At 44.3% G+C, this 72,089-nt stretch overlaps 1 protein-coding gene across 1 annotated transcript; it reads right to left on the bottom strand.

Moving 5' to 3' along the window:
• Positions 1–35,024: 35,024 nt before the first annotated feature.
• LOC147609232 (protein FATTY ACID EXPORT 6-like) lies at positions 35,025–68,202 on the bottom strand. The gene is made up of 3 exons (XM_086787885.1): positions 67,958–68,202; positions 66,700–66,787; positions 35,025–35,377 (listed from the first exon to the last, which is right to left on the bottom strand). Exons 1-3 carry the CDS (start codon positions 68,154–68,156, stop codon positions 35,305–35,307), a joined length of 360 nt encoding a protein of 119 aa, XP_086644011.1. The 5' UTR covers positions 68,157–68,202; the 3' UTR covers positions 35,025–35,304.
• Between the last annotated feature and the right edge of the window lie 3,887 nt (positions 68,203–72,089).

Below are 72,089 nucleotides of genomic sequence, written 5' to 3'. Positions count from 1 at the left end.
GTACCATTCGGATGAAAAACATACGTATAAAGTCACACATACATGTATACAAACAAGAAGATCAAATTGACAAATTTTATATGGCAAGGGAAGGTTCAAGATAACTTGAGCATGAAAAAATGTTATGCTCCTCTGAACTATTTTCTATTTATGAAATGAAAGACAAGTTGTAGAGTAACAACACAAAACAAACTTATTGGGCGATGCCTATCACTAAATAGAAGCATGATATGTTTTATTATATAAATCCTTCAAGTAGGAATTTAGAACAACTGTCCAAAATATAAAATTTTCTTAAGAAAAAGTCTGGTCCGAACTCTATCAAAAAAACATCGCACACAGTGACCGTTCCACCACCAAGTTTATCCACCAAGCGAGGCATGTCTTGTAGTTAAAAGGCTTGGGACAACTCCAACTTAGACAAAGCTACCTAGTGAACAAACTTATGCAGCATAACCTCATTCAGAGTCAAGACCTTTATGAATATGTAGTAAATATGCTTACATGGTATGCAAGCTCGGGGGTTCACCTCAAAAAAAATTAGTGTACCATGCACGATCAAAAGGAGGGGTATTTTAATTCAAATTTTAGAAAAAATTTAACATGATTACAATAACAGGAGGGGTATTTTAATCCAACTTCAAAAAAAATCCATTAGTTCATAAGTGGTTTTATTGGGGGGGAAATTTTAGTTAAGGGGTTTTTTAAATGCCCCTTGAACGCACGTGATTCCTATGATTTTTTAGAAGTGCGCCCCCCCCCAAGCATGCAAGATAGTCTTTTAGCATCCCTATGGGTGAAATCTTCACATGAGCATCATGAAAACTCTGATATTATAACTAGATAGGTCAAGCCTTTTGCTTCTGAGTCTTCTATCTTCAGGAAAAAAACATAAGTTTCATTACATACAATAACATTTTCTTGCATGACCTCTGCAACATTGATTTTGCTCTTTTTATGCTCTCAAATGAACTCGTTGTTTGATGCTCCACTTCACGAGCTTGCCATCACTTAGCATAAAGGGGATTGTGTCTTTTCATTATGAGAAAATGCCTTATATACATTTGGCCCTTATTCACACTTGGGCGCTCAAAACTTACTTACTAGGCCTTGGTGGGTGGCCAATATCTCATAATGTACAACTTTTATAGTGCCGTTTCATGACACTTATTAATATACTCAATTGAGGATCATGTTTGTTAATCCAAAATAGGATTAACATCCCCCCTTCCTAATGTAGGTTCTGTCCACAGAACCTATTACCGAGGTCTTAAGACCTGGTCGGGCCAAACTCATGTTAGTAAAAGGTCCTCCTGGATTGGAGTTTCTTGAGGGTACGTCGGAATGCCGAATGTGATCTCCAGAATCCTGTATCCACCATGCCTTTGAAAGTGTTATGCATCCTAGAAAAGACATCGAAGCCGGGTGGTAATAAAGCATGATTCCCCTATCTGATGGCCCTTGGTTCATGTCGAACCTGAGGTGTTCTGCTTCATAGCCATCATAAGGCTCCTTTGGTTGGTGGTCTATGAGTACCAACACTAATTTCAAAAAACTTACGCTAGCTATAATAGCGGGGTCTGAAATTCTGCGCCATGCCCTGATCCATGTAAGTATCTACTATCTTTGTTCCTGAATGTTGTTAAATTTGCAGCAATGTGATGATCTATGGTGGATCAAATGCAAGAATCAACATGATTAACAAAGAGTTTAGATGATGATTAAGACACAATTAGTGAGAAATTAACTGGTAGCTTAATGTAGGCATGGATAATAAAAAACTAGCAAATTCTCATTAGGCCAATGCCTTAATTTATAAAGTTTACATCCAGGCATCTAATCCCACTGATCTCTCCTTGATTCACTCCACCTCTTTTGCTTGATTCTCTTCACCTCTTCACTTTTCCTAGAATATCTCCACACAACCTAAATCTTCTCATGCTACCCTTTATTCTCTCCCAGTAGATACCTCTCACCTTTTCACAGCTTCTCACTCATTTACAGATTCTCTTTTATAACCTCTTGCTAAGGGCTTGTTCCCACACACACACCCTATTCACTTGTATATTTCAACACCTCCCCTCAAGTGAATAATCCTAGCACACCTGGACCTTATACCAAGTTTCCCTCTTACTTGGTAGCCCATGATCAGTGCCTAAAGTCCCTAAACTCATAGTCCTTGACACTCTCTCTCTCTCTATGTGTCCAAGGCTACTACAAGTGCCCGTGACCTTGACTAAAGTGCTCACACATACATCTACCACATGGCCTACATCATCGGTGGCTCAGAGTTGGTTTTACTCTATTGGGGTAGGTTACATTGGGTTGTGGGGTTTCTCTCTCTCTCTCTCTCTCTCTCTCTCTCTCTCTCTCTCTCTCTCTCAGAAAAGATGATCTGACTCTACTTCCTTAGGAGCCTCCATGAAGTTTGCCCCGATGTCATTTCTTCTCCACTAGGTTTGCTGGTAGCAGTCTCTTGCCATGTGTCCTGGCTTCCCACAGTTGTGGCAAGTGAAGGTCCTTCCTCCTACTCTGCCTCTTCCTCATCCTCATCCTCGTCCTCGTGAGAATCCTCTTCCTCTTCCTCGTCCTCGTGAGAATCCTCCTCGGGTGAAGAATGCTTTTTCCTCTCCCGCTGTGTTGAGTCCAGCCATTTCTTCTCTTTGACCTTGGTCTCTTGCTCTAGTAGAGCTCCTTCTATCTCCTGTAGCTTCAATTCAGGTACATTCTTTAAGGTTGCTACAATGTTTTCATATTCACCTTTGTCCACACTCTTCAGAAGCACTACCAGTGCCTCATTATCTTCTACCTTCTTGCTGCCATTCAAGGGCAGTGTCTACCCTTTTACAACTCAATCTGGTGTTTAGGTGATGATTACAACAGATTTATCAGCATAAATTCACTAGAAATTACATAAAGCCAAGGGTAACAAATCTGTACTGAATGGTTGGAGTATCAAACCATCTCTGAATTTTGTCTGAAGTTATAGGGATCTGTATCAGATACCCAATGGTTAATTTGAACCCTCAATTGCATCGAAATACAGTGATTAGTATTGATTAATCACTGATTAGCAAAATAATCCTCTGTTTTGTGTGCAAAAAATAGAGTATGCGAGGAGGCTAGATCTGGGGCCTTAGAGTTCAAATGAGCTCAACTCCTTTCAAAGCCATCAATATCAGTTAGTCTAGTAGAGAATTAAGCCAAGAAGCACAAGATTTAACCAAACATTGAATGCTTAATCTCTGTTTTACCAAAGTCACCTACAGATTTGATGCAGAGCTTGATTCCACTTCTCCTTGAGGAATTTCACAAATCTAACACCACCACCATGTAGAGCACCCTTGAAAACCCCTGGGGACAAGAGGAATTAGACCAATTACTTTTGGTGTTGAGGAGAACTCAGTTTTGCTTCAGAAAGAAGGCGCTTGAAAAATCATGAAAATCTACAGAGCTACACAGCCGGTGGTTTGATGATTTGAGTAGATAGGCTAGTGCATGGGGAGTATGGCTAGATGTGGCTAGAAGGGTTTGGGCTAATGTTATGGCAAGAGGGAGTCCTTCTCTCCAACAAGTCAGCTAACTGAGGATTGGCCAGCTTTGTGTGCTTTGCGCCACATTTGCCCATAGTGTGCCCTCTCTAGCCAATGGAAGTAGCTCTTCTAAGTCAGGTTGTGGGGCATGGAAAGGGTATGGTACATTATGCTGTTTTGTTGGAGTGACTTCGAAATATGCTTCTCGCATGATCCGGCATGTGGGCTCAAATGGAATAATCTGCATGAGTACGTTGAACATTAACTTTGGCTTCAAAAGAGGATTGCCTACACGTATGAGCCCCTCATACTCTGCAGCTCTAACAAAGAATCCAAGATGGTATCATTAGTAAATGGTTCAAGATTATCTTGCGGGATGGTGTGTCTTACCTCTTGAGAGTGCCTTGTTGGAGATGGGTGAGGTGCCAGTACCTCCCTCGGGGGCGAGAGTGTTAGTGGGAAAATCTATCTCGGGAGGAGAAAAAGATGAGAAAATGCAGTCAGCCTGAGAGGTGTTAGTAGGTTGCGTGTTAGGAAATGGGTTAAGTAGCTTACTATAGCGACATTAGAATAGACAGGGTAAGTTGATTTTGAAAATGAAGAAGAAGATTCTTCTTGACCCTGACCTGTGCTAGGGGGTGGGTGACTAGGCTTATGAGACTTAATAAACTCCCGTAAGTCTGGAATTTCTTCTTCATTTATGGTGGGATACTCTATATGGGTAGCATCAAAATTGTATTGTACATTTGTCAGCATGGCTTCTAAATGTTTGTAGATATTAGTGTAGAGTTTTAGAATGCCAAAAGGATAATAGAGAGTGGACTCACATAGGTTTAGATGTTGGTGAGTGTTATATACCTCTAGCCAGCCGTGACTTATGACCCATTGGTAACTATGTGCTACTACTTCGTAGTTGTCGGGTGTCTCTGGAGTGTCATCTGGGACAAACAGGTCTAATTTTTTGACACTGTTGTCCAAAATTTTTGAGTTTTGGAGAACGCAACACCAACTAACAAAGGTTTAGCATGATAGGATGTAGAAGATAGAAAAAGATGTCCTAGGGATTAGTCAATACTAAGTTGCCCCTCAAAATTTCCATGATTACGATAGGATCAGCGTCTCTTTCTGTATTTTGTTTGATTAATGTTAGTTCTCCTAGGCCTATATCTTCAGATAGATTTATATCATATTGAAGTAGAGAGAGGGTTAGTGTAAACAAAAACAAAGAAAGAGTTTGAGGAGGGGCCTAAGGAGTTACTGGCAGCTGTCCCAACTCGGAGGCATGCTCAAGGAGGAGACGTAGATCATCACTGGGTTACGACTGACTTCTTTCTTGGAGATTGTGAGAGCTGACGCTCTAATTCTTATAGGCAAGAGTTTGTATTGTTAAGGAGGTTTGAAATTGTCATTTCTCTGACCATCCTTGCAGCATCCAATTATTCAAATCTTCGTGTTGCATCTTCTTGGGCTCACGGGCGGTTGCTTCCCTTGCCTTGAGCTTCGGGAGTCTTTGAGCCACCAACCTCTAAGTGTCTTGAAGTTGTTTTGTAAGCTGTGTCACTCTCTCTTGGTGTGCCAAATCATTTCTGTGTGCTTCTTCCTGACTTGCAACTTATTGTTTCATTAAGAGCTTTGATCTTGTCTGCATGATCCTTGTTGATCTGTTCCCTTTCATGTTGTAGATGGTTTGCCCTCTCCTCCTCTTCTTTGAGTTGTGCTATTAGCTGCGTGATTTGGTGTTGCAATGCTTCTTCCTTGGTCCTGGCATTGGCTTGGAAGTCTTGTACTTGTTGTGCATAGAGTGTTGTGAGTTCCTTTGTGTGGTTGACTTCTTTCTGGGGTTGTTCCTTCGCTTGTTCCAATTTGGCATTGAGATCAGCATTCTCCTTGATCCTTTGCACTATTGTTGCACTATTGTTTGGCTTAATACCATGTTATTATTCTCCAGTGCATTGTACCTTTTCTCCTGCTCCTCCATAGCTTTCAAACTCTTCATAATGACCTCTTTGTGGGTTGTCTCATTTGCTTCCAAGTTTGCCTTTAACCTTTGTACTTGTGCGGATGTATGTTTTACTTGCTTCTAGAGGGTAGTGTTACGGTCGTGGAGCATGTGTGTTGTTATTAGGTGGCATCGCCAAACTTTTTGTTCTTGCCCCACATTGCATTGGTGCTTGATTCTCTCTCCAGCCCAATCTGTGGTTGGTTGAGCAACTCATCAAGGCCTTCCATGGTCTCCTGCAAGAATTGTTGATAGTCAATGTTCTGCAAGGAGGTCAGCTAGGGTAGTCTTTCTTCATCTTCCAATCTTCTCCTCTTGCTTGGACTTGATGGCTCTGGAGTTCTTTGTCTTTTACTTGCTTCCATGGGGGCCTCTGGTTCCTGTACTGGGGCTGCCTGCTTCCACATTTTGTCTTTCCTCAGCTTGTATTACCGTTGCTGGTTCTGGAGCTGTCTCTGTGGGCGTGTATGCCAGACTTGAGTCTTTGAGAGGAGATAAGTCTGTAAATATAAGTTGGGTTGGGCTTGTTGGAGGAGTGATTTATTGACGAGTTTCCTCTGTGGTATGGCTAAGAATATTTTCTTTCAGGTTAGTGCGGATTTCTATGGCCACTTCCTCCTCTAGTCTTTGTGACTCAGCAGCAACATCGGTAGGCACTCCTCTAGTCTTTGTGACTCAGCAGCAACATCGGTAAGCACTCCCCTCATCTTTTTATCTATTCACTTCTTGCAATCTTTCTTCATATGCTTTATTATATCCTTGGTCTCCATCAAGATGGCTTGCCCTTCGTGTACATCTTCATCTGTTAACATGGGCTGGTCTGGTAGCAGTGCCAACTGCATATGTTCCTCCAGTTCACGCTCCTTGAGTGGTCTTTTTGCTACATGATTGCGAACCTGTGTGAGAAGGTATGGGTTAGATATTTTGATTGGTGGGCCTTCAAGTAATTCTCCATCTCCTTATGTAGATAGTATGCCCAATCTTCTTCTTTCTCTTTATGTACTTTTGCAATTCTATTGAGATCGACTCTGTTGTATCTATCTTTTGGCTTTATTTACATCATCAAAGACATGGCCCTACAAGCCATCTATGTAGCCTCATCTTGGATATTCTCGTATTCTTCACCATTCGAATTGTACGAACTCTTCTTCAACATGACCTCCAGAGGCATCTTGTCAACAATGATGTGTTGGTGGACCCTGATTTTGTGACTGGAAGGTGCAGAGCTTCCCTTATTAGGTCCTCTGTGATGAGTTCTTATGTAGTACTATCTGCCTTAGTGATTCACCCTCTTTTGGTCCCCTTGTCGTAGGTCTTTAGGTACTCCGCGCGTAGAGTTCTGTGTCGATAGTGCGGGGGAGTATCTATGCCATCCTTCCGAGACCTACTTTGTCTAGTTTTTCTTTAACTTTGGCCTCTTCCAATATTTGTAGACATTCCGGGCTGTGGTACTGGAGAGCTACCTTTCCATGAGCTGTATGAGCTTCCTATGATGGTCCCATGGAAAGGTTGGGCATAACGACCCAAGAAGTTCAGCTTCGGTCACTATGTTCCCTGTCTTTTTTGGCTAGCTGGGGATCCAGTAGCACTACTGCCTTGAGTTGTAGATGGGTTCTCATGGGCTTCAGACTCTGGGGCTAACATCTGTTATTAAGCACATAGGATCACTTGAATGACTAGTGGGGTTAATATTTTTTTCTTTTTCTTTTTCATTTTTTTAATAAATATATTTCATGGGGAATAAGTCAGTTTAATTGAAAAGGCCGTTAGTGTAGGAGTAATCCTCTGGTGTGTTAATAGTCAGTTCATATGGCAAGGTAGGAGTGAGCACGTGAATGTGCAGGTTGTTGAAAAGGTTAGTTTGTGAAAGGGTCTGCTGGCCGTGAAAAGGTTAGTTCGTGAAAGGGTGAGGTCGTGAAAGGCTCTGGCCGTGAAAGTGCAGACACAGTTTTCGTGAAAGTGTAGGCCATGAAATGCTCTGGTCGTGAAAGGCTTTGGGCGTGAAAGGGTGAGGCCGTGAAAAAAGGTTCAGGCCGTGAAAGTGCAGACACAGTTTTTGTGAAAGTGCAGGCTGTGAAAGGCTCTGGACATGAAAAGGTTCAGGTCGTGAAAGTGCAGACAACGTTTTCGTGAAAGTGCAGGCCGTGAAAGGCTCTGGCCGCCGTGAAAGTGCAGACACCGTTTTTGTGAAAGTGCAAGCCATGAAAGGCTTTGGCTGTGAAAAGGTTCGGGCCGTGAAAGTGCAAACACAGTGTTCGTGAAACTACATACAATATTTTTAATCGTTTGATTACGATTGTTTGGTGTATGAGGAGAAACCAATCTTTTGTTAATGTTTGAATGATGCATTTATGAAGAGATACAGGTCATTTGTGTTACCACTTAATGTGTATTTTGATTCTTGAAGAACACAAAACAAAAACAAAAACAAAAAAGAAAAGAAAAGAGGATCAAGCTCCCACCTCGAAGGGATAGTCGAGAATGAAGAGAGATGGCGAGCTCGAGAGATGCACAACGGAAGCGAATGCAGACGATCAATCCATGCACACGATGAGACATGACAAAAAAAGGAAAGAAAATCGATTTTATAACGCAGCCGCCGTCGGACAGGGCGGCTATCTTAATGAAGAATGCCATGTGGCACTACGTGATTGGCTTGTGAAAAATTACCGTTTCATGGCGTGAACTATTTTGAACTTTTTCACGGCGTGACCATTAATACTGTGGTTCACGGCGTGAACGTTTTTGGATCTTGTTCACGGTGTGAACCTTTTTTCTACAATTTCACGTGGAATGCATAAGATCAAATTCTTCTCATTTTTCCTTTATGCTCAAGCGGTCAAAAGTGAATACCATTTGTGCAATCATTGGATACCTTTTGTTTATTGCCATGAGAACCAAGGGGTCACCCGGGCACTTTTGGGCATTTGTTTTGAGGCAGTCGTTTTAGTTCCATGTGGGAGTTTTTTATTGTTCCTTCCACCCAACTCAACAATTTTGTCATTGTGTCTGGTTGTGGAGGGCTTCTATCTACATCTCCTTGCTGAATTTGTTTGTACTTACCTTTAAGTTCCCTGTTCAGTTCTGTAGCCAAAGTGGGTACTTTCGTTGCTTTGGGAATTCCCAACCCATTTGGCTGAGTTTGCTTTTTCCTCCACACAAGGTTGGTGTGGTGCTTGCTTGAGTCGGGAGTTGATGTTGCACGTTCTTACCACCCTCTTTTTGATGATTCGACCTGTTTGTGGTATTGGCACTGAGTGGGGTTTGGGTACCCATATTGTTGCATTGCCTTGATAGTATCCTTATGCTTGTAGCAGTAAGTCCTTTCGGACCCATTTCTTTACATGCTCCTCGAGGTCTCTTTGGATGCTTGGAGTCCTACCAATTGGTTCGAGTCAACAAGGTCTAACATTTGAATTGTTTGCAGGTTCTTCTTGGGTCCTTTATATCATTCATGGTGTCCATCTTGTTTGGTTGATATGTTAGTTGATTCTTGGGCACCCACCTCTGTGTACCCTTAGATGCAGGGTATTGTGTGGGGGTAAGCTTTGTGGAATGGTTGTTGGTTCTGTCCTTTGAGGTGTTGCCTTACACTCGTTGTTTGTTCATCGGTTATGATGTGATTCCCTCTGTTTGTTAAGTTCCATAAGGGTATGGATAGGACCTTCTCACATGTGCTTAGCAATGATGTTCTTTCTTCCCATTGGATATTGCACTTACTGGCATAGATCCAAGATCGTCCTAAAATCATCTCTTCTTTCAGGGAACCTGCAGACATGCATAACAAACACCTTCCCGACCAAGGAATTATTTTTAATGGAAATGTTAACGTTTAAAGTCCCTCAGCTTTTGTGGTTATCAAGTGAATGCTACGAACTTGCGCATTAATGGGTTCAAGGAGTGGTTTATCTAATGCTACCCAGGTTTCATATCAGATCAAGTTATGACTTGACCTCGTATCTATTAATGCAATGCTTGTTGCATGGCCTTTAGTTGTAGTAAGTCCCACCTTGAGTCATGCTGGCTCAATGTTTAGTTCCCCTTCATCCAAAAGGGTCACAGAAGCCATGTTGACATGTATCAGTCTTTTGTGCAGTAATTGTTTGGCTTTGGCCTCTCTAGCCTTAGCCTCTTCTTGTGCTTACTGTATCTTTTCTTTTGCAAGCTGTTTCTATTGTTTCAAGAGGTGTTCTTGCAAGAGCATCTCTTGGGTCAGTGGTCCAAAGTATTTTTTTTAATTTACTTCCATTGACATAACCCTCCATTTGGATGCTGTCAATTGTCTCAATTCGAATAGACCCCTGAGGTGTGATTTCTAATACTCGGAATGGTGCTAGGCCTCAGTATTTAAATTTCTTTTTCCTAGCGCTTCTGACACCATACATGAGGACCAGGTCTCCCATTTCAAGTTCTTTTTGCTTAAGGTTTTTTTCGAACCAATGTTTCCTGCGTAATTTTTCAACCATGAGTCCATGTGATGCTATGAGTCTGGTCTCATCAAGCTTCTCTAAGTCAATTAGCCTTTCAGCTAATGCATTCTCCGTTAGACGCTCTTGTACGACAATCCTTAAGCGCTTGAGACTAGGTATTCCATAGGCATAACTGCTTCCACACCATAAGCTAGACAGAAGGGAGTGTAACCCATCGTGCTACCTTAAATGATGTTCGATAGGCCCATAGGGCTGCTGTCAGCTTATGTTCCCAATCTGTTTGACTTGCTTCCAAGGTTTTTGTCAAGATAGTACACAAAATCTTGTTTGTACTCTCTGCTTGACCATTGGCCTGTGGATAATAAGGTGATGATTTTCAATGGATCGCTAAGAATCCCGCAAGTAAATGATCAATCACCGCATTTTCATAAAATGTGAGCCGCAATCACTAACCAATTCTAACAAGCAGTCGAGCCTCGAGATGATTTGCTCATATAAAAATTTTACAATTGTTCGTGCATCAGCTCTCTTTGAGGCTCTGGCTTCTGTCCATTTTGTGAAATAGTCAGTGCCACGATCACGTATCAGTCTTGGGATGGATGTGCCGCTGGACTTATCGGTCCCACAAAATCTATCCCCCATTTCTCGATTGTCTTACAATAATATGGGTGAGCATTATCTTGTCCTTTTGCTGTGGAATAGTGAAACGTTGACATTCTTTGCATCTTTTGAAAAATTATATGGTGTCTCCGAATAAAGTAGGCCACCATAGTCCTACTTGAAGCACTTTTCGAGTTATGATTTCTCCAGCAAAATGCCTACCTGCTATCAGTGAGCTTCTTCCAATATGGTGACAAACTCATCCTCTCTAACGCATCTTCTAAGCACATTATATTTTCCTAACATTTATAGTTCTCCCGCAATCAGTTGATAAGGTGCAGCCACCAACTTGATAAGCCGTCGCATTTTATCTTTGTTCAAAGGTATTTCTTTTGCGAAAAACCATAAGCTAGATACTCTGAGATTTCTTCACTCCATTCGGGTACCATGTCCAACTTGAATAAACAAGCATTAGGGAGATCATCATCAACACCAATTTGATGGTTCCCCATTTGGAATTCTTGACATGTGGTCGACCAACACATGCTGTGTTCCCTTCCTTACCACCATGACTGTAAAGTCGAATTCCAACAACAATAGTAACCATCGTGTGATTCTCCCCGTGGTGCAAGGTTTATTTACTAGGTATAGTAAGGCTTGATGGTCCATGAAAAATATGAATTTATTGGCCAAGAGATAATGTCTATATTTCTTGACAGCGTAAACCATGGCCAATCCTTGTCTCTCTGTGGTGGTGTAATTCACCTCTCCATCATTCAACTGATGACTAGAGAAGCAGACACTGCCCGAAGAAATGCCCTATTATGAAGAAAACCCACGGATGCCCAGTGGGGCTGAGGTACCTTGAGGCCGCTAAGGTGGGTTCTCAAAGGATTAGGGTGAGGAGTTGAGTAAGATATCGTTGGGGGGAAGGCACAAAGAGAAAATCTCCCTTCAAGAGCCAGAAACACCCAAGCTTACAAAAGCTGGGCATCGAAAACGCAGTAAAGCCCTGGCAGAGGCAGAACGTGAGGCTAGAAAGATCATAGCTAAAGCCAAAAGTGAAAATGAGGACAAACCAGACTTGCTCTCAGTACCCGACCACTTCAAACCTATATTGTTGGCGAACGAAAAGTGGACTGATGACTACAAGGGTGAAGGAGGATGGGCTATCCACATCATATACGATGGCCCAACAGAAGTTAAGGAAGTGGATATTGTGGGACCAGGTGAAGAAGCTCGGCCCATATACATTGCTAAAGACTTGACTTTGGCTGAAGAAGATGAGCTCATTGCTCTCCTCAAGGAATTTAAGGATTGTTTCGCCTGGAATTACAAAGAGATGAAGGGGGTACCACCTGAGGTAGTATAGCATATGATTCCAATCATGGAAGAGTCGAGACCAACCAGGAAGAAACCATACTAGATGAATCCTAAGTATACGGGGGCGACAATTGTAAAGGAGGAAATTGACAAGCTCATTGCTCTGCAGATTTCATCTATGAAATCGAACATACGGATTGGTTATCACCACTCGTGATAGTGCCAAAAAAGAATGGAAAGCTTAAGGTATGTGTTGATCTTAAAAAGATTAATGCACCCACTAGGAAAGACCATTATCCATTGCCTTATACAGAACATGTTTTGGAAAGAGTGGCTGGGGGAGAAGCTTACAACTTCTTGGATGGATTCTTCGGTTACAATCAAGTGTCCATAGCATCAAAGGACCAGCACAAAACAACTTTCAATACAATGTAGGGGACATTTGCATACAAGATTATGCCGTTCGGCCTCACCAAACACCTCAGCAACCTTTCAACAGTTGATGTGCACAGCCTTCAAGGACTACTTACAAAAGTGGTTGGAGGTATTAATTGACAATCTATGTACACACTCTCGATGGGTAGACCATCTGGCCTGCTTGAGGAAAGTGTTCGAGCGATGTCGATTATATCGTATATCCCTGAACCCCTTGAAGTGTCAGTTTTGGGTCAAGAATGGTGTGATATTGGGACACACTGTCTCAAAGAATGGTATATCCACGCGGACGATAGCAAGGTCAAGCTGATATTGGAGCTGCCACCGTCTACCAACTACAAGGGTGTGCAAATATTTATGGGCCATGTGGGGTACTATCATTTATGGGCCATGTGGGGTACTATCATTGCTTCATAATTTTTTATGCAAAAATAGACAAACCCTTATACAAGCTCCTCATTGTCTTTCAGTGGACCGAGGAGTGTCAAGAAGCATATGATCGACTGAATCAAGCATTGGCAAGCTTGCCAATTCTATGACCCCCCAATTGGGATCTCATATTTCACGTGCATATTGATGCATCAAATTTTGCTATTGGTTATGTACTAGCCCAGCCTGGTGAGTTCAAATTGGACTGTCCTATATACCGTTTCTATTTTCGCCACGGTCTGAGGCGCTGAGCACTAGTAACAATCTGTTAGTGAGCTTAGGACCTTTCTTGACTCCGACCAATGTAGCCTCTAATGTTGCTAGCTTAGAGGTCACCCCCCCCAAGAAGCTCCAAGGTCTTCTGCACTCAAATCTCATGGGAAAGGAGGGCAACAGAGAGAAGTTAAAAGGATTTCTATGTCTACAAGCTCTTGAGGTGAGAGGATATCTCATAAACAAAGGATTCTGATTCTTGAGATGACACACGAGAAGCTTGACATCATCACTCCTGGTGGTGGACTTGGCGCAGGTGCACTCCCAACTCAATAAAATAAAATAAGGGAGATAATTAAATAGCAAAAACTTGTGCTGCTGCTCAATGGTCAGATTTTAAACTTGCCAATGGAAAAGATACATCGACAACCTATTAATACACCATTTGGTAGAAGATCAATGGAGATTAGAGAATCTCACACATTACATGTCAATAATCTTAAGAAGAAAATGAAGGTAAATCCCCATGCCATAGTGGTTCCATTTATTGTTTTAGTAGACCCCTAAGATTATCCCAATAAAAATAACTTCAAAATGGTAGAATGTCAGAATTATAACTATTATATCATTGGGGGCTCTAAAGCTAGGAGGGATATGTTAAAGGAAAATCCAACACTGTAGATTGCAAAATCTATGTTGTTCTCACAGTTGAAGAGGCAAAACTTCTTGCATGGGATCATAATAATGATAATGACTACCATGTAAAGATGTTTCACATTGAGAAAATCAGGTTTTTTACCATGAGTTGGAGGAATATGTAGCACGACACCAAAAGGTTGATGGCATATTATGAAGACAATGTCTTTTGGAGGTTGGGATTCTTGTGGAGAAAGTGGAGCTCTCATATGGAATCAGAAAGTATGATCCTCTATTTCAGCTCGCTTTTCGTACAGGATAGATTTGGGATCTTCATAATAGAATCTTTTCAATGTGGGAGGAATAAAGTTTTAAAAGGGCAGAAGACCTCTAAAAGGTTAAATGAATCTAGTGGCTTGGCTAACAGTCGTGGTAAGAAGGTGGGTACATCAATTGAAGACCTTGCAAAAGACATGAAGCTTAATCCATGGTGAGCACTTCAAGGAGTGAAGAATCAAACACTGCTAGTTTATGTCTTATCGCGTGTCATTTTGAAGGAGCTATCACTTGGTAAAATGTCTTTGGAGCTATAAAAGTAAGTAAAGTTTTTAGTTATTCATTTTTTATCTTCTTGATGTAAATGAAGTATTTATATTGTCTTTCCATGTGGCTTATAGTGGAAGATCAACATGCACAAATTTGTTTTTGGAGAATGCTGAATGATGTTTTGTTGAAACATGGTTATCCCTTACCAGAATTCAAAGGGTTTGTGGATAATGCAGCATAAGCCAATTGGTTGGCCATCAGGATAGTTTATAATGGAGGTCCATGAAATATAATAGAAGGTAAAGAGAGAACATGTACATTTCATTACGAGATGAACATGGTGATGGATTCCAGGAGGTGTGTGAAGGCCCCATATTTGGAAGACCACAAGCTCCGATGTCGCAGTAGGAGAGAATGCAAGATCTAATGCAGATGAAAAAAATTGTAAGGCAACTCTACTAGAACTTTAGTCTCCAAAACATGTGAAAGTGGGTGAGTTACCAAGTCTTCAATTGATGGGATGTGTGGGTGACTCAATGGGAGGCCATGCTCTTGGAACAACATGAGGATGTGGCTTTGTTCCAAATATTAATTTGTCAAAGACAAAACATTCAAGCATGAGAGTTGCACATAATTATTAAAAAAATGTATCCCTTTATGAAGCATGTAGTGTAGATCTAGCCATGGCGATATTACAAAGTGCCCATTACAAGACATTTATGGCAAGAAAACATTTGGGAACTGGACCAAATCTGGAGAAGTTGAAACACATAATTATATCAAGTTAGGGTGGTGTGACTTCTAATAAGAGATTAATTGATTTGACACATGCAATTATTTAAGGCTGGGATGATTCAATCTCCAGAGATGTTTAAGCCACCAGCAGAAGCAGAGGAAAGAGGCATGAGGAGGAAGACAGGCAATGTAGATCCTAGAGTTATACTACCAACCCCGATAGTCACAGTCCAGAGTATTCCACAGTGACTATGAAAAAAGTCACTAGGAGTATGAGACGTGTAAGTGCAATAAATACTAACCATGTGCCACTTTGCAAAGAGACTGTGGTTCACGAATCGAATTGGGCTATTAGGAGGACAAACCCAAGTGTTGTGACATGTTTTGGGTACTTGACATCCTCCAAATCTCGATGTGGAGAATTAAATAAACGAGTTGGGGAAGCTAGCAACAAGGGGCGTACTTGCACCGTGTTTTAAAGGTAGGAGGCAACATTCGAATGGTACAACTGAGCAATACATATGGTTTTGCAGGGACACTGTTGTATACATATGATCGGTGGATAGATCAATAGCGGGTGTTGTAGGAAATGCACCTAGAATATGGAAGATTGTTGAGGGCACATTGCTTACTCTAGAAGTAAGAGATAGACTTCGGTGTGTGGGATTTGTGTTTGAGGAGGCCAAAGAGGTTGTTATGTGTGAATGTACGACAACAAGGGCCACACCTCCAAGTCATGAGCGACCACCATGAAGGGATGGGCAAGCTCGTGAAGTGAAGGATCAAATTGAACAAAGAGTTCGTTGAGAGAATAAAAAGAGCAATGTCAATGGTTGCAGAGGTCGTGTGTAAGAAAATGTTACTATCTGTAATGAAACTTATGTTTTTCTCCTGAAGACAGAAGGCTCAAAAGCAAAAGTCTTAACCTATTCGATTATAATATCAGAGTTTTCATGATGCTCATGTGAACATATTCATAAAGGTCTTAGGTCTAAATTAGGTTATGTATCAATTTGTTCACCAAGCAGCTTTGTCTAAGTTGGAGTTGTCCCAAGCGTTAACTAAAAGACATGCCTAGCTTGGCGGATAAACTTGGTGGTGGAACAGTCACTTTGTGTGATGTTTTTTTGGCGGAGTTTGGACTAGACTTTTTCTTAAGACAATTTTGTATTTTGGATAGTTGTTCTAAATTTGTCAATTTGATCTTCTAGCTCGTATTGAGCTACGGACGTGTGTGAAACGGGCAAAACGCCTATAAGAGCGAGCCAAGGTTAGGGAAACCTAAATCTCGTAGGCCTTCCACCGCTGATGACGAAGCCAAGGCGGATGAGCCTGGGCAGGAAAATGTTGCGCATCCGAGGTTTCCTACGAACCCGGCCTGCCTGCGGGCGTGGATTAGTGTGTGCCAATGCTAATCTGAGGTGGTAATCTGGCCCTTGTGTGGAATTCCTAGCGCCCATGGGGGGCGCTGCTGTTGATGAAGAGGGAGGATGATGAGAGAAACCACAGTTATCCCTAACTGAAGTCTATGTTCATGTGGATGTTACTATGGCTCTGACTCCCAAAAAGTGTGTGTGTGTGGGGGGGGGGGGGGGTCTGGGTTTGGGGCTCTGCATAGTCTTTACGTTCCAAGCTTTGTGAGGTCCTTCCAAGCTTCCTCATTCTGTGGGCACGAAGACCGTTTAGATGGCATATGTAAGCTTTTACCGTCCCACGTGGCTTTTACTGCGCCTATAGTGTGAGTGGGCCACCTTAACCCTAAAGCAACCCTTATTGAAGTAGCCCTTCGGTACATGCAAGACTAGAAATCAATATAACTTTCTTAGGATGGGGGGTATTGATATCGTTTAATATGATGCTATGATCAAAGGAGGAAAGGGGATGGTGGATCATTCACCACCAGTGCACGATAAAACGCTGCTCTCAAATAGGAGGGGAAAGTGTCATAATGTATTCACGTCATCCTTTATGAACATGTTAGTAAGATAGCGATAGAGCAATTGGTGAAGCGTGTATGTGTTTGGGGTAAGGTCTCATGATCGAGTCTTACTTCTAGCTCTCATCTGCTTGGTTCCTTCGCATTACAAAAAAAAGATATCAACATGTAAAGTCAAATTGCAATGCAATTCTCACTATTTATGTTACCACCTTCATAAATGTTGAAATCAACTTAATCTATTTGCCTAATACCTTTGTGTCATTCTTATGTCTCGATCGATAATCTCCTCAAGTCACTAGGTCCTTTTCCTTTTCTCACTATTTAAGTGGAAGTGTAAAGGCATGTCAATGTTCACGCACCAGATCACGCTTCAAATGTGAAATAACAACTTGTATTCTTATGAATTGTGAAGCACCTACATGAGCTTCAATAGAACCAAAATGCTTGCTTTATCAAAGTGCTAACATGTTTGTAATGTGATTTGATGTTAACCTTATAAAGGGTACGAGCCACAATTTGCAAGTCATCATACTAGCAAAAGAGTGGGTTTGGTGATGCTTACTTATAATGTGTGCATGTCAAATTAAGCCAAGCTCACATGATGAACTAATGAGATAATTGGGACAAGTACTAAAGCGTTCACAAGCTCATCCCTTTCCTTGTTGAGTATTCAAATCTTGACACTTTGAGAAGGGTTGTTGAAGGCAATGTAGCGTGCTATTTGTTGAGTATTCAAATCTTGACACTAAAAAGAGGGTTGTTGAAGGCAATGTAGCATGCTATTTCCTTGATAACCACCCACTAAACATGCAACAGAGCAATGTTTCAAAAGAAATAAGAGGAATGTTTAAATGGTTTCAAAAGAAATAGGTAAAAAATATAGATCAAGCATGAGTAATATTTAGACAATTTTTTTGATATGTAATATTCAGACAAATTATTTGATATGTATTAATTAAATACCATTGACGTGGTATTAAATTAATACAACCTTAGAAGATGAGCTTCCCCACCCCTCCCTCTCCTCAGCCTCTCTCCCTCCCTTTACTTGTTGAGTGAGCCCTTTGAGGCTTTTTATAGAGAATTGTGGACTTTAAATAGAAAGGCTATGGGTGAATACATGCAAATAGAAACGATATGGGAGTCATCATTTTATTACCTTAAATAGATAGGATTGCAAATAGAAAGCATATGGGCGAATATATGCAAATAGAAAGGTCATCATTTTATTACCTTAAATAGAGAGGATATGAAGATCAGCATTTCATTGTCTTTTTCAAGCATTAATCATTACATAGTAAAATGAAACCTTAATCTCACATAATATATTTAAAAAACATTTTTGGTGCCATATTAGAATTGGTGGTCCTAATTTCCCAAGGCAAATGAGAGAAGTAAGTAGAATGCTAATTGCTTGATAAGCACCACCAATCCTACAGGAGAGGAACAAGAAATAGAGGAACAACAAAGGAATATGTATATAGGTCCAAAAGAAATAAGCAAAAATATAGACCAAGCATGAGAACTATTTCGGTGAATCACATTGGAATTGGTGGTCAAAGACCATTTTTGAAGGCAATTGAGAGAATCCATTTTAAGCTTTGCTTTCAAATTACCCTAGAGGATCAGGGTTAGCGCCCATGGTAGTTTCCTCCCTTGAAATGTGGGTGGGAATGTATGCTTTTAAATTAAGCAATTCGTTTATATAGAGGATTGTGCAAGTTTTTGTATTTTGCTTAACTCCATTGAGATCGTTGCCTTCAAGCGGTGCTCCAAAAATGGCATTCTACTTGTATTCTTACATGCCAGAATTAAAGAAAAAATGGCTGAGATATTAAGGGTCCCTTATTTTTTGAATGAATATCTTTTTATTTTTATATATTTTAATTTTTAAAACTGACATATAGTAAAGATTTTGGAAACAAAAGCCTCTGGAATTAACCGTTGTCCTTATTTTGATTGGTTGAAAAATATGTTTTTTCCCAAGCTCCGAGTCAAACACCATGGAAAATAGAGTAAATTTGGTAGCTATTTTAAATCTGTCCAAAAATGTCAATAAGGCATAAATTATAATAGAGCTTCTTATCCTAATTGGTATTGTTTTCATTAACTACCGTCTTCAAGATCTTGGAAAGAGCCTTGTTGGTGGATTCAACCCGACCATTAGTCAGAGGGTAATTATGGAATCTTTGTGAACAATTACTACCATTAGATTAGATAATCAATTACTATGTTGAAAAAATCAAACCTCCTTAATCAATGAGTAACTCGATAGGACTTCCAAATCTAGTCATGATCCTTTCGGAAGAAACTTGGCAAGATGTTTTGCTCTATTATTTTTGAAAGCACGAGCTTCCACCCACTTGGTCGTGTTATTATAGCCACCAATATGTATTTGTTTCCCACTTGGTCGTGTTATTATAGCCACCAATATATATTTGTTTCCCATTTGGTGACTTTGACTTACAAGCTTGTTTGCTCTATTATCTTTGAAAGCACGATCTTTCATCCACTTGGTGAAGTAGTTATTTCTTAGCCACCAAAATATACTTGTTTCCCATTTGCTGACCCGTCTTGAAGGTACCCACAAAGTCCAATCCCCACTTTAAGAAAGGTTCTCCTAATAAAATTAGATTAAAACCAGTTCAATTGACATAGTTGGCCACCCGAGCTCTCATTGCATGGAAAGAAACAATGAGAACCTACTAGTGATCTATGAAATATCAAATAACGATACAAGATCTAGCACCACATCTAGTGTAGGCGAAAGTCAAATTGACCAACACGAAGAGGTGAACCAACTCCCTTTTCCTGACGAAGAGACATTGTGTACCAAAACCAATCTAATGAACCAAGGTGAGGATGAATCAGAAGAGGAATCTTCAAATCATACTGAGTATTCAACTAAGAATGAGATTGATCGAATCAAGTGATTTTCACATGCTTCTAAACAAGTCTCAATAAAACACAAGTGAAAGTCAAATCATAGCACTAAGGCCTAACACACCACCCCAAGATAAAAACAACAGCCTTAGCAAACAACACATTCAAGACACCATGCTCAAACTAGTCAAGGTGTTGATTGGGTCACCAGTTGACATTGAACCATATCCTATTAAACCTAAAAGGATTCCCCAAAACCAACACAAAGAGGCAAACAAATTCCCTTTTCAAGAGGAAGAGACATTGTGTACCAAAACCAATCTAATGAACCAAGGTGAGGATGAATCAAAAGAGACATCTTCAGATCATACTGCAAGTTAGTATTCAAGTGAGAATGAGATTGATAGAATCAAGTGGTTTTTACATGCTTCTAAACAAGTCTCAGTAATAAACATAGTAAGGGGTCCTTCAGTGCCATTATTCACACTGACTCATCAAACAATCAATGCAAACTGTCACCTTATGGCTCCCAAGTGAGTAGACTCATGATGCTCTTACAAGAAGAGGAGCCTTGCTTGGAAGGAAACCTTCACCACCTAAACCCATGAGCTTGAAACCCCATCACCTAAACTTAATCCTATTCCAAAGCTTCCAAGATTTGATGTAGGATATATGGCCTTTGGAAGAATCAATGCACTTTTAATTCAACTTTATCAATGTTGTGAACATGACCCTTGAACATAGTCTCAACCTGTACTATAAGCTCATCTTGAGCAAACTCCTTTCATGTAAGATGTGAATTTGTCGTGTATGGGGTACTTTAAACATACCAAATCTAAATGGAATCTTACCCCTTGCAAGTTTTGTGATTGAGTTTGTGTTGGAAGTAGACTTGGTTCTAGGACATGAATGAATTATTGCTACCAATGCAAAACCATGCTTTAGTAGAAATACAAAAGGTTCATAACACGGAGATGGTGATACCATTTTATGATGGAGAGAATCTAACACTGAATATGATGCTACACATAAAAGGCTACATGGTTTCTCCTAGAAATCTCCTCAACTTGAAAACCTACCTTCTCCATCAGAGGCCCTTCTTGAGAAAACCTCTATTCTTTCAACTCCATCCTCATTATCAAAAGAATAGGCTTCCACCTCTAACTTCACAACCTCATAGCCACTATGGAACTTGTCCCCCTGTCAATCAGTACCAACATCACAGCTTGAACCTTACTCTGGAAAGGGTAATTACCCTCCGTAACCCTCAATATTAATAGACCCTCTGACCGATAAAATAGCCTCTTCGACGATTACCATCGATAATAAAGACATACCCTCTACATTGCAATACCTTATGATGAAGCCTCTGAGAGCCCCTCTTCAGCCAACCTCGGGAAAGGAATCAAAGGATTCTATCACAAAAACCTCATCATCAACAACCCCTCTCTTGAAAACAAGCCTAAATCATCACAATGACACAACACCAAGTGTCATCATTGTAGCTAATAAAGGTAAATCCATCCAAGTGACCTTGCCATCTAGCACCCCTCTTATGAAGGCCCACACCTCATCATCGATGTTGGCCAAACCAAAAAATATCACTGCTCCTTTGCAAGCTAATACTAAGAAAGGTACCAAACCTTTATGTGGCATGCCAGGTTTATCCATACATCAATTGGTGGTTTAATGCTTTTATAGAAACACCAGATGTTAAAGAACCTTCCTCAACTTAATCCACCATCTAGATATGTTTGTGAAGGATGTATCCTAGCAAACTCTCCGGCCAAACCTTTTCTAAAGAATGTATTAGATAAATTTAACCACAAATCGTAGCTCATACACAATGATGTTGTGTGTTCTCCAATGCAAATTTTGTATTTGGGAGGAAATCTTTACTTTGTGTCCATTGATAATTACAACAAATTTGGTTAATCTTACCCCATGAAAGAAAAATCTAAGGTATTTTCTCATTTTCACCACTTTCTTGCTATGGTTGAGAATGAAACTGGCTTAAAAGTCCAATTCCTTTGTACAGATAGAGGGAGAAAATATTTGTCTATTGCTTGAATCAAAGACTTTTTGGCACAAAAAGACATTAAGCATCAATGCACAGCTCCTTATACACCACAAGAAAATGGTGTTGCTAAGAGAAGAAGAAACATGACTCTCATGGAGATGGTTAGATGCATGGTTAAGGGTCAGCAGCTTCCACATAAGTTTTGGATGGAAGAAATTATTTGTGCTACCTATCTGGTGCTAAATAGTTTCCCCACTAAAGCCTTGAAGACAATCACTCCTTACGAAGCTTGGTTTAACAGAAAACCTAAGGTTGAACACATGCGTGCTTTTGGTTTTTTGTGCCATCTCAGATGAGAACTAACCCCTTAATGATAAGGCAGCAAAATGTATTTTTATTGGCTATAGTGCAAAAACTAAAGGTTAGCATCTCTATAATCCTCTTAACAAGAAAATCATTGCTCGTAAGGATGTTTGTTTTTATGAGGATTCTGTCAATCTTATGATGGAATTCCATAAACATACCTATGCCAATTCCCCAGACATGTTTGATGTTTTTTTTGTGAGTGCCAGTGTCTATTGATACGCATCACTAGATTTTGCTTATTAATGCTCAAGAAATAGATGTACCAACTTTTGATTAACTAAATTCTGAAATATTAGGAATCAATGAGTCTATGCGTATACCTAAATTGGTTAGAAGCACCTTGCAAGATAGTAGATTGTTTGCTCCTTTGCGAAGTAGAACAAGATTCGGTGCTAAAACCATCTCTTCAGTAGATATTGCTGAGTTTTCATTTTGTAGCTCTCTACATGATGTAGATGAACCTGAGTCTTTTGAAGAGGCTCAATGTTGGAGACAACACACATTCTCTTGCCTTTTTTCATTGTACGGCTTCCAAAGTCACAAAGGACAAGCCGTAGCCAATGTGATAGCGTGTGAACACTCCTTATGAGTGTAGTAAAATATTTGTGTGTGTTTAGGTGTGAAAACCTTTTAGGATTAGATTTGATTGAGTCAAAAGATAAGGCTACTTGCCTATAAAAAGCATGTACTTGGTGGAGGTTCAACACATCAATCTAATACACATTGAGTCATGCAAATCTAGTCTCTCTCTATTGTTTGAAATTCTCTCTCTCTCTCTCTCTCTCTCTCTCTCTCTCTCTCTCTCTCTCTCTCTCTCTCTCTCTCTCTCTCTCTCTCTCTCTCTCTCTACAAAGCCATGGATCTGTTTGATCCCCATAGCTTAGGTCTTCAACCTTTGCAACCTTCCACTGGCCAAAGCTTAGGCCTATGCCCTCTACAAAGTCGTGGCCTCTTGTACTTTAGCTTTGCCACCAACTGCTAACTTCTCTGATATCCTACAACAGCCGACACAACACCACCGCACCCCAGCCGACATACCACCTCCTAGACCAGACCGACCCAGCCTCTCCAATTCTGAGAGCTGCTGCTCGTTTGCAGCCTCCGACCACCCATCGACTAGTATTCTAGTCGAAGATAGGCTTTTTATTTCAGTATCTAGAAAAACTAAGGCCTAAATATTAAAGGGTGGTAACCTATACAAGAGTGCATTCACATGCTTTATTAGATAATGAGCTTTAACACGTTCACACTATGATGGGCATTCACATAGATAGTTTCACTTCATCACAAGTATCTACAGCATCTCTAGTGATGCAAACATGGACTTTCATGGAAATATCATGGGTCTCTCTGAGATACTCATGGGCTATATCAACGACAAAGGCTTCATCAGCAAATATTTCATTCAATATTTTTGAACTTGGAATCCAAGCCACCTCCTACGACAATGAAATGTCGTAGGAAAAAGACCTCTTCACCAACATCAAACTGAGGAGGGATTCCTCTTCCTTGATTAAAACTCTCAATAATTTATGTGTATGTGTGGGGTACTCTGCCCATGTGAAAATCCAATATGAGATGTAATAAATTTGTGTGTCACTTTTTTTTTGTGTGCGCTTTTGAATCCCTTCATCCAAGCATAGGGGGGTTCTTGAGAACCATCGTGTTTTTTAGGCTCCTCTTGCTTCCAAGGACCTCTTGGCTTGACATTTGATAGGAAACCTCCAACCAAGATTTGTATCAATCCTGTGGGTATTAGATCTCCAATGTAGCCATATATGTATCACTTGTTAGAACATCCATGTATCTAGCATTGTATCAATTCCTAGGCATTAGAACATCTGTTTGTAGGAGGGGGGTTTTGTTGGAGACAACACATGTTCTCCCACCTTTTATCATTGTACGGGTTCCAAAGTCACAAAGGACAAGCCGTAGCCAATGTGATAGCGTGTGAACACTCCTTATGACTGTTGTAGAATATTTGTGTGTTTGGGTGTGAATAATTTTTTAGGATTAGATTTGATTTTATGCAGGTGTGTAGGAAGTTTTCTTAGGAGATTTAGTCTAGATTTGATTGAGCAAAAAAAATAAGGCTACTTGCCTACAAAAAACATGTGCTTGGTGGAGGTTCAACACATCAATCTAATACACATTGAATCATGCAAATCTACTCTCTCTCTCTCTCTCTCTCTCTCTCTCTCTCTCTCACTCACTACAAAGCCACTGATCTGTTTGGTCCCCTGTAACTTAGGTCTCCATCCTTTGCAGCCCTCTTGGGACATCACACAAGAAGATCCAAGTTAGGTTAATGCCCTGTAGGATGAAATTCAAGCCATTAAGAAAAATGGCACTTGGGATTTAGTGAATCTACCACTTGGTAAGAAAGCAATTAGTACTAAGTGGGTTTACAAAGTCAAGAGAAACACTAATGGATCTTTGGACAGGTTCATGGCCAGAGTTGTTGCAAAAGGTTATGCCCAATAGAAAGGAATTGATTATGATGAAACTTTTTACCCCACTTATCAGATTTGTTACTACTTTGGCAACCCCATCATGGATGGAAAGTGCACCAATTGGACATCAAAACATCATTCTTGAATGGTGACTTGCAGAAAGAAGTTTGTGTGAGTTAATCTGTTGGATTTTCCCAACCTGATCAAGAACAGAAGATATGCAAGCTTAAGAAAGCTTTATACGGTTTGAAACAAGCCCCCAGGGCTTGGTACTAAAAGATTCATGCCTATTTAACCTGACAAGGATTTCAAAATAGTCTTACAAAAAGCACTTTATATGTCAAAAAGGACAAGTAGGCTTGTAGATGACATTCTATTTAAGACTACCACCAATGAGGATTTGATCACAGCCTTTAAGGAGGCTGACCTTGCCTCAAATTTTGAGATGTCCGATCTTGGTCTTTTGCACTACTACTTGGGTATGCATACTTGGGTATGCAGTTTATATAGAAAGCTAATGGTATAGTCATTTAACCACTCCAAGTACATCAAGGAACTGCTCAAATGGTTCATTATGAAAAGTTACAAACCTATATCTACATCAATGGAACCTAGTGTAAAAAGCTCACTCTGTAGAATCCCGAAGAACTATTTGACATAACCACATATGATCAAGCTATTGGGTGCCTTATATATTTACGTAATACTCACAGCCATACATTCAATTTGGTGTGTCACGGCTTTCAAAGTTTATGCATTGACCATTTACTCAGACAGTTAAATGTATCTTTAGATACTTTGCAAGGCACTCAAGATCTTGGATTGTTCTATGGGTTATTTGGAACTACATGCCTTCTCTAATTTCGACTTGGCAGGTGACCACGATACATGATAGTCCACATCTAAAAACTGCTTCTTTCTTTAGCAACACATGCATCTCCCTGTGGCTAAGCAAGAAGTGACAATCTGTGGCAACCTCGTCTTGTGAAGCTAAATATAAAGCATCATTCACTGTGAGAATTTGTTGCCATATATATAGGCAGTGATGTGTGTGAACACACTTAGGACCGTCGGGGCACTTTTTCCCTCTTTAGGAGGTTTTTTCCCCCGGCTTGTATATACGTCCATCATTCTAGGGCTAACTTATGACACAATCTAATACTTTGTGTTGTGTGCATTCTTGCTTCTTCTTCTCTAAGATTTGTGTGCTTTCCTGCAACCCTAATTCCAACAATTGGTATCAGAGCAGGCATCGGCTCCCAGGGCTACGCCGCCAGCACCCTCTGACTCACGTTCTCCGATTGAGGTGAGCTTTCACGAGCGCTTGGCTGGTCCCTACACTCTGCAGATAAGCCCGTTGGGCTTAGCGTTCTCAGAAATTGCATATGAGGTCGTTTCGAGCTCCGTTTTTGCATTTCAAGTTCTGCACAGGTGTTTTCGTCATTTTGTGCAGAAATTTTGACAGTGCAGTTTTCTGCAAAATAGGCATACGTATTCTATTATGGACCGTGCTACATAGCACGAGTCGTTTTCTATTCAGTCTTTGCTTCATTATAGGTAGCTTTTGCATCAGTTTCAGTCAGTGGCCATGGCTGATAACAGCAATGATGTATTTCGCATGTTGCTGATGACAAACTGGATGGAGACAGCAACTACCCACTTTGGGCATACATGATGCAGCATGTTTTGGTTGCAAAAGGAGTGTGAAACATTGTGCAGGGTATGGATGTACGTCCAGGTTCTGTGGATGTAGAATCTGTTGAGGATGTTGCAGGTTCTAGCAGCTCTACTGTCTACTGTTTTACCCACTCCTGAACAAGCTCATTGGGATGGTAAAGATGTGCAGGCTCATGCCTTGATTGCACTTTCTGTCAAACGTAACATCACCCCACATATTCGTTCAGCTAAAACAGCAAAACAGGCTTGGGATATTCTAACTGGTTTGTATGCAGGTCGTAACGACGCAAAAATCTCTTACCTGCGTAAAGAGCTAGAATCGAAGATTATGCAGGAAGATGATGACATGAATGTTTTTCTTGTTGAGATTAAAGATCTCAACAAGATTAAAGATCTCAAGGAACAGTTGATTTCTGCAGGTGAGATTATTCCATATCATTCTCTTGTGCAGACTGTTCTTGATGCTTTACCTGAGTCATATCAAACTTTTGCTTCCATGTGGAGACTTGTTACTGAGGACAGACCTGATGTTGTCAAGTATGATACTTTAGTCAACAAGCTCTTGCAAGAAGCGCAGTCCAGGAAAAACAGGGCTAGGCAGCGTGCAGTTGATCAGGCATTTATTGCTGCCTACTAGCAGAGAAGAAGTAAGGCAGCCCTTTCCACTGTTTCTTCTCCTATTAGTAGGTCTGCAACTTCTTCTCCTTCCACAGGTAGCAACAATAAGTCTGAGAAGGCTCTTGATAAAGGCACTTGATAAAGGCAAGAAAAAGACCAGGTGCAACTATTGTAAGGCAAAATATCATGTCATTAAGAATTGCCCTAAGCTAAAGGCTAAAGAGGCAAAGAAGAAAGAGTCAAATGCAGCCACAATAGCAGATGCTTCTACAAATGCAGATTCTGCAAATGTTGTGCAGGATACAGAATGGGCGTTTAGCGTGTATTGCCAATATGACCCATCTGTACATGATGCATGTTTGGTAGTTTCTGTTGACTCTCATGTATGGTATTTTGACAGTGGTGCTACAAAGCACATTACCTCGCATCGTGATATGTTCACTTCTCTTGAGAATGTCCCTAATGGGAATACTGTCACGTGCCAATAATGCTTCTTACTCAGTGAAGGGCATTGGTAAAATTATGCTTACTGCTGCAAATGGCAGCGCTTCCACACTTTCAGGTGCTTTGTATGTGCCAGGGATAAAGAAGAATCTATTGTCTGTCTCTGCGCTTGCTAGACTTGGACTTGTAGTCAAATTTATGGATGACAAATATATTGTTCATGATTTGACTTCTGGTGATATGATTATTGTATCTGGCACCTTGTTTCGTGGGCTGTATAGGCTCAATTCTTATGACAAGTGTGTGGAACATTCAGCAAATGCAGTTTCTGATGCAAAACTATGGCATGCTCGTTTTGGTCATCTGAACTTTGCTAGTTTGCTGCGTTTGCAAAAATTTGATATGGTTGCTTCATTGCCCCCTCTTGAGGCACCATTGAAACATGTTTGTGAAGGCTGTATTTTAGGCAAAATGCAGCGTTCTCCGTTTCCAAAGGATGGTTCTGTGTGGGCCAATCGCAAATTGTAACTTGTACATAGTGATGTATGTGGGCCCATGCAAACTCTGTCATTTGGTAAACACTTGTACTTCGTGACTTTCATTGATGATTACTCAAGGCATGCATGGGTATATCCACTGAAGGCAAAGTCCGAAGTGTTTTTGTGCTTCAAACAGTTTTTGCTTATGGTTTAAAATGTATCCAATTGTAATGTGGGCACCCTCCGTTCTGATCGAGGGGGGGAGTACATGTCTAAAGAGTGATGCATTTCTGGCTAGTCGTGGGATAAAACACCAATGTACAGTGCCGTATACCCCTCAGCAAAATGGTGTTGCTGAGAGGAAAAACAAGTCACTTATGGAGATGGCACGATGTATGGTCAAGAGCCAAGCTTTGCCACATGCGTTTTGGCTTGAGGCTGTCATGTGTGCTGCATATGTACTCAACAGGTGTCCCACTAAGGCCTTGCAGTCTATTACTCCATACGAAGCTTGGCATGGCAAGAAGCCTTCTATTGGTCATTTGCGTGTTTTTGGTTGCTTGGCCTATGCTTTAGTGCCTGTGCAACAACGCAAAAAATTGGATGATAAGGCTATCAAATGCATTTTTGTTGGTTACAGTGCTGAGAGCAAGGGTTACAGATTGTATCATCTGCAGTCAAAGTGTATCTTGATCAGTCGAGATGTTGTTTTTGTGGAAGATGCTGTGCAGCCTTTGTTATCATGTACTAAAGAGACAGGTGTGAGCTCACGGGATGTATTTGATACGTTGTTGCCTCTGCTTACAGGTGGGAATTCAAATATAAGTCCTAATGAGGCAAATATTCAGCCTATGCAGATTTCAAACGACATCATAGATCAGCCTATTTCTGATGTAGATTTACAAGATGTAATTTATGAAGATAGGGCTGAAAATGAGCAGGCTAGAGGTATGCCTAAATGGCTGGTGCAAACCTTGCGTGATAGTAAAATTGATGCACCTATGTCTAGTCGTACTCGTTCAGGTTTTCAGCATGCCTCTTATGCATCAGATTGTTATGCTTTGGTTGTGTCTAGTATGTGTGAAGAGGAAGAACCTCTTTCAGTTTTTTGATGAGGCACAAAAATTAGAAAATTGGTTGGCTGCAATGCAAAGTGAATATGATGCTATAATGAAGAATGGTACATGGTACATGGTCTTTGTGTGATTTGCCTATTGGTAAAAAGGCCATTGGATGTAAGTGGGTTTTTAAGTTGAAACGAAAGCCAGATGGCAGTGTTGATCGCTATAAAGCTAGACTTGTTGCAAAGGGTTATGCTCAAGAAAAGGGCATTGATTTTGATGAGACCTTTGCTCCCACTTGTCGTATGACTACCATTCGTAGCATTTGTGCATTGGCAGCTCATAATGGTTGGAATGTACATCAGTTGGACATAAAGACTGCGTTCTTGAATGGAGATTTGCATGAGGAGGTGTATGTATCGCAGCCTCGTGGTTTTGTTCAAAGAGGGCAGGAAAACAAGGTGTGCAGGTTGAAAAAGGCTTTATATGGTTTAAAGAAAGCTCCACGAGCTTGGTATGAAAAGATACATGCATATTTGACTGCACATGGTTTTCAGAATAGTCCACCAACAGAAAGCACTTTGTATGTTAAACATGTGGATGATGTACATCTAATCATTGCTCTCTATGTTGATGACATGCTGCTCACAGGACCAAATGAGAGTCATATTGCTGATTTTAAGGCTGATTTGAATGCCTCTTTTGAGATATCAGATTTGGGGCATTTGCATCATTATTTGGGGATACAATTTAAGCAGTGTGATGGAGGTATTGCTTTGTGTTAGACAAAGTATATTGAGACATTGTTGCAGAGATTTGGCCTTGAAGACTGCAAGCCTATTGCTACTCCAATGGAGACAGGTTTGAAGTTGAGTCTTCATGATGCTGGAGATCACTTTGATGTCACACTCTATCAGACAGCTGTTGGTTGCCTCATTTATGTATGCATTACGAGGCCGGACATTCAGTTTGCAGTCTCACAGGTGAGCAGGTTTATGCATAGCCCAGGGTCTCAGCATTGGAAGGCAGTTAAACGCATCTTTCGCTACTTGAGTGGCACCATACATCTTGGGTTGTTTTATCCCAAGGGGGCATCGTTGCCGCCAGATTTACATGCTTTTTCGGACTCAGATTGGGCTGGTTGCTATGACACAAGAGTGTCCACAAGTGGTTTTTGTTTCATGCTCGGTAGCTCATGCATATCTTGGTTGAGCAAGAAGCAACCTACTATGGCCACTTCTAGTTGTGAAGCTGAGTACAGGGCAGCTTTCACAGCTACGGTTGAGTGTGTGTAGCTCAGACGGCTTATGGCTGACTTGGGTGTTGGACAGGAGTCTACCACCTCTATCTTCACTGACAGTCAGAGCGCATTGGCAGTTGCGAGAAACCCAGTTTTTCATGCTCGCACAAAGCACATTGAGGTGCATTATCACTATGTCAGGGAGAGACTCTCAGCAGGAGAGATCAGCTTGGCCTATGTGCCAACACAGGACAACCTATCGTGAGAAGTTCGAAGCTTTTCGCAAAGCTTTGGGCTTGCTCCCCTTTGTGGACTGATCTACTTCGGGCATGGCACTCCCCTATACATGAGTGCCAGCTCTCGTTCACACCATCTCCCAGGGGGGATTTGTTGCCATATATATAGGCAGTGATGTGTGTGAACACACTTAGGACCGCCGGGGCACTTTTTCCCTCTTTAGGAGGTTTTTTTCCCCGGCTTGTATATACGCCCATCATTCTAGGGCTAACTTATCTTTTGTACATTGACACAATCTAATACTTTGTGTTGTGTGCATTCTTGCTTCTTCTTCTCCAAGCTTTGTGTGCTTTCCTTGCAACCCTAATTCCAACAGAATTGAATGTATATGGTTAAAAAGATTGATGGGATCTTTGTGTCCCTTTAGACACCCATACTCCCATTCTCACTGACACAGCCAAAGTGCAATGACAGTAGCCAAGAATATTCTTTTATGCTAGGACCAAGCACACGAAAGTACACTAGCACTATGTCAAAGAGAGAATCTTTGTAGATGAGATCAATCTAATCTATTACAGTACACATGCCAATGTGGCATATGTTTTCACTAAAGCCTTATCACGTGAAAAGTTTGAGGCCTTTAGAAAGCTTTGGGCCTCATCCCTTTCACTGACTAATCTACAATCTTTGAAAATTTCACATTTGTACTAAGGGGGATTTGTTAGATAATGACAATAGTACTATAATGAGGACATTTTTATCCCGTCAACTTTCTCCCCACGGCTATGCAAGTGCGAACGAACACCTTAGGGTTAGCTAGTATGTAAGCAACCTCATCCATTGTTTAGGGTTGATGCTTATTTGTACTTGCAAAGAGCTTCATCTCTCTCCCCTTTGAGCTAGCCATTCTCTCTCACGCTCTACACCCTTGTGTTCTATTCATTGATCATTGTGTGTGTGTGTGTGTGCGCGCGCGCGCACGCGCACGTGCATGTGAGTTTAACTCCATTGTGAACTAACAAGAACATTGTTAGACCAAGATATTTGCATTCAAAAATAATTAGAATCAAACTCAAGATAATCAGACCAAGATATTTACATTCAAAAAAATTTAGAATAAAACTCAAAATAAATGTGAGTTTTCACCTTCAAACTGATAACAAAACTAAAAGAGCAAACTTATAACAAGTTTCTGAAGAAAGTTTTGAGAGAAGTGTTTGAAGAAACCAACAAAAGTCATATTAAGGCTAGAAGTATATTGAAGGTGAAGTGAAGCTTAAGTGCAATAGATGTGAAGATATAAAGAAATAAAGAAATAAAAGGCTTTTTTCAAGGTTGTGAATCCTTCTCATAATTAATGAAATACGATTGCATTATGAGAAAATGGAACCTTAAGGGTAAGGTCAAAGAACATTAGACAATAAATTTGAAGTAATTGAGAATGGGTTTCTCAAAAGAAGTTTTCATAACGTAAAATTTAGGCCTATGCTTAAGACTTCACATTTATACTTATCTTTGGAAAACCAAGAGGGATATTTCTTTACAATTTATTTTACCCATCAAACCTATGGTTAGAATTACATATTTCTCAGAAATTTGTTTTACCCATACCTATGGTATATATATATATATATATTAATATATATATATATATATATATATATGGGTAAAACAAATTTCTGAGAAATATGTAATTCTAACCATAGGTTTGATGGGTATATATATATATATATATATGACTACTTTATATCATCAATTAAGAAGAGCAAGAATGTCACTAAGTTTGGGCATCGGAAGTGCCCACAAGGTTATTACAAAAATGATAAATAAGTTTGTGAAGATGTTACAAGAAGACATCAAGTTTCCAAGACCTAGGAAGCTAGAGAAGTGATAATAAAGTGAGATGTATAGCAAAGCATGTAATAAGATAGAAATAGAACATCCTTATTATGAGGACAAAGCCCATTGAAGGAGGGACAAATGTAGGCCTCATTTTACACTGCTAATGTAGGCGTCATTAAATAAATAAATAAAAAGCTTGGGTGGATTTTTTAAAGAAGATTAAATCATGAGGATCGAACCATTAGAATGAACAACTCCATAATATGAGACCGAGTGCAAGATTTATGGACATATACACACTTCTAGCAAAGGAACTACTACTACTAGTGGGTGGCGAGATTAGCATTAAGTTAATCAATCAAGTTTTTTTTTAATAGATGATATTAGGAATTTGACTCCATGTGAGACAAGTGTAAGGTAAAGGACTAAATTATGGACGAGTACTAGTAATTAAGTTAATTAATCAAGATTTTTGTAAAAAAGATTAGATGATAACTCCATGTGAGACAAGGTTAAGGAACTAAATTATGTACAAGACTTGTTGGGGAGAGTTGGTTCAAAATTGCAACCCTTTTCTCCCTTTCCAAATTCATGACAATTTGAGGTGCACAAATTACTTGCTTTTGCAAACTAACCTTGGCGCCACCTCAAAATTGACTAACTCTAAGCTGAAATTAAAATGATAGATCAATCTCACCTTGGGACGAATTAAGCTTTCATGAAGTATCTATGGATTTTTTTAAATATTTTGAAAAGAACATGTATTGGCCAATTTGCAAGGGAATCAAGCCTAGTTTCCTTTGGCGATTTCCTTAGACAATATTGAGCATAATCTTGGATAATTGATGTGTTATTAGCAAGAGTTTGATAAAACCTTCTTGTGAGATTTCTTTTGGGGATGTTTTTTTGGTTCATTAAGAGGAAGTTTTAGGATTCTCAAAAGTATAATTTTATATTCCAAAGTTGACCCAAGAAGAGGCTTAAAAATGGCATCTAGAACCCATACATGTGCATAGTTTATAGAATTTACATGCATAGTTTTGACCAAATCATTTTCTCAAATTCTAGGCCTATTCAAAGCATTTTTTGGGGAATACTTAATGACAACCTAGATTCCCCTATGCTAGATATGACACCACACCCACATGAGCTCTCCTTTACAAAATGACAAAAATAAAAGAAATAATTTTGAATTTATGGCGCAACCGTCAGCTGTGAAGACTGCCACGTGTCTTCTTACGATTGGTCCAAAAAAGTAATCGTTTCATGTCTTGGACCAGTTCACGACATGCATTGTTTTGTATCAATTCATGGCATAAAGCATTTTGGATCAGTTCATGGCATGAACCTTTTTGTACCAGTTCACGGCATGAAGCATTTACGATCAGTTTATGGTGTGAATCGTTTCTGATCATGTGTGTGTAAGATTGATACCCTATATTTCTCTTTATGCTCAGACCTTCAACCATGCATTCAAAGAAGTAAATGATACCCAGTTTTGCCTTGTATCCATTTTATGACTAATGGATACCTCCATCTTTTTATTGCCATGGAAACCAAGGTGGTACTTTGGCACTTCTAGGTAGATGTTACAGGTGTTTTAACTCCGTGTGAGAATGCTTGATTCTTCCCTCCACCAAACTGAACAATGTTTCTACTAAGTCCTATGGATTGGGGCTTGGATCAGTGTCCATTTGTTGCACCTTCTTTTTCCTTCTTTCAATGTCCTTGTCTAGCTCCTTGATCGAGGTGGTTTACAAGTATTGGTTTGGTTATATATTTCCTCCTTTCAATGTCCTTGTCTAGCTCCTTGATCAAGGTGGTCTATTGGTATTGGTTATATTTAGCCCATCTTGTTGGGTTGGCTTCTTCCTCCACACCAATGTTTGTGCACTCTTAGCATTGGTTTTTTGGACATGTATCCACATGCTCACAATGACACATAGCTAGTCTATCCTGTTGTATGAATTTTTTAGTTTCTTTTAGTCATTCCATAGCTCGGAATCACATGGAACCCTTGTACTACTTTTGGTCTCATAAACCCTTTGGCTCTCTCTCTCTCTCTTTGTGTATATGGCCATAACCTCAAACAGACATGGAGCAACACGGTGCCATGATCATTCGACAGATGTACTGTGGCCCCTCACGACCTGGAGACTATTACTTTAAAGGCCAAGGAGAAGATGCTACCACTGTATGGGTATTTCTAGATCTTCTCTCACAAAATGTGCCCTAATTTGGTAGTTCAAGTGTAAATCTATTAACCTCCTCTGCAGATGGTAAGCTTTACTTTCCATTAGTAACGAATATTATCATGTATTCCAACCATGGCATCAAGTATTTTACTCCCAAGAGGATATGTCTCGATGACCACCAGTGATAGCATCATGGGCGTCATAGAGAAGAGTTGCCCTAAACGACTTCATGACGCAACCTTTAAGTAATGTAACTTGGCTATTGTTTTCCTTCCATGTGGTTTTTTTTTTTATATACTACAGCCAGTTTCAGAGAGCATTAAAAACAACAGAGCTACACTATGCTAATCAAGTCCGTAGTTTCAGCATTTACAATGCAAGCAAGCAAAATTTCAAGGTTAAATGATCGTGACAAACACCCCCCCTCCCTTTTTAATAGCATAATGTGACAATGTCATGAAGCAATCAATGATTTACAGACGTGGTAAAACTTCCTTTTTACTTATTCAAAGTTACGCTAAGGCCAACCCATGACAGGCCAAAACTTCTGCTTCATCTCTGCCAATTGCATATTCAAATGAGTGTGCACACACAGGCCCACTGTGACTCGTTCCACTCCTTTTCTTCTCCCATTTCCCTTTCAATAATTTAGTAATGAATGCTTCGAAGAAGATACGGACATGAGAATCTGTAGACAATGTGACTGGTAACTTTTAACAACCCCTTCCACAAGTACATGGATAGTGGATACCAGCAAAACTATACAGCTCTCTCATTCCAACCAGAAGATGAAATGAGGTAGGAGTACAACCGTATGGGTCTTGAAGCAGTACAAAACATAAAATGTCTCTCACAAACATTCAGCACAATTACCAATATTGACTTCCAGTACTATACTGGATTGTATAACCATATTTCATCAGAACTACTCTTACAAGACTCCTAAAAGCTCCTATACCATCTTCCATAGCTTAATCGCTTCTCTTGACAATGTGGTTTCCACCAGTCAAAGTCTTGTACAAATAAAACAAAGCCATCAACCCACTGCAGAACAATGTCAATGTTAGAAATTGCCATCCAAAGCAAAGGACAAAATAAGCAGAAAGCATATTCAATACAAAAATCGGTGCTTCTCTCTCTCTCTCTCTCTCTCTCTCTCTCTCTCTCTCTCTCTCTCTCACGCGCGCACGCGCGCCCCACCCACAGGCCAGCCACACAAAAAAAGACATCTTGTTAGAGATGAAAAAACGAACAAGAACACATCAATCTTATCTACAGCAATAACTCCAGAGAATTTTGGGTTTCCTCCTTTTTTTTTATCAGCCTGCCCCCTCACTGACCCAGCCAATGGCCATGTGGCAAGCCTACAAGACACTCCTTAGTGCAGCCGATCAACCCTCAAGGGATCTCACAGATATAACCAGAAAATTACCACCAATCATTGACCCAAATTCAGAATTTGCACATGACATAGTGAATGAGAGAGACACAAAGAGTACCTCCCAGTTAACCCTCGGAAGGGTCCCCACCTGTGAAGGTGTATTTGCATTTTTGCTGAATGTGAACGGACTTACATATGGGCTGTTATCCAGCCCTCAAGACTCACGATTTGGTTCGTGTAGACACCACCTGGCTGCCATTGACCTGGACTGCTCTCTTGATGCTTGCGTTGTTGGAAAAGCATTTGCTCAATGCTCCACCCTTGTCATGTGCACACACATGTACATACTTATCTCAGAGGCTAACCCTAAGGAGGTAACAAGATAAGGAAGAAGAGATCAGAACAGAACCAGATTTTTGGAGCATATACTGTGGAGCATCTTGTGGAAGGACACAAGGAATATTCCTGTCGGCTGCAGCATTTATGAGATTTATTTGTCCAGGAGCTGGCCGACCAGCAGTCGGCCAGTCCATGGGGTGTTCTCAAGCCTATATAAGGCTTATGTGCTCATTGTTTCATTCATTCAACTCCTTGTTGAGTTCGGTCTAGACATAGACTAGGGTTAGGGTTTGTTTACCTTTTCCAGAAGGCAGCATATGGCTATAGAGAATTATGTACCTTTTTGTACCATATGAAATACTGAATTTCCAGCTCTCTCTCTCTCTCTCTCTCTCTCTCTCTCTCTCTCTCCCCCCCCCTCTCCCTTCTGTTTGCGTTTTTTGCATCAGCATGTTCTAGATGGTGTTTAGGGCTGAAAGAAGCATCTCAGAGCTTCCGCATGTAACTACCCTCCTGTTGTTACTATGGGTGACGGATGCATTGGAAGTTCCCAGTTTAGACACTAACTAGAGGCCAAATGTGGCCAGATGGTTAGGAGCTTATGTAGACTTGACACTTTGCCAAGTAGGATGCACGCTTGTGTGGGCTATGTGACCACGTGGGGTAGCAACCAAGGGGACATTGTTTTCGAGTTGTGAGGCCCATTTGAGGGTCAAGATGGTCTTAGATGACTGTGGAGCTGCGCAAAGTTCCAACACAACTTTGTTGTAGTCAAATATGGTCCCACTAGGATGATATGGTCGATTGGTCATTTTGGACCAAGTGATGGGTTGGGGACGTGACCGGCCTTTCTCCATGACAACCCTAGGTACTACATATAGACTTGGCAACCTTAATTCCTCATCGTGTTCATTGTGTTCAAGCACTCTTGTAAGCAAGACAAGACATGACAGCCTTAGTTCATCACATCGAGTTCATTGTGTTCAAGCACTCTTGTGCACAAGACATCCTCCGTCCAGAGTCTCTCAGTGTAGATCACCATCAAACATCCTTACCCAGGCACAAAGGGTGGACAAACCATAGTCACAAGACACGCTGGAAACGGAGGCCTAAAACGGAGAAAGGTTGTTTCAAGGGTTTAACGGTAAGTCTACCATTAAGCCAACGAATACATTTTTTTTCACTTTAAAAAGGCTTGTACTTCTCGTACCTACACAACACACACACAAAGCAAGAAATATTATTATAGCTACATTTGTCACGTGCACCCTACACTGGGATACACAGTGACACACTGGCATGATTATTAGTGCAACATTTTGTACAGAAGTAGTACATTTTTATAGGAATATTTGTCGTATGCCGTGACCCCATTGTGACCCCTCAATCCAAGGACAGTCACGCACGAGCTACATAGGTCAATCTCTGAGCCTTAAGAGGTCAGTCAAGAGTCAATCCTCTTAACCCACTTGGAGAATTCATCAGATAGTGCAAGTCAGCCCTAGAAGTAGGTATGCATCAGTAACATTGAACTTAAAGGATTGCATTGCCTAAGGGCCGACGGCCTGTCCAAGGGCTGTTCACAGCCCTGGACAGCAATATGGGCCAACCGACAGGCCTATGGAACAGTCTTACCCCAATTGGCCAGCATATACAGCAAGCCAACATCATATATGGTAAGCAAACTCCAGTAGGCCAGGTCTGAGAACACACCAACAGCAGGTCACGGACATTGGGCAGTCGGCCAACATAGAAAAGACAGCATTAATCCATGCGCAATAGTTAATGTAGCATTTAATGTTATTTTGATAGTTTTTGTCCAACATGAAACTGGCTGTAAGCCCAGCGGGGAGCAGTGACAGACTCAACCACATGTCCAAGAGATAAAGATATAGAGAGAGGAGAGAGAGAGAGAGAAGGGAATAGGAATCTTGCACAGTACACCACATCGAGCGAGGAAAAAGCCCCGCCACCTTTCAAGAATTTATTCAAGAACAATCCACGGGCACACTGGCCAGGATCAATACAATCAATGAATACAAAACAAACAGATATGCCGATGTAGGATATCCAAGTCGATGTCAATGTCGAGGCACGAGATCTCTGATGCCGAGCACACCACAAGGATGACCCACAAGTATCTCTCACCGAGCTAGTACCAAATCCAATATCCAAATCCAATGAATCCAAATCTAATGAATCCAAGTCCAAGTCCAAGTCCATGTCCAAGCTATATGTCTAAGTTCCATATTCATGTGCAAGTTCCATGCCCAAGCTCTATGTCCAAGTTCTCCATGTCTATGCTCCATATCCAAGCTCTATGTCCAAGTTCATATCGAAGTTCAACTAGTCCACGTTCCCATGAGTAATCTCCACAAATCCTCCAACCTTGTCAATGAAGAAAACCATGAAAAAGCTCTTTCTGGCAAGAAAATTGATATAAAACCGATTTTAATGGTTTTTGGGCGATAAAACCTCCAAAAAGTAATTTTTAGGGTTTTTGGGTAGTTTTAGGGCTTTTGAAATTTCTGTCTGTACATGTCTGTACACGCATCCGTATCATCCATGCATATGCCCATACAAGTCTAGGACTAACCGTACATATGAAAAGCAAGTTGGAGAAGGTGTTGATGGCGAAGAAGAAGCTCTCCATGATCATAATGATACCCACACACACTCCACGATCTCCTTCATTCTTCAATGATCTTGTTCATGGTACTACAAGAGAAGTCCAATCCTTTTTATACTTGTAAGAGACCCTGCTTTTTGCCAAAAAGCCTTCATGCTTTTGCTTTGCCTTTTTATGCTTTGCTTTTGCTCTTTTTACTTTTCTAATAAAATATTACTCAACTTTTGGTGCTTTGCTTTTTTGGCTTAAGGCCTTGCTTTTCGGCCTTAGAGCTGCTTTTTGAGAAAGCGCCTTTTAGCTTTTGGGTCCGGCTCAGTCTCCTCTTTCCAATGGTGCCCTTGGCTTGCGGTCTACCTTGTTTGACTTTTTGCTTTTTCTTGCTTTTTGACCAAGAATGGTGCTTTTTCTTAATCAAACCTTATGGACCGTGTCTCCGTGTCTTCTTCGACCTGTCTGATGTCCGGGCATGGGTTTCATCATGTGAAGTAGAGCTAGGAGGGCCAAACAGTTACACTGGCCGATAACTTGTGCTGGCCACCCAACATCATGAAGACATATAAAAGCCTGCGCTTCATTCCTCATTTAATCATTCATCATTCAACGAAGTTCAGGCGCAAATCAAGCAGCATGTCATGTGCACCCTGCACCAAGTACACAGTGACACACTGGCATGATCATCAATGCAACATTCATCCAGAAGTAGAACCTTCTTTATGATTATTTGTTGTGCGGAGTGACGCCATTGTGAGCCCTCAGTCCATGGACAATCTGGCACGGGCTACGTAGGTTAGTCTCTGACCTTTAGAGGTCAATCAGATGTCAATCCTCTTAAATGTGAACAAGCATCAAGCTCGGTATGAAAAGGAAACCCATATATGGTGGCCAGCCCAAGTGTGAAAGGGGACAAAAGGGATTTTATTGTTTATAAGGTTTTTAAACCTTTGATGGCTTAAAATATTATTATATTTATAAGCATGCGTTTTTGCTAATTGCTTTTGGCGTTTTTGAAAAGCGATCGCCTCTTTATAAAGGTGGAGGGTGGCGCATGGAAGGAGCGGGCATCTCCTTGAGGTAGTTGCCATGTGGAGTCGAGATTGCAACGCGTGGTATATACAGGAGCGGCTGCGTGTATGTATGGTACAAGCGACTACACAAGCGAGTGCATCCCCTTGGGGTGGTCACCATGTGGAGTCGGGTGCTGCTGAGCGTATGGCTACCAGGAGGCTACTAGGCGGCTACTAGGCGGGTGACCAAGGCGCTGCTGCGCACATGGGCCACAGCAAGGTGCTGCTGCGCAAGGGCCACAGGGAGGCCAAGCGGCTGCTGCACACAGGGAGGCCAGGCGGCTGTGCACAAGGGTTACAGGGCGGCTGCTGTGCACAAGGGCTTCAGGGTGCTGCTGCGCAAGCGGGCTACAGTCAGCTACGGGCGCCAGGTGGGCTGCAACCAGTCAGGGCAGCCAGGCGGGTATCAGGTGGAGGCTCTCTACGCCAGGTGGTTGCACATATGGGCACGTATGGGCTTCAGCCAGCAACGGGCGCAAGGCAAGAGACTCTCTACAGCCAGTCGGGCAGCCAAAAGGACTGCAGGTGGCCACAGAGACGCAAGGGCTGAACAGCACGCTTGACTCTCTCTCTCTCTTGGAAGGAGGTGAGCTGAAGGAGACGCCGAGAGGCTAACAGCCAAGGGGTCTCTCTCTCTCTCTCTCTCTCTCTCTCTCTCTCTCTCTCTCTTTTTTTTGAGGAAACACAGAGCTATAATACTGGGTATGAAAAAACCCCAAAGTGCCAGAGGTGGCCTACTGAGGGGGCATACAAACTGTGCAGTGGGAGGCGTGAAGCCTGTGAGCAGTCGGTGCTACATCACGGTGGATGATGTGATGTGTGCAATATGAACCACTGTGGGGGAGTGTACTCCCATCTAGCATGTCCTCCAACAATCCTGAAGAAGAGACCCGTGCGCCCCCAACGACGAATGAAGGCCTGGAGTCTGTCCTGAGCTGTCTGTGAAGGCCGACAGGAATCATCATACGTGGAACGCAGTGCACGGATAAGATCGAGCCAAATCAGGACTAGAGTATCACGTGTCGATTGCCGCGTGTGACTAAGGACATGGAGACAACGAGCTCTCCAAATGTTCCACATCGCAATCGCGGCAATCACCATAAAAACATCATCCCTCTGCCAATGCTCCATGTGCAAGGCGTCAGGAGGAATCATACTGAGGTACCCCCTCCGATACCCCGTCGCCGTAAGCATAAGCACAGCATCAGTGCCCTCACCCTCAAAGAACACATGAGGTCCCGGCCAAGGAAGGAGCCATAACACAGACCCCCAACTGAGGAAACCTGCATGCTGACCAGCTCTGCTGAGGAGAAGAGCTACTGCTCGCCAAACAGAGGAAGCCATAGGACACGACCAGAGGCAGTGGGCCTGAGACTCCTGAACCTGATGATCACAGCATATACAAATGGGATCATGGCCCATCAAGGCACCCCAAGTGCCGACAGCAAGACCAGCATGAGCAGTCAACCAAAAAAAGAGAGTGATCCGCCGAGCAATCCTCAGCCTCCAAATAGATACCCAGTACTATGCCAGGAAGGCATGAGAGAGACCTGCATGTAGCCAAGTGCCCGAACGCGTAGGTCTATGTAACTGTCGTCGAAGCAAGCAGTGCCTCCCAATCCGAACAGTATACCCGAAAAAGGAAGTATGCCTAGCGCCGGGCTCCACAGCAGGCCACTCCCATTCCCCGGGGTCCCAAGTCAGCTGCGAAAGAGGCCGACCCTCCCAGATCCATAATCGCCAACGGGCAGCCATACCAATGTGAAAAGACGGGTCCACCTCCCGTCTTTTCCTGAAAGAGCCAACAACACGGATGGGAGTCCAGTCAGCCTGACGCAGCTCCTCTAGGCAACCCAAACCATGAAACTGTAATCTGACATGGCCAAAAGCATCTGGCATGCCCATAGGGATAAAAACCATAGGCCAATAACAATGAGAGCTCCAAACAAGAAAGGGTGTACCTGCAGTACCAAACATGCATAACCATCCTGAGAGCTCAGGCATCTCATGTAAACCCCGAATGGCACGATCCCAAAGCTCTGGAATAGCTGCATCAATCTCTGCAATCCGAGGCAGAATACCCCTGCCTATGGAGAACTCCTCCCCAATAAAATCTGCCGGAAGCTGCCGCGTCTGCGACCAAGCATGCATCGAAGCAGCCGGGCCGCTATCCCAAGCCGCCCAGTCAATGTGGGTCCTCTGGCCAAGCTGGCGACCCTCAGTATCCAACACATGGGGATTCCAGATCAAGGGCTGACGCTCAATCTCTGGCAGAGAGGCAGGAGAACGTCTATGCATGCCCTGTCTCATGGAGATCCATATCTGTAAAATGGAGCGCATGAAGGGTGACAGATGAGCTGTACGCAGAGGAGAATCTAAAAAAATATAGCGTATACACGCAGCCCAAGTATGACCATCGCGGGTTCCCAACTGCGGGGTCACTGTGTGCAAAACCGATCTGAAAAGAAGCTTCCAAGTTTCATTGCCCGGAAACAAGGCGCGGACAATGAACTTGGTAAGCAAAGCACGACACTGCATCTCTGGATCAATAATGCCAAGGCCCCCCTCTGCAATGGGCCGGATAATCGTCTCCCAACGGACTCTAGCTCTAGTGTCAACAGTGCCATCACGGCCACTCCACAGGAAGTTGCGAATCAGGCGGCGAACCTGCCGCATCACTCCCGTATGAAGCATCCAGCAGGAAGCAATGTACCAAACAGATGCCAACAGTACCTGATTGGCCACAAGGACCCGCCCTGCAAGAGACAAGTGCTGGGAAGACCAGTGGCAGAGCTTTCTGCGAAGCGACTGCAAAACCGGCGCAAACTGCTGCTGGGGAGTGATATCCAGTCCCACCTGAAAACCCAGATAACGACAGGACTGACCCCGCTGCAACCATGTAAACCCCTCTGCCACACCCCAAGACGGGACATCCTCAGAGCCAACCAGCATACCATATGACTTGTGCCAGTTAATGCGAGCACCACTGGCCAAGCAATAAACATCAAGAACTGAACGCGTCACATCAAGGACAGCAATGGCATAACGGACCATGAGCAAAGTATCATCAGCATACTCCTGATCAATCAGGTCACGCTCGCCTGTAAGAGGCAAGGTGACTCCCTGTATATCTCTCTGCCGGGCATGAAGAAAGTCAGAAAGTGCCTCTCCCACAAATAAGTACAGAAAGACTGCAAGGGGGCATCCCTGTCTCACAGAGCGAGAGATGTCAAAAGATCTGCCAACAAAACCCCCAATAGTCACTGCACTGGCTGCTGATCTGTAAAGTGCAGATACTCCGGTGATCCACTGCTGCGGAAACCCCATGCGAGCAAGAGTACCCTCTAGGAAGGACCAATCCACCCTATCGAATGCTTTCTCAAAGTCAAGAAAAAGCAATGCTAGGGGAGTGCCAGTAGACTGAGCCCACTCTACCGCCTGATGGTAGCAAAAGATATTATCCAGGATACATCTATCCTGGATAAAAGCAGTCTGTGATCCATGAATGATGTCTGGAAGAAAGGGCCTCACTCGCACTGCCAGCATGGAAGCTAATATCTTATATACCGTAGGAAGGAGAGTAATGGGGCGCCACTGTCGCAGGAGCGTGCCATCCCCCCCCTTAGGTATAAGAGATATGAGCCCAGAGCAAAGAGACTGAGGCATGGTCCCAGAATCATAAATCTCCTGAAGCCCTCTCAGCAAGGGCCCTGAAACTGCATCCCAATGAGTAATGAAGAACTGTCTAGAGAGGCCATCATCCCCCAGACAAGAAGCAGGGTCTAGAGCCTCTACCGCCTCGCGTAACTCCTGGACTGTGAACAAAGAGCAAAGGGAACGAGCCATGTCCGCAGTGACTGAACGTCGCGTGTGGGACCATACAGTAGCTCTGGCCGCCTGAATGTCATCTGTCAACGGATCAGCACTGAATAGATCAGCATAATAGACTGTAGCAATCTCCAGGACTCTATCTGGGTGAGTCTGTAAATGCCCATGGTCATCCAAAACTGCACGATCTCTCTCTCTCTCTCTCTCTCTCTCTCTCTCTTCGCAAGCAGGTTTTGTTTACGAGATTAGGATGCGGAGGATCAAGCTACATATGCACAGGATGATGTTCTTGGAAGAGATGTGTTGTTGCTCTTCATCTTGGACTTATGTGTATTCAGGGATTGCTTGACACGTCCTCTATCTTTCTCTCTCTAGGTTTTTGGCACCGTGATTGGATGGTGCATATGTGGGTTTATCTGTCATGGAAACAGGACATTGGTTTTCAAGAGGAAACAGGACTTTGGTATCGAGGAAACAGGCCTATGGTTTATGGATACAGGTCTATGGTTTATCGGATACAGGTCTTTGGTTTCATATGGAGAACATGTCTTTGGATTCATGTGAACAGGTTATAGTTTTCTCAAGGTTACATGCAAGCTCTGACTATAGGAAGGACATGTGGTTTGGTACAGCCCTACTGCTGTTTGGAAAAGGGTTTGTGGGACTCCATGATAGAGATGGAGAAGACCTTTTTAAGCAGGGAGGTGTCGTACAGGTGTGCCTTCTCTATGGAATGCCTTGCTGTGATAACGAGAGTTCTTATTTGGAAGTCCTAGGTGAAAGCTTCGAGAGATCCTATTGGTAAAGGATTCGACAATCTATCTCCTTCTAGCCCATCGATGATGTATTGTAGTATGTAGTATCATGTATGTACGCATGTTGGCGGTCGCCCATGCCATGAGTTTTTGGCCTATCCTTTTGTAGCAATTTTGTACTCTAATGGCATGATGACATTATGTTCATGGTTCTACTATTTTGTAACTTCTTGTCTACAATTTTTAAGTTTAGGAAGTATTTTTTTTTAAATGTACTAATATCGTACCGTACCTCAAAAAATTTTAAGGTACCAATTAGTACCGTATTTTATCGTATCGTACCTTTCGTACTAACTAACCATGGGGACGAGTTTGTCCACCACCTTAAGCAACGGTTTCTACCGCCCCACTATTGGGACCCAATATAGTGTCATCTTCTACATTCTCGTTCTCTTCTCTCTCTCTTCTCTCTAAAGTTGATGCTAAAGATTCTCACCACATAAAGGTATAAAAAAGGCCCTGTTGTGCGGTATCATGATCAAGCTCAGTGCATGTAACATTAATATCAGAGCATCAAGTTGGTAACCCAACTCGCATAAAGAAGTGAGAGCATCCGGTGGATGTTTAAACTGCGGTCCCAAAAAAACACCCAGGTCTCCACCATGTCGGGAGGGTCATCACATCAAAAAGAAAGCCAACAAGAAGAGATGGAGGCACAAAGCTTCCAAACAGAAAGAACGCTTCCACCAAGCACAGAAGAGCTCCTGAGAATAATGATGGAGCAAATAAATTCTCTAAAGATGCGGCTTGCCGCCGAAAAAGAGAAGCCCAAAGAAGGCATCTCAGATCTGGCACAGGTCCTTCTACATATGGAGGAACAAAGAAGAAAAGATAAAGACCAGCGTGAAGAACAAAGACGAAAAGATGAAGAAGCAAAAAGAAAAGTAGATGAAGACAAAGAACTGAGACATGCGAAGGCGTCAGAATACGCAGCGGAGATGATGACCAGATCTGGGAACACGAGCAAAAACGCATGCAGAAAAAACAGCACAAGAGAGAGAGAGAAGTAGGCGTGTAACTCTGCTCTGAAATACACAAGAAAATCCCGGTGTTGGTACACAAGTGGTATGGGGCTGGGGGCCTATTTATATGCCCCCAGATGAGCAGTCGGCCTGCTGAAAAAGGCTCCACGACTGCATCATCAGTCGGCCAGCACCATGCAGCCAGTCGGCCAGCACTGAGGGTCCACGATTGCATCAAGTACAGTCGGCCAGCTCCAGTACACACATCTGATGTAGTCGGCCAGCAAATGGATCCTCCAGCCGCCTCAGGGCTGCCTCCCAAGCCACAGAAAAAATGAAAAAAATAAGGGAAAAATACGGGGAGTGAGGAAAAATGATAAAACAGCTCATAAGGACGGGCACACCCACAACCAAGGCCCTGGTGTGTAAAACTAGACAGGAGATGACTTCTAACACCCTCTCTCAGCTCCTGGCTGTAAAACCAACCACAGGGAGCTGGGGTGCCGCCTGAGCAAAGCCTGAGAGAGCGACTTCGTGAAGAGGTCCAACGTACTGTCCTCCGTCGAACAGAACTCTAGCAAGATGTCATCAGCAACGATCTGTTCACGAACAAAGTGCCTCTAGATGACCATGGGTTCCTCCAGTGGAAGCCCAAACCTGCAATGCAACCTCTGCATCCTCACCACCTCACAAGCAGCATCACAAGCAGCCCGGTACTCTGCCTCTGTCCGCGACAAGACAAAAGATGACTGCCTCTTGCTGCTCCGAAAAACTGCTCCTGAGCCTGAAGTAGATCTCCTCGTGTCCGGATCTCCTCCCCAAACCGAGTCACTCCAACCGTGGAGTCGGACTCCATCCAATAATCCCCCTCCTGTGTATAAGAGTCCATGATCCTTCGCATGCCGCAGAAACCACAGGAAACGCAATCCTGTCTCACAAAGAGTCATCTGCAACCATGAGCTCACCTGCCTCATCAAGAAGCTCCCGTCCAATCTGGTGTCCATCAACCAGATCAATGAACCATACAGCTTCTGAGTCAAAGAGGCATCACACAGCCCAAAAGGATCAACACCTGTGACGGTGCAAAAACAAGTCCTGGAAACCTGATGAAACCTGTCAACCACCCCCTCTGAATCCGGAACCACTAAGCCTGGAGAAACCACCTCCTTCTGTAAATAATCACCTGCCACCTGCCTGGCTTTCCGAAAGGTCCTCGTGGAAAGAACATCCTTATCTACTGGAGGTTCTTTGTCCCGAACACGACGAGACATCAGAGCATAAGTGACCTGTTCAGTTTCCTCTGACTGACGAACACAAGAACCACCATCATCAGTACTGGAGAGTTCCTGCCAACTGCTGCCATCTACTGGTAAGCTATCCACCATCTGGTCCCGGAAAGCCTGTACCTGCAGCGTATCCACACTTGAGTGGCCATGACCAGACTGCCACTCATCACAACCCTGAGGACCTGGGAGAGAGAGTGCTGAAAGCTTGTAAACTCCATTCTCCACTCCACCTTCCCAAACCACTCAGCCTGTTGCTTTGTCCCGGAGAGCAACAAAATGCTCATCAAACTCCACCCGTACGCCAGTCTTGCAAACCTGATGCACTGACAACAAATGAAAACCAAGTGTCGGAACATACAACACCTGGGAGGAATGCTTCCCCCTTCTGCCATCAGGGACTATCTCCATCCTGCCCTCACTGTGAACTGGGATAGTGGATGTATCCCCAGTAAGAATATGACCAGAAAGCCTGTAGAGATCCTGTAAACCGGAACGGGAAGGAGTCATGTGCCTGGAAGCACCACTATCGAGAATCCACTCTCGAGTATCCGTTGCGGAGAGTCCTCCAATCTCCTCCCTACCTGAAGAAAATGAAGCATCGGTGTCCATCACCTCCAGGTGCACAAAAGCCGGAGTCTTCATGATTGCTACTGAGGAATCTTCACCCTTCTCGATCTTCCGCTTGGGACACTGCCTCCAATAGTGGCCTTTCTCACCACAATCATTACAGGTCCTCTCTGCCTTCAGTTTCTCGCGGTCAGCGTCGGACTTCTTCTCAGAAGACTTCTTCGATGAAGCCTTCCCTTTGCCCGATTTACGGCCTTTCGACCGTTGGCCAGTTAAGGCCTCCGAACCTCCACCCTGAGGGGGTTTCGTGAATCGTTCCTCCTGGTCCAGGACCATGGGCACAAGCTCCTCCCACGTGATGGTACTGAGCCTGCCACTGGTAATCAAAGACGAGTAAAATGCTGAGTACGAAGAGGGCAAGTGCGACAGCAACGTTATGGCCATGTCCTCTCACAATATCTCCTTCCCAGCCTGAAGAACTTCTTGCTGAAGAGCCAGCAGCTTGTTAATATGCTCCCGCATCGTCGACGACTTTGCAGGGCTCATAACCCGCATCTGTACTTCCAAGGAAATCCTCTTCATGGACGATACCCTGTTGTAAAGTGAGGCTAAATGCTACCATATACCTCTGGCCAGCGTCATATGCTTTACATGATTGATTACCTGCGGTGTGCAGTTGAGAAAGATAAACAAACGGACCCTGGCGTTGACACGATCCCACATCTGTGTCTGAGCCTCCCGGTCCTTTCTGATCGACGGTAAGTCCCCTTCCTCTACTTCCGACTGTGGAACACCAACAACGACGAAATCAGTGAGGTCGTAAGACTCCAGAACAGATTCCATCATAACCTTCCATATGCCGTAGTTACTCCCGTCCAACTGACGGTCCACCGGGAACGTGGGGAGTGTCGGGATCTTCACATGTCTCTCGGCCATCTCAAACAGATCTGCCATTGCGGGGATGTACTCTGAAAAGGGTGGGTGGCTGGGAACAAAGAAGAACTAATACCTGCAAGTGGCTGTCCAGCAAATCAGCCCGCCGTCCTCTTGCTTCTCCTCTTCCCGAACAGTCCAAAACAGTCCACCAATCAGCCACACAACAGTCCCCCTCTTGCTCACACAAATCCCAAGAACTATCTAGAGCCTAGGCTCTGATACCATGTAAGACGCAGCGGAGATGATGACCGGATCTGGGAACACAAGAGCAAAAACGCATGCAAAAAAACAGCACAAGAGAGAGAGAGAAGTAGGCGTGTAACTCTGCTCTGATATACACAAGAAAATCCCGGTGTTGGTACACAAGTGGTATGGGGCTAGGGGCCTATTTATATGCCCCCAGATGAGCAGTCGGCCTGCTAAAAAGGCTCCACGACTGCATCATCAGTCGGCCAGCACCATGCAGCCAGTCGGCCAGCACTAAGGGTCCACGACTGCATCAAGTACAGTCGGCCAGCTCCAGTACACACATCTGATGTAGTTGGCCAGCAAATGGATCCTCCAACCGCCTCAGGGCTGCCTCCCAAGCCACAGAAAAAATGGGAAAAATAGGGGAAAAATGCGGGGAGTGAGAAAAAATGATAAAACACCTCATAAGGGCGGGCACACCCACAACAAAGGCCCTGATGTGTAAAACTAGACAGGAGATGACTTCTAACAGAAGGAACAAAGGGATAGGGAAGCCACACGCAAATATGAGGAAGACCAACGCCACAGAGAACCGAGAGTTCCAGCAAAGACTCAATTGGGAGGTTGTGCAAATCCAGAATCAACAAAACGATGGCACAGATTTTGGCGAGTCTCCCTCATCAGGCTCCGAATTCCTCGTCCTCCATCGCCCCTACCACCACTATCATACAAACCTCTCCAAATTTTAGGAAGTATGATGGTAAGTGTGATCATGCTGTGGTTCCTCAATTTGAAGCACATTTTCCTTTAGCTAAAATCACAAATCCACAAGACAAAGTCCATGTGGCAGGACCCCAACTCATTGGGGAAGTCGTTACTTGGTGGCAGCATTGGTCACAACTTCACACAGACCCCATCACAGGCCAATTCTGGTTTTCATTGGAACACCTTCGTGGCTAGCCTCAAAGCCCGTTTTCTTCCACCACAGTACATGACCATGTCAGAATATGCAGCGGAAATGATATCCAAACTTGTGTAGACAAGAGCAAGTAGACTGCAGAAAATAATCAGCACAAGAAACACAGAGAGATGTGTGTAAACTCTTCTCTATACACAAGATCCCGGAGATAACTGAATGAGAAAGTGGAGGAGGATGGGGGGCAATATATACAAGCCCATGAGGGCAGTCGGCCAGCTCTAAAAGAGGCCCACGACTGGACAAAACCCACGACTGCTGAAAAACAGCAGTCGGCCAGCATCTGGTGCCCCACGTCTGCACAGAACAAGTCGGCCAGCACTCAGACAGCCCACGACTGCTACAGATGCAGTCGGCCAGCTTCAGAGTGCTCCTGGCATCAACTGGCAGCCCTCCAGCCACTAGGAAAAAATGGGAAAAATAGGGAAAAAATACGGGGAGTGTGGAAAAATGATATACGGGCGGGCACACCCACAACAGAGGCCCTGGTGTATACAAATAGACAGGAGATGACTTCTAACACCCCCTCTCAGCTCCTGGCTGTGTAACCAACCCCAGGGAGCTGGAGTGCCGCCTGAGCGTAGCCTGAGGTAGAGACTTCGTGAAGAGGTCCGCCGCATTGTCCTCCGTCGAACAATAAAGTAGCAAGATGTCACCCGCCAAGATCTTCTCACGAACAAAGTGATACTGTATCTCTATATGCTTGGTCCGGGCATGGAAAACCGGGTTCCGAGCAATAGCTATACAACTCTGGTTATCACACTGGATGACTGTGGGCTCCCTCTGTGGAAACCCCATCTCGCCAAGCAACCTCCGCAGCCATACAACCTCACAAGCAGCACCACAAGCAGCCCGATACTCTGCCTCTGTCGAAGAAAGGGCAATAGTTGGCTACTTCTTGCTGCTCCAAGAAACCGCTCCTGAGCCGAGGGTAAAAGTGTATCCTGAAGTAGATCTCCTCGTGTCTGGATCTCCTCCCCAATCTGAGTCACTCCAACCTTGGAGCTTGACTCCATTCCCTCCTGTGTAAAAGAGTCCCAGATCCTTCGTACTCTGCAGATACCGCAAGATCCGCAATCCTGCGTCCCAATGAGTCTTCAATGGCGTCTGCATAAAAGAGCTCAACAGCCCCACGGAGAAGCTCAAGTCCAATCTGGTGTTCAGCAACCAGATCAATGAACCAACCAGCTTCCGGTACTGCGAGGCATCAACTGGCTCACAAGGATCTGTAACGGTTAACTTTGTGTTCGGGTCCATCGGCGAAGTAATAGGCTTGCAGTTCTCCATCCCAAAGGCCTCAAGCAACTCATGAACATACCGCTGCTGAGAGACGAAAAACCCCCTCTGGGTCTGCCAGATCTCCAATCCCAAGAAGAAGTGGAGTAAGCCTAAGTCGGTCATCTCAAACTCCTTTGACAAGGCAGCCTTCGTCACTCCAATGTGCTCCACATGACCGCCGGTGAGAATGAGATCATCCACATAAAGGATGATGAGTGTGACCATGCCGCGTTCCCGAAAGAGATACAGGTTTGGATCTGCAACCGATCTCTGGAATCCAGTCCGAATAAAGAAGGAATCAATCTTCTGATTCCAAGCCCGCGGAGCCTGCTTAAGACCATACAAGGCCTTACGTAACCTGTAAACCATCCCTTCCGATCCTGGAACAATGAAGCCTGGAGGCTGCTCAACGTACACCTCCTCCTGCAGGTCACCATTAAGGAACGCCGATTTTACATCCATCTGGTACACGGGCCACCTCTGAGAAGAAGCAAGGGCAAGAACGGTCCGAATCGTGGTCATCCGCGCTGTCGGTGCAAAGGTATCCTCGTAGTCGATGCCTGGCCGCTGAGCATAACCCTTAGCCACGAGCCTGGCTTTGTGTTTGTCCACCGACCCATCAGCCGCGTACTTGGTCTTAAAGACCCATTTGACACCAATGACTGACCGCTTCAACGGCCTCGGTACCAACTCCCAAGTGTTGTTCTTCTCGATGGCGTCAAGTTCCACCTTCTCGATGGCGTCAAGTTCCACCTGCATGGCTTCCCTCCAAGTATCCTGTGAAAGGGCTTCCTTTACGGAAGTGGGCTCTTTATCCCGCATGATACGAGACATAAGAGCATAGTTCACCTGAAGAAGCTCCGCCGTGTTGCTTTTATCTCGAACTCGATGTGATCTTCGAGGGCCGTCCTCTGTGGTCCACTCGGAGGGTAGCTCCGTGACACCTGACTCCCGAAGGGTGTCCATCAACCACCTAGGTACTCGAACAGATCGTGGAGCCTCCTGTGATCGCGGGGGCTCAACTCCAGCTGCGGGCTCAACCTCCTGTGATGACTGAGGTGGATCAACTGGAGTGGTAGACTGGGAATCATCATCAGACTCTGGATCTCCAAGAAGTGGCGGCTCCTCGACAGTGGATGCTGGAACATGCTCGTCAAAGACCACATCCCGGCTGACAACAATCTCGTTCCTCTCTGGATCATACAACCTGTATCCCTTGGAAAGAGAGTTATATCCCACAAATACCAGCTTGCGGGACTTGGAGTCAAGCTTCCCCCTCTGCTTCTTCGGAATATGTACATACGCGTCACTCCCAAAGACACGGAAGTGCGAGACATCGGGTTTCCTGCCAAAATATGCCTCAAATGGAGTCATATGGGGTACAGAAGTCGTCGGAGAGCGGTTAATGGTATGGACAGCTGTCGCCACAGCCTCACCCCAAAGTGGACGAGGAAGATCTCGATGCTCCAGCATGGTCCTCGCCATCTCCACCACAGTCCTGTTCTTACGTTCAACAACTCCATTCTCCAAAGGCGATCCGGTATTGGCCAATTCCCTCTTGATGCCATGATCTGCACAAAACCGAAAGAATACAGTCGAGGAGAATTCCCCTCCTTTGTCAGCCCTGAGAGTCTTGACCTGAAATCCAGACTCTTTCTCCACCATCACGTGCCAATCCTTGAACCGAGCAAAAGCCTGGTCCTTCTGTGAAAGAAAGTAGACCCACGTGAATCTGGTACAATCATCAACAAGCAGCATGAAGTAGAGAGATCCTCCCAAGGATGGTATCTGCTGTGGTCCACACAAGTCAGTGTGAATCAACTCCAAAGGTTTCAAAGCCCGCCTGGAAGCCTGCTTCGGAAAAGATTCCCTGTGCTGCTTACCACGTATGCAAGAACTGCAGCGTCCTTGCCTACTACCAACATCTGGCAAGCCAACCACCATCTGGTCCCGGAAGGCGCGCCGCAAAGCATCCACATTTAAGTGGCCAAAACGAAAGTGCCACAAGTCTCCGACCTGAGAGCCTGTCAGTGAGGAGAGTGCAGAGAGTTTGTAGATACCGTTCTCCACACCGCCTTCCCAAACAACTTTTCCTGTCTCACGGTCCCTTAGAGCAACTGAATGCTCCTCAAATTCCACCCGAAAGCCAGTCTTGCATACCTCATGCACTGACAAAAGATGAAAGCCCAGAGCAGGGACATAAAGAACACGGGAAGCATGCTTGCCCCCCTTGCCGTCGGGAATGATCTCCATCCGGCCCTCACTATGAATCGGAATAGTGGAGTTATCACCAATAAAGATACGACCTGACTGCCGCTTCAGATCCAGGAAGAAGTCACGGGATGGAGTCATGTGCCTGGAAGCACCACTGTCGAGAATCCATTCCCGAGTATCCTTTGCGGTGAAGCCAACTGCCTCCTCGCTCGAAGACGATGAATCATCGGAGTCCACCATCTCCAAGTGCACAAATGCCGGAGTCTTCGCAGCTGAGGCTGAGGACTCAGCACTCTTCCCTGTCCGCTTAGGGCACTTCCTCCAATAGTGGCCTTTCTCGCCACAATCATTACAAGATCTTTCCGCCTTCAGCTTCTCTCGTTCTGGATCAGGCTTCTTCTCGGAAGACTTATCTGGTGAAGCCTTCCCTTTGCCCTTGTTGGTATTACGGCCTTTCGACCGTTGGCCAGTTAAGGCCTCCGAACCTCCGCCGTGAGGAGGGTTCGTGAAACGTTCCTCCTGGTCCAAGACCATTGGCACAAGCTCCTCCCAAGTAATGGTGCTGAGCCTGCCACTCGTGATCAACGAGGAATAGAAAGCGGAATACTGACCAGGCAAGTGAGAAAGTAACGTGATGGCCATATCTTCGGACGATCTCTCTTTCCCAGCTTGAAGGACTTCCTGCTGAAGGGCCTGCAGCTTGTTAATGTGTTCCCGCATCGTCGAAGACTTTGCAGGGTTCATAACCCGCATCTGCACTTCCAAGGATATCCGCTTCATGGGTGACACCCTGTTGTACAAAGAAGCCAAGTGCTCCCATATGCCTCTCGCCAGCGTCATGTGCTTCACATGGTTGATCACCTGTGGTGTGCAATTGAGGAATATAAATGACCGGACCCTGGCGTTGACACGGTCCCACATTTGTGCCTGTGCCTCTCGGTCCTTCCTCGTCGATAAAACCTCCCCTTCCTCAGCTTCCGGCCTTGGCACCCCTTTGATAATAAAATCAGTAAGATCATATGACTCCAGAACTGACTCCATCATGACCTTCCAGATGCCATAATTGGACCCGTCCAACTGCCGATCCACTGGGAACGTGGGAAGAGTCGGAATCTTCACGTGCTTCTCTGCCATCTCGAGTAAATCCGCCATCTCGGAGAGTAACCTGAAAGGGTGGGTGGGTGGGAAAAATCTGAAAATCAGAATATATGCAAGTGGCTGTCCAGCCCCTCTGCCCGCCTTCCTCTTGCACCTTCACTTCCCGTTCAGCCCGAAACAGTCCACCGATCAGCAACCTGTTGCTCCCCCTCTTGCTCAAAAAAACGCCCAAGATCTGCTAGAGCCTAGGGCTCTGATACCATGTCAAAATATGCAGCGGAAATGATATCCAAACTTGTGTAGACAAGAGCAAGTAGACTGCAGAAAATAATCAGCACAAGAAACACAGAGAGATGGGTGTAAACTCTTCTCTATACACAAGATCCCGGAGATAACTGAATGAGAAAGTGGAGGAGGATGGGGGGCAATATATACAAGCCCATGAGGGCAGTCGGCCAGCTCTAAAAGAGGCCCACGACTGGACAAAACCCACGACTGCTGAAAAACAGCAGTCGGCCAGCATCTGGTGCCCCACGTCTGCACAGAACAAGTCGGCCAGCACTCAGACAGCCCACGACTGCTACAGATGCAGTCGGCCAGCTTCAGAGTGCTCCTGGCATCAACTGGCAGCCCTCCAGCCACTAGGAAAAAATGGGAAAAATAGGGAAAAAATACGGGGAGTGTGGAAAAATGATATACAGGCGGGCACACCCACAACAGAGGCCCTGGTGTATACAAATAGACAGGAGATGACTTCTAACAGACCAATCTTGAGGATGAGTTTTACAAACTCACTCAGGGTGGTTCCCCTGTTTTGACCTATTCCAACAAAGTCATTACCATGGCCCAACAGTTGGGCATATCAGAAGAAGATAAGCTCAGGCAGTTTATCTGAGGTTTAGACAATACCATTAGGTATCTAGTGAGGAATTTTGACCTTAGACTTATGCACGGGCACTGACTCTAGCTCAAAATCACAAGCTGACACTAAACGGAGGTAAGCTCAAGCAGGTACACTCTACCCCAAAGCCCCAACAACAATCAACCCAACAATCTGTTAGTAGTCATCTCTTGTCTATACACTATGTCAGGGCCTCTGTTGTGGGTGTGCCCGCCCATATTTGCTGTCTTTTTATTTTTCCTCACTCTCCATATTTTTTCCCTATTTTTCTAGAGCTGTGTATGGGCTGTCGGCTACCCCCAGATGGCTGACCGACTATATCTGTGATGCCTAACTGATCTGGTGCTGCCCGACCTTTTTTCAGTGCTGGCCCACTGCTTCTTTTCTGGCGACTGGATATTTGGTCTTAGACCAGGAAGAGTGATTCACGAACCCTCCACAGGGCGGAGGTTCTGAGGCCTTGACTGGCCAACAGTCGAAGGCCGTAATAACAACAAGGGCAAAGGTAAGTCTTCATCGGAGAAGTCTTCTAAGAAGAAGCCCGGTTCAAACCGAGAGAAACTGAAGGAAGAGAGGACCTATAATGATTGTGGCGAGAAAGGCCACTATTGGAGGAAGTGTCCCAAGCGGACTGGGAAGAGTGCTGATTCTTCAGCTTCAGCTGCAAAGACTCCAACCTTTGTGCACTTGGAGATGTTGGACACCGTTGCTTCATCTTCTTCAAGCGAGGAGGCAATTGGCTTCACCGCCAAGGATACTCGGGAATGGATTCGTGATAGTGGTGCTTCCAAGTACATGACTCCTGTCAGAATATGCAGCGGAAATGATATCCAAACTTGGGTAGACAAGAGCAAGTAGACTGCAGAAAATAATCAGCACAAGAAACACTGAGAGATGTGTGTAAACTCTTCTCTATACACAAGATCCCGAAGAAAACTGAATGAGAAAGTGGAGGAGGATGGGGGGGAATATATACAAGCCCAAGAGGGCAGTCGGCCAGCCCTGGAAGAGGCCCACGACTCATGAAATGTCCACGACTGCTGAAAAACAGCAGTCGGCCAGCATCTGGTCCCCACGTCTGCTCAGATCAGGTCGGCCAGCACACAAATAGCCCACGACTGCTCCAGATGCAGTCGGCCAGCCTCAGTGTGGTCCTGGCATCACCTGGCAGCCCTCCAGCCACTAGGAAAAAAATGGGAAAAATAGGGAAAAAATACGGGGAGTGTGGAAAAATGATATACGGGCGGGCACACCCACAACAGAGGCCCTGGTGTATACAAATAGACAGGAGATGACTTCTAACACCCCCTCTCAGCTCCTGGCTGTGTAACCAACCCCAGGGAGCTGGAGTGCCGCCTGAGCGTAGCCTGAGGTAGAGACTTCGTGAAGAGGTCCGCCGCATTGTCCTCCGTCGAACAATAAAGTAGCAAGATGTCACCAGCCAAGATCTTCTCACGAACAAAGTGATACTGTATCTCTATATGCTTGGTCCGGGCATGGAAAACCGGGTTCCGAGCAATAGCTATACAACTCTGGTTATCACACTGGATGACTGTGGGCTCCCTCTGTGGAAACCCCATCTCGCCAAGCAGCCTCCGCAGCCATACAACCTCACAAGCAGCACCACAAGCAGCCCGATACTCTGCCTCTGTCGAAGAAAGGGCAATAGTCGGCTGCTTCTTGCTGCTCCAAGAAACCGCTCCTGAGCCGAGGGTAAAAGTGTATCCTGAAGTAGATCTCCTCGTGTCTGGATCTCCTCCCCAATCTGAGTCACTCCAACCTTGGAGCTTGACTCCATTCCCTCCTGTGTAAAAGAGTCCCAGATCCTTCGTACTCTGCAGATACCGCAAGATCCGCAATCCTGCGTCCCAATGAGTCTTCAATGGCGTCTGCATAAAAGAGCTCAACAGCCATACGGAGAAGCTCAAGTCCAATCTGGTGTTCAGCAACCAGATCAATGAACCAACCAGCTTCCGGTACTGCGAGGCATCAACTGGCTCACTAGGATCTGTAACGGTTAACTTTGTGTTCGGGTCCATCGGCGAAGTAATAGGCTTGCAGTTCTCCATCCCAAAGGCCTCAAGCAACTCATGAACATACCGCTGCTGAGAGACGAAAAACCCCCTCTGGGTCTGCCAGATCTCCAATCCCAAGAAGAAGTGGAGTAAGCCTAAGTCGGTCATCTCAAACTCCTTTGACAAGGCAGCCTTCGTCACTCCAATGTGCTCCACATGACCGCCGGTGAGAATGAGATCATCCACATAAAGGATGATGAGTGTGACCATGCCGCGTTCCCGAAAGAGATACAGGTTCGGATCTGCAACCGATCTCTGGAATCCAGTCCGAATAAAGAAGGAATCAATCTTCTGATTCCAAGCCCGCGGAGCCTGCTTAAGACCATACAAGGCCTTACGTAACCTGTAAACCATCCCTTCCGATCCTGGAACAATGAAGCCTGGAGGCTGCTCAACGTACACCTCCTCCTGCAGGTCACCATTAAGGAACGCCGATTTTACATCCATCTGGTACACGGGCCACCTCTGAGAAGAAGCAAGGGCAAGAACGGTCCGAATCGTGGTCATCCGCGCTGTCGGTGCAAAGGTATCCTCGTAGTCGATGCCTGGCCGCTGAGCATAACCCTTAGCCACGAGCCTGGCTTTGTGTTTGTCCACCGACCCATCAGCCGCGTACTTGGTCTTAAAGACCCATTTGACACCAATGACTGACCGCCTCGACGGCCTCGGTACCAACTCCCAAGTGTTGTTCTTCTCGATGGCGTCAAGTTCCACCTGCATGGCTTCCCTCCAAGTATCCTGTGAAAGGGCTTCCTTTACGGAAGTGGGCTCTTTATCCCGCATGATACGAGACATAAGAGCATAGTTCACCTGAAGAAGCTCCGCCGTGTTGCTTTTATCTCGAACTCGATGTGATCTTCGAGGGCCGTCCTCTGTGGTCCACTCGGAGGGAAGCTCCGTGACACCTGACTCCCGAAGGGTGTCCATCAACCACCTAGGTACTCGAACAGATCGTGGAGCCTCCTGTGATCGCGGGGGCTCAACTCCAGCTGCGGGCTCAACCTCCTGTGATGACTGAGGTGGATCAACTGGAGTGATAGACTGGGAATCATCATCAGACTCTGGATCTCCAAGAAGTGGCGGCTCCTCGACAGTGGATGCTGGAACATGCTCGTCAAAGACCACATCCCGGCTGACAACAATCTCGTTCCTCTCTGGATCATACAACCTGTATCCCTTGGAAAGAGAGTTATACCCCACAAATACCAGCTTGCGGGACTTGGAGTCAAGCTTCCCCCTCTGCTTCTTCGGAATATGTACATACGCGTCACTCCCAAAGACACGGAAGTGCGAGACATCGGGTTTCCTGCCAAAATATGCCTCAAATGGAGTCATATGGGGTACAGAAGTCGTCGGAGAGCGGTTAATGGTATGGACAGCTGTCGCCACAGCCTCACCCCACAGTGGACGAGGAAGATCTCGATGCTCCAGCATGGTCCTCGCCATCTCCACCACTGTCCTGTTCTTACGTTCAACAACTCCATTCTCCGAAGGCGATCCGGTATTGGCCAATTCCCTCTTGATGCCATGATCTGCACAAAACCGAAAGAATACAGTCGAGGAGAATTCCCCTCCTTTGTCAGCCCTGAGAGTCTTGACCTGAAATCCAGACTCTTTCTCCACCATCACGTGCCAATCCTTGAACCGAGCAAAAGCCTGGTCCTTCTGTGAAAGAAAGTAGACCCACGTGAATCTGGTACAATCATCAACAAGCAGCATGAAGTAGAGAGATCCTCCCAAGGATGGTATCTGCTGTGGTCCACACAAGTCAGTGTGAATCAACTCCAAAGGTTTCGAAGCCCGCCTGGAAGCCTGCTTCGGAAAGGATTCCCTGTGCTGCTTACCACGTATGCAAGAACTGCAGCGTCCTTGCCTACTACCAACATCTGGCAAGCCAACCACCATCTGGTCCCGGAAGGCGCGCCGCAAAGCATCCACATTTAAGTGGCCAAAACGAAAGTGCCACAAGTCTCCGACCTGAGAGCCTGTCAGTGAGGAGAGTGCAGAGAGTTTGTAGATACCGTTCTCCACACCGCCTTCCCAAACAACTTTGCCTGTCTCACGGTCCCTTAGAGCAACTGAATGCTCCTCAAATTCCACCCGAAAGCCAGTCTTGCATACCTCATGCACTGACAAAAGATGAAAGCCCAGAGCAGGGACGTAAAGAACACGGGAAGCATGCTTGCCCCCCTTGCCGTCGGGAATGATCTCCATCCGGCCCTCACTATGAATCGGAATAGTGGAGTTATCACCAATAAAGATACGACCTGACTGCCGCTTCAGATCCAAGAAGAAGTCACGGGATGGAGTCATGTGCCTGGAAGCACCACTGTCGAGAATCCATTCCCGAGTATCCTTTGCGGTGAAGCCAGCTGCCTCCTCGCTCGAAGACGATGAATCATCGGAGTCCACCATCTCCAAGTGCACAAATGCCGGAGTCTTCGCAGCTGAGGCTGAGGACTCAGCACTCTTCCCTGTCCGCTTAGGGCACTTCCTCCAATAGTGGCCTTTCTCGCCACAATCATTGCAAGATCTTTCGGCCTTCAGCTTCTCTCGTTCTGGATCAGGCTTCTTCTCGGAAGACTTATCTGGTGAAGCCTTCCCTTTGCCCTTGTTGGTATTACGGCCTTTCGACCGTTGGCCAGTTAAGGCCTCCGAACCTCCGCCATGAGGAGGGTTCGTGAAACGTTCCTCCTGGTCCAAGACCATTGGCACAAGCTCCTCCCAAGTAATGGTGCTGAGCCTGCCACTCGTGATCAACGAGGAATAGAAAGCGGAATACTGACCAGGCAAGTGGGAAAGTAACGTGATGGCCATATCTTCGGACGATATCTCTTTCCCAGCTTGAAGGACTTCCTGCTGAAGGGCCTGCAGCTTGTTAATGTGTTCCCGCATCGTCGAAGACTTTGCAGGGTTCATAACCCGCATCTGCACTTCCAAGGATATCCGCTTCATGGGTGATACCCTGTTGTACAAAGAAGCCAAGTGCTCCCATATGCCTCTCGCCAGCGTCATGTGCTTCACATGGTTGATCACCTGTGGTGTGCAATTGAGGAATATAAATGACCGGACCCTGGCGTTGACACGGTCCCACATTTGTGCCTGTGCCTCTCGGTCCTTCCTCGCGGATAAAACCTCCCCTTCCTCAGCTTCCGGCCTTGGCACCCCTTTGATAATAAAATCAGCAAGATCATATGACTCCAGAACTGACTCCATCATGACCTTCCAGATGCCATAATTGGACCCGTCCAACTGACGATCCACTGGGAACGTGGGGAGAGTCGGAATCTTCACGTGCTTCTCTGCCATCTCGAGTAAATCCGCCATCTCGGAGAGTAACCTGAAAGGGTGGGTGGGTGGGAAAAAAATCTGAAAATCAGAGAATATGCAAGTGGCTGTCCAGCCCTTCTGCCCGCCTTCCTCTTGCACCTTCACTTCCCGTTCAGCCCGAAACAGTCCACCGATCAGCAACTTGTTGCTCCCCCTCTTGCTCAGAAAAACGCCCAAGATCTGCTAGAGCCTAGGGCTCTGATACCATGTCAGAATATGCAGCGGAAATGATATCCAAACTTGGGTAGACAAGAGCAAGTAGACTGCAGAAAATAATCAGCACAAGAAACACTGAGAGATGTGTGTAAACTCTTCTCTATACACAAGATCCCGAAGAAAACTGAATGAGAAAGTGGAGGAGGATGGGGGGGAATATATACAAGCCCAAGAGGGCAGTCGGCCAGCCCTGGAAGAGGCCCACGACTCATGAAATGTCCACGACTGCTGAAAAACAGCAGTCGGCCAGCATCTGGTCCCCACGTCTGCTCAGATCAGGTCGGCCAGCACACAAATAGCCCACGACTGCTCCAGATGCAGTCGGCCAGCCTCAGTGTGGTCCTGGCATCACCTGGCAGCCCTCCAGCCACTAGGAAAAAAATGGGAAAAATAGGGAAAAAATACGGGGAGTGTGGAAAAATGATATACGGGCGGGCACACCCACAACAGAGGCCCTGGTGTATACAAATAGACAGGAGATGACTTCTAACAACTCCTTCCTATGACTTCTTTCAGGATCTGAAACGACAGTCGGGTCGCATTTTCATTGGCGACAATTCCACCATACCAATTCACAATGAGGGTTGGATGGAGATCATTCCCGATGGCAGAGGGGGGGAAGCATTCCTCTCGTGTTCTTTACGTCCCCACACTTGGTTTTCATCTGTTGCATATTGGTTGAGTACTTTAGGTACGGTGCGGTATGGTACGTGTATGGTACAAGTACGTAAAGTATGCATCAAGATAAGTACGTTCACATTTTTTACTATATATATATGTATGTATGTATGTATGTATATATGTAAAATAAGAAATATCTAGCATTCATACAAAAATAGCATGAAAGACAATGGTAATACTAAAATGACAACTAATCTATTAACTACTGAGCAAAGACCACTGACTAAAAAATGAGCCAAATAAGTATTGTATATTGACCATCAATGATCATATTTGGTACGAAGACCTTATCCGTACGAGGTACGGTACATATGGAGTGATACGAAAAGTACAGAAGGTACTCATCGGATGAGTACGGGTACGGAATGCAACTATGATCTGTTGTCAATGCACGAGGTGTGCAAGACTGGCTTCCGAGTGGAGCTTGAGGAGCATTCTATTGCTCTACGAGACCGCGAGACTGGCCAGGTTGTTTGGGAAGCCAGCGTGGAGAATGGTATATACAAACTCTCCACACTCTGCATGAGATGTGCAAGACTGGCTTCCGAGTGGAGCTTGAGGAGCATTCTATTGCTCTACGAGACCACGAGACTGGCCAGGTTGTTTGGGAAGCTAGCGTGGAGAATGGTACATACAAACTCTCCGAGCAGAGTTTGTTGCGCCTCCTATGATGGTAGAGGCCATATTCCAGACTATATGCCTGCTAGACAGATTCAGAGAGATGCCACAGGACAGATTGTCATACATAGCTTTTGAAGCATCTAGACAACTGGCTAAGACAGGAGACAGAGGATCATGGTATGCACATGTCACACATTGGGTCTCACAGCATGGCCTAGACATGGATCATCTACCACCATTCCAGTATGATAGGGATGCACCACATATCCGTCCCTCTCATAGTGAGAGGAACAGAGTATTGAGACAGGACCTATGGCAGCTCTATACACGAGAGACATGGATATCGCCTACACAGCCTCTTCCACCAAAGATGCTATACTACAGAGATCACTTCATGAGTATCATTGATGATGGATTTATAGAGAGGCCTAGATACATGGAGGGCTTTTTACCACACGGCTCCCAAGTAGCTATTGGTCAACTTAGAGTCTCATCACATCGATTGGAGATCGAGACTGGCAGAGCAGCACGGATCCCCCGAGAGCAGAGAGGGTATGCAGATTGCTCAGAGAGGTGGTGGAGAGTGAGTATGCAGATGCAAGGCCTTCTTTATACCTTCAGAGAGTCGAGAGAGAGAATGAGAATGAGAATAAAGAAGGTGACACAGTATTCAGTCCCAAATACCCACTGAAGCCCCCCCCCCCGCCCACCCGCAAGCAAGAGTATTTGCTTGCATTATTCTTTGGAGAATGTTGTACAATGCTTGAGTAAACAAGCGATATGAATGCCCAACCCAAGAACGAGGAAGACCATACGTCGGCTGAGTACATGGTAGCCATGGAGTTTCAAAATAGGTTTCAGAGGTTTCAGGAGGTTTTGGTCCATGCATGAAACGCCATCTGAGAGGTTTCATTAAAAACTCAAAGATAAACATATATCTCTATACATAGACTCTAAATATTTATATATATATATATACCTAGATGAATCCAAGAACATGCCCAAATTCACCTTATAAGAAAGTGCAAGTTATAAACTCATGGTAGTCATCTAAATAGTGATGCACATTGCACAAGTTGTCAAATTAACATATCAGATGAGTTGTAGATGAGCTGTATTATCTGCAAGAGAAGTCATGACTATCTTCAAACTTGAACTGAATAAATCACAGCTACACATCAGTTGTAACACAAGTCATTCTCTATAAGAAATCATTACATGAACATTCAAACATATCTTCATAAGACAAAAACACATGTTCATGAATCATGATTCATAGATGACAAACGGGAGAATAGTCACTAGAGCCATAAATGAAGAGTCAAGAAACCCACGAACGTTTTAAAAAAAGAGATTTAAAAAAAGCCTTCAAAGAAACGCGAGTTTCAAACATGAAACGTTTCAGAAACGTTTCCCCAAGTTCTTTCATGGAAGAAACGCGTTTCTTGGCAACTATGACTGAGTATCCACCAATCCAAGGCTATACTAAAGACTCTTCGGGCCACTGATGCAAGTCCAAATAGCTGTAGGACTGCACATATGCTAGCTGAAGGTTGAAGAGATCCTTCTTGAATAGCTTGGAGTTGATTTGGATGACTATCTGCTTCTGCACTTTGCTGAATACCTAAATAATTGAATGATGACCGAACCAATGCTTATATATGTCTCTATGTTGTTGGTCGGCCAACATTAGTTGTCGGCCAATAGCAAAATGGACATAATTAGCATTAAATGCTACATAAACTGTTTGCAAATGGAAAAAAGGCCAATAAATACTGCCGGACTACTGTACTATAGCTGACTGCTTGTTGAGCATGTTGTATGCTGACCGACCAATGCTGGTGAGCATTTGATGCTGGTCGACTCATGCTCAGTAGCCTGCTAAGCTAGCCGACTGTTGGTAGGGACAGAGTGAGACAGCCGACTAACTGCCTCCCTCCAAGGCCTAGCTGAAGCCCATGGATGATCCTACTGATTTCTACATGCTTGCTAGTGCCTGATCTAATGCTAAGGCTGACTTCTACATGCACTAGCTGATGAATTCTCCAAGTGAGTTAAGAGAACTGACACTTGAATGATCTCTAAGACTCAGAGACTGACCTAAGTAGCTCGTGCCTGACTGTCCCTGGACTAAGGGCTCACAATGCGGTCATGGCATACGAGAAATATTTCTATAAAAGAATACTAAGTCTGTACAAATGTTGCACTGATGATCATGCCAGTGTGTCACTGTGTATCCCACTGCAGGGTTCACGTGACATTCCCTCCTGCTTAACTTGGCAGCAAGTTCAAGGCTTCCAAGTAGTCCACCAACAACTAGGGGTACTCCTGAAAGAACTCTTCATCCAGCCAAACTGCTTAATGGGTTTCTCGGTCTTTAAACTTCATGTAAAACTATCATATTCTTCGACCGGATCCATGCTTTCATTTGTGGAGGAGAATTTATTCTGGCTCTAAGACTTCAGCTTCATCGATCATATATATCCTACAATGCTGGGACCTACATATAGCTTCAACGAAGAAACATGAAAGACATTGTGCATAGTCCAACTTTCCGACAACTTAATTTTAAAGAGACATCGCTTAACTTTTGAATGATTGGAAATGGGCCGAAACTTTGGAATGAAAGTTTCGGACAACGATTACCCACTTGCTTTAGTGGTTGTTTCATGATGTGGAGATATACCCAACTCCCTTCCTTAAATATATACCTAGATAAATCCAGGAACATGTCCAAATTCACCTTTTAGGAACGTGCATGTTATATACACATAGTAGTCAACCCACGAGACTATATAACTATCAACTCCATTATGCATAGTATGGACTAGATACTACAACATCTCCACTAACATCATCAGTGCCCAATAGTGGGTGTAGAACTCTATATCAAGATATGCTCACATAAGCACTCCACACACACACACACACAGTAGTATATATTTGTCATGTGCACAGTGTGTATCTACCATGTGCTACACGCACGCAAGACTAGTTTCGAGGCTTGGGGAAGCTTGGAACTAGGCAGGCTGATTGACGAGCTGAGTTAGGGATATACTAACGGGCGGGCACCCAAGTATGGACGGGCGGGCGCCCAAGTGTGGACGCCCGAGGACAGCTTCGTGGCGGTATGGAACGTCGCGAGGAGGAGATTGGTCGGTCATCGGGCGTCCACACTTGGGCACCCGCCCGTCCATACTTGGGTGCCCGTCCGTTAGTATATCCCTAACTCACCTCGTCAATCAGCCTGCCTAGTTCCAAGCTTCCCCAAGCCTCGAAACTAGTCTTGCGTGCGTGGAGCACACGGTAGATACACACTGTGCACATGACAATATTCACACAAAGCCCTTCGTACTGAGTTTCAGTCAAACCTCTGAAGATGCAAGGCAAACTCAGCCATAATGAAGCCTAGCACTAAGAGAAGTAGCAAATAGAAAGAATTAGTACAATAAATAAGTAGCTGATAGGACAAATGCACCGCTAAAGATAGAAAGAATAAGGACAATATCAACTGGCCACAACTCGGATGAAAACTTCACAATGTGAAATCTGCATGTCCGCTAACACAGCTGAATTATATACCTAGATGAATCCAAAAACATGCCCAAATTCACCTTTTAGGAACGTTGACATCTCGCCTAGATTTGTTGGCTTACCGAGTATATACTACTTGAGCTTTGGCAAGGCGCTCTTAACTGACTCAATGATTTCCGAGAGTGTCTCGGTGGTTTTATTGGCCTCAAGAGATGATGACACCTGTCTCGTCAAAAGAAATGAGAACCGGCATCCAAATACTACCTTATTTCTATTTGGCCATCTATTTGAGGATGGAATGTGCTGGGCACCTACAACTTAGTCTCAAAATTATCAAACGATACTCTCCAAAAATAGGATGTAAATTTTAGATCTCTATTTGATGTGATAGTCCGTGGCAAACCACCAATGGGATACCAAAAACCGAATGAACAAGCGAGCATGTCCTCAGCTGTGGCTGTCTGCTTGCATAGAATGAGCATACAAAACTTACTGAATCTGTCAACAATTGTCATACACTCTATGTTTCTAGATCCAGCTAAGGCAAGAAGAGGACCTACGAAGTCCATTCGGATGTCATGAAAGGATGCCTCAGGAATAGGCGAAGGCTGAAGTAACCCTGCCTGTTTGGTATGAGGAACTTTCACCTTTTGACATATCTGACATGATTGAACATGTTGGTAGACATCCCATCACATCTTAGGCCAATAGAATGACCTCTCTAACTTCTCCAAGTTAGAGTTGATACCCCTATGACACCCAACAAGAGAATCATGGGCATCGTGGAGAAGGACTTGGCGCTTTTCTTTTTAGTACACAAAGACGGTTCTTGAAAAGCAACCAACCATATCGAATTCCATATTGCCTTCTTTCTTGTCTGTGTTTGTTGGCATAAAACTATATGGAATAGATCACATTTGAGCCTTTCCTTGCTGCCCAACAACACTGCCTGTCACCACACTCATGAGCTCTAGATGTTGCAAATGTTGGAAAGCAGCCAATCCCATGATTTTCGGTACTGTGAGGAACCTGCTTTATCCTTAAGAAATTCTTTACACTGCTGTGTGGGCTGACATCAAGCTCCACAATGCTCCAGTGAGGTCACGCTTGGTTTAAATCTGTGCACACCTCTAGTATCCATATGTCCTCTATATGACATTGTGTCAGAAAGGCAGTGAAGGAAACTGCTAGTGTGTCTTAAAGTGCAGCAATTAAGAAAACAAATTCCAAAGGACTGAGGTCTGCAAAAGTCTTCACTTCGCATTAACAAACCTGAGTCTTCTAAGTGTGCACATGTTCATATAGGGCTGAACCCTCGAGGTTAAAAGGTAGAGAAACCTAAACCCTTAAACCTAAAAAATCACCTGAAGAAAACTAGTTTGGCCAACAACAAAACTGCAGTTGCTAAAACAGTGAACGTCGTACAAATACCATGTAAACACCAACCTGATACCCGCCACCATCCCAGCTGGCATGATCTTCCCACTGGCCAGATAGCGCTGCCCCATCACCCAAGTCAAGGCCATTGACAGAACTACAGAAAACCACAAAAAATGGTGCATTAGAGCAGCAAGCTCATTGCCCTTCAATTCATTAGCTCACAGGTACAATGTAGACCAAAGAAAGCCTGAGAGAAATTTGAAACACAATGGGTGGCATGTGCCTCATAACATTAAAGTTCAGCAAAGGAGGTCTAAAAGTAAAGCCCAGTAGACCTAGGCATGGTGTTTGCTGTTCTTGCTCTTGTCTGCGGGCCTCTACTGTCAGTTAGAATCTAATAAACAATACATCTCCTATATATAGAGACCTTATTTAAAAAACCATTTCCTGTGCACTTTTAGTCTGTAAACCCCGTTTTGGACCATAAAAAGACTCCATTAGGCTCACTTGACTCTCTTGGCACAACCATACACTTATGTGACAGCCCATTAGCAGCTTCTCTTACGTTATATCGCACAACACTTTGGTGGTTTATCTTGTTCTTGGATTAATTGGTGCCTTCTTTGCATCACCATCCATATTCACCCTCCATGGATTTTGTCATTTGTGGGTTTACAGACTAAAAGTGCAAAACCCCAACAGCTTCGTGAAATTCAAGTGGGTGGGAAGTTGGACAGAGGAGACTTCCAATCCCCACGAGCTTGGGTGGGGGAGATCTCCCCAAAAAGCAGGATTCTCCCAGCTTGTCAGCATAAAACTCATGTGTAAAACCCCAAAGATTCGGCCAAATGGTAGATTAATTGGACCCACAAGTTAGACCAAACCTGTAATATTGGAAGAAGGGGGAAGAGCGGGCGGGAGGGGGGTGAATAGCTATGCAGCAAGAGAAGCACTGATTGCAACTTCCTTTTCCCATAACAAAAATGGCTATCGAAAAAGCAACAGAAAAGAGAAATCAGTTTCTGTCTAAGATCAGGCCATCATTACACAGTAGGCATCTTGTGAAAATATGCGGCTGGTGACCTTACTCAAAAGCGCTTTACAGTGCTTGCAAGATTGCAGGGCAACCCAGTGGTTTCATGAATGGAGAAAGTAGTAAATCTTGCATTGTCTAAGTGTTTAGACTGTTTACAGAGATCAGATCCCACATAAGGGCTTGGATTAGGGAGATCCCCCGTCCATGTAAGAAATGCTTGCAGACTTTCTATTGCAGACAAAGTGAACCAGGAGATGCACAGAAACCCTAAGAAAATTGAAAGGTTACCTGTTTCGAGCAGAAACGCTATGTAGGAGTTGGATCCTTTCTTAAAAGCCTGGAAGCTGAGGTATCCGGCGAGGAGGAGGAGAGAGCCCGCGGCACCCCCTCCCATGAGAGAAGTGGTGCTACCTTTGCGCAGGTAGCCCGCGAGGCCACCCAGCAGCACGGCGAAGCCGTAAGGGAAGGTGAAGCAGAAATCGTGCATGGTGTTCGCGCGCACGAACAGGGCAAACAGTTTAGGAGATCCCGCAACTCTGTTTATATAGAGCCACTGCCACTGGACCCGGCCCACAGCATGCTCTGTTAAGCGCGCGGAAGGTGCGTGTGCCTACATGGAGTCCACATGGCGTGTCTTCATTTGGTCCACAAAAAGGGGATTGCCCAAAATGTTTGGACCCCATCCATAAGAGACAAAATTTAAACCAATAGGATACACCACATGAGCTGGGCGGCCTTTGTGTAAAGCCTCATTATTCACATGGGCTGGCGGGCGGGTGCTTGATGTGTAAAGCCCCTTACAGTTCACACATTGGGCGGACAACCCACTTTGGTTAAAAAAACTCTAGCCAATCAATTGCAGTTCAAAGGCTTCTTTCGGAGCCATTCGGACATCCAGGCACACACATCCAGAGAAAAGTTAGATGGACAACTAACTTCCGCCCTCCCTTTCACGAATGAGGTTATGGTTTGATTGTTTCCTACCAATGACACCAAGTGCTGATGGCACCAAGGTGATGTCTCACCTAATGCTACACAACAAAATGAGACTCCCCACAAGTTTATAGAGATAATCTGCTCCTTAGATCAGCTTCCTTTTTGGCCCTACTATGATGCTTCCTTTTGGGCACTACTTTGAAGCTCCATTCTTTCCTCATGTAGCTGGGTGAAAGCATGTATAGGTGGTACCACTTTTTTCACCTTTTGGTGGTACCACTAATAGCCCCTAAAAGGAGGGAAGTTTAGTGTTTTTAAAATTAGTAATATGGAAAATAGTGGGCCATCATAATATTAATTGGGCCCCCCTCTTCAAAGCATGCAATGATTTGGCGCCCCCCTTCTCTTAATATGGAAAATAGTGGGCCATCATGAAAAGGAAACGGGCCACCCTCCTTTAAGCATGCATTGATTTGGCCTGTCGCGCGCGCCCCCCTTCTCCCTCCTCTCCTCTTCTCCCTCTCCGTTCCTGCATTCCCTCTCACCAAGTGAGCTTCTTGCCCATTCATCCCTCTGCTGCCTCGCATCACTCACGGTTTCACCGTTTCACAGCCGTGTGCGCAGAGATGAGTGATCCCACCCCCAAGAAGAACACCCCCCCTAGGAGGTGCAAGAGACCCTTTGCGGATGCTGACTCAGTCGTGCAGACCCCTTCACCGATGCCAGAGCAAGGTGAAGCTTCCCAGACAACATACGGCCCCCCAACAGGAAAGTCCGCTCTCGGAAAGGTATTGTGCTCCTCTTCCATGTCTGTTGCATGCACATATCCTTCTTACACATCTCCTCCACATTGGCAGAGGCATGCACTTTCTTAAAGAGAGAGGGGAGAGCCCTTCTAGTGCCTACCCCGCCTGTTCTGCCAAGTCTGTCCTAGGTGCTGACACTGCCCTCATTGGTGGATCTTGTGTGGCCTGTGGCCAGCTGCTATCAAGCAAACATGCGGCTGGCGTTTATCATCTGCCATGTGCCCACAAGTACCACCCCTTTTGCTTTTCCATTGTCTATGCGACTGAGCCCAAGTGCATTGTTCTGGACTGTTCGTGGGAGATACCACTTGTAGCAAGATGTTGGGCACTTGGGAATGCATATGAGGAGTCCATAGGTAAGGCATGCCTCTTTCATAGGATAGGATTCATGCTACTTTTGATATGTACAGTAATTGTCTGTTATGTCTCAGGTGACTGGCGAGGGGGTGGACCCAGCCGCTTCCACCTCGTCCATGCATGATGTGGACGCCCCCTTCGACCTAGATGCCTTGATGATGAAATACAAAAACATGGTGGGTGGTTGTAGTCTGTCTGCTGAAAAAACTGATGTGCTTAGTGATGGAGGCATCCTGAGGGAGACACCTGATTCTGAGATCACACAAGGTAATTTTGGTTGCTGTAACATGTTATCCTCAGACATGATTATCCATGATCATTGTGATTATATTAACTACCTGTGCTCCTAACTTGATTTCCTATTGCTATCCCAGGTACTGATGTCATTAAGACATTAAGTCATGTTAGTGCTCCAACTGGAGAGCCAAGCCGCGTCGACAAAGGTGTACATACTGAAGAGGAGTTGGACCCAGATATGGAAGAGACCCTCCAATTTGTTGCAGGAGAGATGCGGAAGAAGGAAAAGGCACTTGGAGGATGGGCCTCTTCGGGACCCCAAGAAAAGTACTAACCCAATTTTTCCCAAAGCCCGAGCATGCAAGAAGCTTTAGCTTCTTGCAACTTTGTAGCTTTTTGCTCATGCAAGCTACATTATTTTGCGGCAATATAATATATAAGTCCTTTGTCTCAGTGTCTGCGCGTGTCCTCACCATCTCAATTGTTGTGCATGTAGTTAAAATTCAAGTTGTTGGCTCGAAAACCCTACCACCCTGATGAGGTAGAGCACATTGAGCACTGTCCTCCACGCTATCAGTTTCGACGCTTCAATGACTCTCGAGACTTGGCAGTCGTTGTTGTTGACTTCAACAAGGTTCTTTTGTGCATGCACGATAAGCGCAGGACAGAGATTCCCCCAAATGTCTCAACGCTGTACTTTTCCAAAGTCCGTGAGGATGAGAACATCACCTATTACGTACGGCAGGATGCAGAGGTGTTCTTACTTGCGTTGAGTCAGGTTGCAGAGGTATTTGTGTGGACCTCCCATAGAGGCAGGGAATTGGAGACAGCCATGGATAAGTGCCTATCTCAAGCCAAGAAATCCATGAGTGGATGGCTGTCGCAAATCGCTTGCCATGTTTGCACTTGGCGCTTTGATATTCCTCCTAGGCCAATGTTCTTGAAAAACTTGGATATCTTCTGGCATCTTTTTCAAAATTCAATAAGACAAATACACTTGTGCTAGATGACTCATTGTATAAAATGTACTCTAATGATCCTGCATGCTATGTGATCCTTCCTGAAGTGGAGAAGCAGATTGAGGGACAGTGGGAAAATTTTCTGAAACAGGATGTGGCTAACTTTGTGTTGCAGTGGGCAGAAAGTGCTGACAGAGCAAAAACTGTCAGAGAGTGCCCTTTTGATGTCAGGGATGATGCCTTGCAATGGTCGAATTGGAGAATCGTGCGGAACAATGTTGAGGAAATGAAAGAAATTGAAGTCCCCAACCTGGATCCTAAAGAAAGAAAGTACAAGCGTCCAAAGAGTAAAACAACAAATTAGAAGTGCTTTTGCAAGCATTTTTTCCATTGTACAGAGGACTGCCTGTAGTCCCTTCACTGCCATGACACCATGCCCTTACTGTGTAGCTTAATGTGCTCTGACACCGTGCCTTTATTGTGTGGCTAACTTCCAACACTCCTTGACATATATACAAACAAAAATGGTTTTGACCTTGGAACGATTTTGTGTCGATCTGGTGTCATTTTCTTTAGTTTATACTGTGGTTGCATTTTGTGGACTCTTAAGAAAGTGATGGTTTGAAAGTGCTTGTCTAGGTACTGAAGTGCTTGTCAAGTGGTTTGAAAGTGCTTGTCTAGGTATTGGAGTGCTTTCAAGTGGTTTGAAAGTGCTTGTCTAGATACTGAAAGTGCTTGTCCATGTACTGAAGTGCTTGACAAGAATTTCTCGTGGTCTGGAAGTACTAAACATGTGCTTGTCTAGGTACTAGAAAGTGCTGGTGGTCAGGTAATCTAAAAGTGTTTGTCAAGGTGCTTAAAGCGCTTGTCAAGTGGTCTGGAATGCTTGTCTAGGTACTAAAAGTACCTGACAGGTGCTTACCATGTGGCCTCCAAGTGCTTGTCAAGTGCTTGTGTAGGAACTTCAATTGTTTGGGAAGTGCTGGTCAAGTGGTCTGAAAGTGCTTGTCTAGGTACTTAAAGTGCTTTTCAAGTAATCTGAAAGTGCTTGTGTAGATCCTAGAAGTGCTTGTGTAGGTACTGGAAGTGCTTGTCAAGTGGTCCTAAAGTGCTTGTGTAGGTACT

Source organism: Cibotium barometz, chromosome 51, assembly GCF_041138505.1.
Source record: "Cibotium barometz isolate CiBa-2024 chromosome 51, ASM4113850v1, whole genome shotgun sequence".
Lineage (NCBI taxonomy): Eukaryota > Viridiplantae > Streptophyta > Polypodiopsida > Cyatheales > Cibotiaceae > Cibotium > Cibotium barometz.
This window is presented reverse-complemented; position numbering and strand designations above follow the sequence as displayed.

Excerpts from the sequence above, each read along its gene's own strand:
- LOC147609232 (XM_086787885.1), bottom strand. The coding sequence starts at position 68,156 with ATGCACGATTTCTGCTTCACCTTCCCTTACGGCTTCGCCGTGCTGCTG. Across the intron at positions 66,788-67,957 it reads AGCGTTTCTGCTCGAAACAG|TTCTGTCAATGGCCTTGACT; the intron begins GTAACCTTTCAA and ends GGTTTTCTGTAG. Across the intron at positions 35,378-66,699 it reads GGGATGGTGGCGGGTATCAG|TGGGTTGATGGCTTTGTTTT; the intron begins GTTGGTGTTTAC and ends ATTGTTCTGCAG.